Here is a 60,948-nt window from a genome sequence, read left to right as displayed (position 1 = left end):
CACATTGTGGTTTTGATTTGCATTTCTCTGACAACAAGTGATGATGAGGATTTTTTCATGTGTCTGTTGGCTGTATGAATGTCTTCTTTTGAGAAGTGTCTGTTCATATCCTTTGCCCACTTTTTGATGGGGTTGTTTGCTTTTTTCTTGTAAATTTGTTTGAGTTCTTTGTAGGTTCTGGATATTAGCCCTTTGTCAGATGAGTAGATTGCAAAAATTTTCTCCCGTTCTGTAGGTTGCCTGTTCACTCTGATGGTAGTTTCTTTTGCTGTGCAGAAGCTCTTTAGTTTAATTAGATCCCATTTGTCAATTTTGACTTTTGTTGCCATTGCTTTTTGTGTTTTAGACATAAAGTCCTTGCCCATGTCTATGTCCTGAATGGTATTACCTAGGTTTTCTTCTAGGGTTTTTATGGTTTTAGGTCTAACATTTAAGTCTCTAATCCATCTTGAATTAATTTTCATATAAGGAGTAAGGAAAGGATCCAGTTTCAGCTTTCCACTTATGGCTAGCCAATTTTCCCAGTGTCATTTATTAAATAGGGAATCCTTTCCCCATTTCTTGTTTTTCTCAGGTTTGTCAAAGATCAGATGGCTGTAGATGTGTGGTATTATTTCTGAGGGCTCTGTTCTGTTCCATTGGTCCATATATCTGTTTTGGTACCAGTACTATGCTGTTTTGGTTACTCTAGCCTTGTAGTATAGGTTGAAGTCAGGTAGCATGATGCCTCCAGCTTTGTTCTTTTGGCTTAGGATTGTCTTGGCAATGTTGGCTCTTTTTTGGTTCCATATGAACTTTAAAGCAGTTTTTTCCAATTCTGTGAAGAAAGTCATTGGTAGCTTAATGGGGATGGCATTGAATCTACAAATTACCTTGGGCAGTATGGTCATTTTCACAATATTGATTCTTCCTATCCATGAACATGGAATGTTCTTCCATTTGTTTGTGTTCTCTTTTATTTCACTGAGCAGTGGTTTGTAGTTCTTCTTGAAGAGGTCCTTTACATCCCTTGTAAGTTGGATTCCTAGGTATTTTATTCTCTTTGAAGCTATTGTGAATGGGAGTTCATTCATGATTTGGCTGTCCGTTTGTCTGCTACTGGTGTATAAGAATGCTTGTGATTTTTGCACATTGATTTTGTATCCTGAGACTTTGCTGAAGTTGCTTATCAACTTAAGGAGATTTTGGGCTGAGGCAATGGGGTTTTCTAAATATACAATCATGTCATCTGCAAACAGGGACAATTTGACTTCTTCTTTTCCTAACTGAATACCCTTTATTTCTTTCTCTTGCCTGATTGCCCTGGCCAGAACTTCCAACCCCATGTTGAATAGGAGTGATGAGAGAGGGCATCTCTGTCTTGTGCCAGTTTTCAAAGGGAATGCTTCCAGTTTTTGCCCATTCAGTATGATATTGGCTGTGGGTTTGTCATAAATAGCTCTTATTATTTTGAGATATGTTCCATCAATACTGAATTTATTGAGAGTTTTTAGCATGAAGGGCTGTTGAATTTTCTCAAAGGCCTTTTCTGCATCTATTGAGATAATCATGTGGTTTTTGTCTTTGGTTGTGTTTATATGCTGGATTACATTTATTGATTTGCGTATGTTGAACCAGCTTGCATCCCAGGGATGAAGCCCACTTGATCATGGTGGATAAGCTTTTTGATGTGCTGCTGGATTCGGTTTGCCAGTATTTTATTGAGGATTTTTGCATCGATGTTCATCAGGGATATTGGTCTAAAATTCTCTTTTTTTGTTGTGTCTCTGCCAGGCTTTGGTATCAGGATGATGTTGGCCTCATAAAATGAGTTAGGGAGGATTCCCTCTTTTTCTATTGATTGGAATAATTTCAGAAGGAATGGTACCAGCTCCTCCTTGTACCTCTGGTAGAATTCGGCTGTGAATCCGTCTGGTCCTGGACGTTTTTTGGTTGGTAGGCTATTAATTATTGCCTCAATTTCAGAGCCTGCTATTGGTCTATTCAGGGATTCAACTTCTTCCTGGTTTAGTCTTGGGAGAGTGTAAGTGTCCAGGAAATTATCCATTTCTTCTAGGTTTTCTAATTTATTTGCCCAGAGGTGTTTATAGTATTCTCTGATGGTAGTTTGTATTTCTGTGGGGTCGGTGGTGATATCCCCTTTATCATTTTTTATTGGGTCTATTTGATTCTTCTCTTTTTTCTTCTTTATTAGTCTTGCTAGTGGTCTATCACTTTTGTTGATCTTTTCAAAAAACCAGCTCCTGGATTCATTGATTTTTTGGAGGGTTTTTTGTGTTTCTATCTCCTTCAGTTCTGCTCTGATCTTAGTTATTTCTTGCCTTCTGCTAGCTTTTGAATGTGTTTGCTCTTGCTTCTCTAGTTCTTCTAATTGTGATGTTAGGGTGTCAATTTTAGATCTTTCCTACTCTCTCGTGGGCATTTAGTGCTATAAATTTCCCTCTACACACTGCTTTAAATGTGTCCCAGAGATTCTGGTATGTTGTATCTTTGTTCTCATTGGTTTCAAAGAACATCTTTATTTCTGCCTTCATTTCGTTATATACCCAGTAGTCATTCGGGAGCAGGTTGTTCAGTTTCCATGTAGCTGAGCGATTTTGATTGAGTTTCTTAGTCCTGAGTTCTAGTTTGATTGCACTGTGGTCTGAGAGACAGTTTGTTATAATTTCTGTTCTTTCACATTTGCTGAGGAGTGCTTTACTTCCAACTATGTGGTCAATTGTGGAATAAGTGCGATGTGGTGCTGAGAAGAATGTATATTCTGTTGATTTGGGGTGGAAAGTTCTGTAGATGTCTATTAGGTCTGCTTGTTGCAGAGTTGAGTTCAATTCCTGGATATCCTTGTTAACTTTCTGTCTCGTTGATCTATCTAATGTTGACAGTGGGGTGTTAAAGTCTCCCATTATTATTGTATGGGAGTCTAAGTCTCTTTGTAAGTCTCTAAAGACTTGCCTTATGAATCTGGATGCTCCGGTATTGGGTGCATATATATTTAGGATACTTAGCTCTTCCTGATGAATTGATCCCTTTACCATTATGTAATGGCCTTCTTTGTCTCTTTTGATCTTTGATGGTTTAAAGTCTGTTTTATCAGAGATTAGGATTGCAAATCCTGCTTTTTTTTTTGTTTTCCATTTGCTTGGTAGATCTTCCTCCATCCCTTTATTTTAAGCCTATGTGTGTCTCTGCATGTGAGATGGGTCTCCTGAATAAACAGCAAACTGATAGGTCTTGACTCTTTATCCAATGTGCCAGTCTGTGTCTTTTAATTGGACAATTTAGTCCATTTACATTTAAGGTTAATATTGTTATCTGTGAACTTGATCCTGTCATTATGATATTAGCTGGTTATTTTGCGTGTTAGTTGATGCAGTTTCTTCCTAGCATAGATGGACTTTACATTTTGGCATGTTTTTGCAATGGCTGGTACCAGTTGTTCCTTTCCATGTTTAGTGCTTCCTTCAGGATCTCTTGTAGGGCAGGCCTGGTGGTGACAAAATCTCTATGCTTGTCTGTAAAGGATTTTATTTCTCCTTCACTTATGAAACTTAGTTTGGCTGGATATGAAATTCTGGGTTGAAAATTCTTTTCTTTAAGAATGTTGAATATTGGCCCCCACTCTCCTCTGGCTTGTAGAGTTTCTGCTGAGAGATCTGCTGTTAGTCTGTTGGGCTTCCCTTTGTGGGTAACCCGACTTTTCTCTCTGGCTGCCCTTAACATTTTTCCTTCTTTTCAACTTTGGTGAATCTGACAATTATGTGTCTTGGAGTTGCTCTTCTTGAGGAGTATCTTTGTGGCATTCTCTGTATTTCCTGAATTTGAATGTTGGCCTGCCTTACTAGGTTGGGGAAGTTCTCCTGGATGATATCCTCCAGAGTGTTTTCCAACTTGGTTCCATTTTCCCTGTCAGTTTCAGGCACACCAATCAGACATAGATTTGGTCCTTTCACATAATCCCACATTTCTTGGAGGCTTTGTTCATTTCTTTTCACTCTTTTTTCTCTAAATTTCTCTTCTCGCTTCATTTCATTCATTTGATCTTCAATCACTGATAATCTTTCTTCCAGTTGATCGAGTCGGTTACTGAAGCTTGTGCATTTGTCACATAGTTCTCATGTCATGGTTTTCATCTCTATCAGTTCTTTTAAGGTCCTCTCTGCATTGATTATTCTACTTATCCATTCATCCATTCTTTTTTCAAGGTTTTTAGTTTCTTTGCGCTGGTTACGTAATTCCTCCTTTAGCTCTGAGAAGTTTGATCGACTGAAACCTTCTTCTCTCAACCCGTCAAAGTCATTCTCCATCCAGCTTTGTTCCGTTGCTGGTGATGAGCTGCATTCCTTTGGAGGGGGAGATGTGCTCTGATTTTTTTAATTTCCAGCTTTTCAGAATTTCTTTTTCTGAAAAAAAGAATTTTCAGATGCTTTTTCCCCATCTTTGTGGTTTTATCAGCCTTTCGTCTTTGATGATGGTGATGTACTGATGGGGTTTTGGTGTGGGTGTCCTTTCTGTTTGTTAGTTTTCCTTCTAACAGTCAGGACCCTCAGCTGCGGGTCTGTTGGAGTTTGCTTGAGGTCCACTCCAGACCCTGTTTTCCTGGGTATCAGCAGTGGAGGCTGCAGAAGATAGAATATTGCTGAACAGCGAGTGTTGCTGTCTGATTCTTGCTCTGGAAGCTTCGTCTCAGGGTATACCCAGCCTTGTGAGGTGTGATGTGTCCGTCTGCACCTAGTGGGGGATGTCTCCCAGTTAGTCTACTCAGGGGTCAGGGACCCACTTGAGCAGGCAGTCTGTCCGTTCTCAGATCTGAACATCTGTGCTGGGAGAACCACTGCTCTCTTCAAAACTGTCAGACAGGGACTTTTACATCTGCAGAGGTTTCTGCTGCTTTTTGTTTAGCTATGCCCTGTCCCCAGAGGTGGAGTCTACAGAGGCAGGCAGGCCTCCTTGAGCTGCGGTGGGCTCCACCCAATTCGAGCTTCCAGGCAGCTTTGTTTATCTACTTAAGCCTCAGCAATGGCGGGCGCCCCTCCCCCAGCCTCACTGCCGCCTTGCAGTTAGATTTCCAACTGCTGTGCCAGCAATGAGGGAGGCTCCATGGGCATGGGACCCTCTGGGCCAGGTGTGGGATATAATCTCCTGGTGTGCCGTTTGCTAAGACCCTTGGTAAAGTGCAGTATTAGGGTGGGAGTTACCCGATTATCCAGATGTTGTGTGTCTCAATTTCCCTTGGCTAGGGAAAGGAATTCCTTACCCCCTTGCACTTCCCAGGTGAGGCGATGCCTCACCCTGCTTCAGCTCTAGCTGATTGGGTTGCACCCACGGACCAGCATCAACTGTCTGACACGCCCCAGTGAGATGAACCCGGTACCTCAGTTGAAAATGCAGAAATCACCCGTCTTCTGTGTCGCTCACACTGGGAGCTGGAGGCTGGAGCTGTTCCTATGCGGCCATCCTGGGTGCCACCCCTCATTTGTTTTTCTTACTCCTGCCTCTTTCAAACTTCTCATGGCCAGCCTAGCACATACATAGTTTTAGTTTATTATTATTTGCCTTCATCAGCTCCATTCAACACTCATACCTTCTTTTTTTGAATTTCTGTAGTGTATATTCTCATGGTGTTTAGTACTTATTGGTACTGTGATGTTCAGTAACAAGTTCTTTGAGGGTAGGGTCCATACATTAGAGTTTTAGAACTTCACAGAAGCTAAGGAGAAGTAGAGATTTAGTAGATTCTCGGTGAATTTTCACTGACCCAGGAAGAGTGTTGTAATATTGACTGCATAAGGGAGGATGCTTTAGTAACATTGACTGAAAGTGAGTTCTGTAATAACAAGACCATAAGGAAGGCAGGCACTTTATTTCATTTGCAAGATGAGTCTTAGAACTGTTTGGTTCAACTCACAAATATATAACCACATCTACCTTTCACTATGTATTTACATATTTAAATATGTATACTTATATATATATATATATTTAATATGAATTAAATCAAAATTTACAGTGATTACTCAAATCAAAGTTGATGCTACCCAGCAATCTTTTATTTCTTTAAATAGACAACTAAGGTACAGAAATGGTATGGTCCGAAAGTTTGCATCCATACAAAATTTATATGTTGAAACCTAATCCCCAATGTGGTGATATTAAGAGCTGTATCCTTTGAGAGATAATCAGTTAATGAAGGCTACCCTCATGAATACAATTATTTCTTTTATAAAACAAGCCTGGGGGAGCTTGTTTGCCATTTGGGCCATGCAAGGACACATAGAAGACATCATCTATCAAGCAGAGAGCAAGCCCTCATCAGACACCAAATCTGCTGGCACCTTGATCTTGAATTTTCCAGCCCTCAAAACTGTGAACAATACATTTCTGTTGTTTATAAATTACCTAGTCTAAGGTATTTTTAATAGCATCCTGAATAAATTAAGACAATAGATGTAGGTCTCCATAATAATTTCTAACTTCTATACTTAACACAACTGTCTTGGAATTTTTTAACTTGATATGCTCAATTATCTCTAGCAACTGACCACCAAACTCCAGCTATAGATACTGGACCTTCATGCCTAATTTATTCTGGCATGTTCTTCCATAGCTTATTTCAAAAATAACTTTGGAAATAACTCTTCCATTGAAATAGTCAATCACTTAGTTGGTTTGCTCTTCATGAAGTATCCATTTGCTTTTTCCTGTTTATGAGAGGAGCCTGTTAGTCTTTATTAATGTAAAATAACTTCTTCCATTTCTCTTTACATGCATGTTTTAACATACTAAGGTTATTTGTTATACCTAGTTGATTTCCATTCAGGTTTGGCTCTGTACTCAGAAGTTATTAGTATATAAGAATATATCTTATAGCAGACTCAAAATATCAGTGGTTACACAAAGTTTAAGGACAAAAGCCACCCAGAATTCAAAGATATAAGAAGTCCATAATAGCAGGAACATAGGATCTTGCAATCTCATTACTCCATCATCTTCAACCTATGCTTGCATTTTGAGGTTAAGGCATCTTGCCTGTTTTCAAGCTGGCAGGAATTGAAAGACGACACTTTCCCATTAGAGGCATGACCTATGGGTTTTGTGCAATATTTTAATATATATTCCATTGACCATAAATGAGTCATATTACCTCATGTACCTGTGATGAGAATAAGGAAAGTTTCAAATGACTTTAAAGGGAAACATGATAATAAGCAGTCAGCAGAGGTCTTAAAGTGATTGTATCTCTTATCAGTTACATTTCAATAGAAAATGACCTGGTTTCAGCTGGGTGCATTGGTTCATGCATATAATCCTAGCACTTTGGGAGACTGAGGATGGTGGATAACTTGAGCTCAAGAGTTTGAGACCAGCTTGGGCAACATGGAAAAACCCTGTTTCTACAAAAAAATATATAAATTAGCTGGGTGTGGTGGTGTGTGAAAAGAAAATGATCTGGTTTCATCATAAAGTCATTGACCATGAATTCAGGCAGGAGGGTAGGTTGGTAGGTTACATGTCCCAGTAGGGTAGCTCAATCCTTGGAGAAGTGAAAAGGCTGAGAGAAAGTGCCTCTATGGGGCAGGTACATGCTCAGAAGGTACAGCCATGTTCAAGATGTGGGAGGTTGTCCTTTTCCCAAAAACGTGGTTTTGAGCTTAATCTTAAATTATTAACTTTTAATAGACCTTTCTTCCCAAGTGATGTGCCCAAATCTGGGCAGCAAGCTGAATAGAAGCACTTGCAAAGCAAACACATTACAAAGGAAATCTAAATCATTTTTCAAGAAAGGTGAAGGTTTGTTGCTTTCTTAAGTAACCGTGTACTCTCCACCCAAATCTGTCAGGGAAGTTGGAGCATTTGTTTTACTCTAACTTACCTGGAAATCAAAGTCATTTCCCTTCAGTCTAGTACAGACATGAAACTTGTTAACCAGACTCAATCTGGTGGACCCCCTGACAGGATAATGTTGAAGAGTATACCCATTCTCTTAAATGGAATGTACATTTGAGAGAAGTAGTATAGAAAATGGTTAAGGGCAGGCCGGGTACGATGGCTCACGCCTGTAACCCAGCACTTCGGGAGGCCGAAGTGGGCAGATCACGAGGTCAGGAGTTCAAGACCAGCCTGGCCAACATGGTGAAACCCTGTCTCTACCAAAAATACAAAAATTAGCTGGACGTGGTGGTGGGCGCCTGTAGTCCCAGCTACTCGTGAGGCTGAGGCAGGAGAATTGCTTGAACCCAGGAGACAGAGGTTGCAGTGAGCCAAGACCGGGCCATTGCACTCCAGCCTGGGCAACAGAGTGAGGCTCTATCTTAGAAAAAAAAAAAAGGAAATGGTTAAGGGCACCAGTTTCTCCACTTGACAACTGAGTAACTTTTGGTCAGTTAATATAACCTCTCAGAGGTATTTCCTTCATCTGTAAAATATGCACAATTACCTACACAGAATTACTTTGTGGGTATTTTATTATTATTGTAATTATGCAATACAATGAGGCCCGGGCGTGATGGCTCATGCCTGGAATCCCAGCACTTTGGGAGGCCGAGGTGGGTGGATCACCTAAGGTCACGCATTAGAGACCAGCCTGGCCAACACGGTGAAACTCTGTCTCTACCAAAAGTTACCCAGGCATAGTGGTGGGCACCTGTAATCCCAGCTACTCATGAGGCTGAAACAGGAGAATCACTTGAGCCAGGGAGGCAGAGGTAGCAGAGAGCCAAGATCACGCCACTGCACTCCAGCCTGGGCACAAGAGCGAAACTCCATCTCAAAAAAAAAAAAAAAAGACTTAGAGAAACAAAAGTATATATTCATGAGTTGTAAAATCCTACAATGTTGTTAAATATCTATTCATCTAAAATTGATTAATAGATTAATGTAACTCTAACTAAAATCTCAACATTTTATTGAGTTTAATAAGCTTTTCTAAATATTTTTATGAAAATGTAAAGAGCCAAGAATAGCTAAAACATTCTTGATGAAGAAGGAACTAAGAGAAAAATTGCTCAACCCTATGTGGAAACTTCATTTAAAGCCTTGTAAACTGACAATGTGGTTATTGGTACAATGATGGACAAATGCACCAATGGACCAATGGCCAAAAATAACAGAAAACAAAAAAACATACATTTGGTATATAATAAATAGGATAATGTAGAAGTGTAAAAAAAGAAAGAACTATTCAGTAAATCATGCTGACACAATTAGATATTCTTATGGAAAATATATCACACATTAAAGTTTCAGGTGCAGTAATGCTGAAACGTAAAAGGCAAAGTATAAAGCATTTAGAAGAGAATATAGAAAATATCCACAGGACTTTTGGGTAGGAGAGGATTTCTTAAAGAAGGAATAACACATAATGATACTAAATATAAGGGGAAAATGATAAATTTAATGACGTTAAATTTGTAAGTTAAGAATAAATGAAATAGGCCGGGCTTGGTGGCTTATGTCTGCAATCCCAGCACTTTGGGAGGCTGAGGTGGGCAGATCACGAGGTCAACAGATCGAGACCATCCTAGCCAACATGGTAAAACCTCGTCTCTACTAAAAATACAAAAATTAGCCGGGTGTGATGGCAGGTGCCTGTAGTCCCAGCTACTGGGGAGGCTGAAGCAGGAGAATCACTTGAACCTGGGAGGCGGAGGTTGCAGTGAGTCGAGATCATGCCACTGCACTCCAGCCTGGCAACAGAGTGCGACTCCGTCTCAAAGTAAGTAAGTAATTAAATAAATAAATAAATAAATAAAATGAAATAAATAAATAAATAAATAAAATGAAGAACTATGTTCATCAAAAGACACCATAAAATTATGAAACTGAAAGTCACAGGTCAGAGAAGTCATTTGCAATATAAATAACTTACCCAGGATTATCATGAAAATACAGAATATATAAAGAACTTCTATCAGTCCATGAGAAAAATATAGACAATTCAATAGAAAAACGGGGAAAATTGGGAAAAATAGAGACTTCCCAAAAGATGAGATCCAAAATGGTCACATTAAAAGTTAATAGTTCTGTTTATATATTGGTTATGAAACAAACCACTTTAAAAGTCACTGGCTTAATATAACATTTATTTTGTTCACAAACTTGCAATTAGATCTGAGTGCCATGGGGTCAGCTTGTCTTTGATTCACTGGGTGTGAGCTGTGGCTGCTTGAAGTTGGGCTCAAATTATCTGAAGATTCCAGCAATTAAATGTCTGAAGGTTGACTCTGGCTGTTGGCTGTAACCTGAATTTGGACTCTGATAGGATCAGCTACATGTAGGCTCTCCACACTGCTGCTTGGCTTCTTTGCAACATGGTGGCCAGATCTCAAGGACAAGCTGAGAGAGAGAGATTGGGAATGAATGAATATATGAATGCATCAGGCAGAAGGTATTTTGCCTTTTATCATTTAGTCTGAGATTTCAGGAATGGTGTCACTTCTGCTCCATTCTTTTTGTTAAAAGCAAGTCATTAATTCCACCCCACAATCAAAGAGAGGGAAATTAGACTCCACCTTTTGATGGGCAGAATGCCAAATAATTGGTGGACATATTTTAAAACAACTATAGCAATCACCCGTATTAGAAATTAGGAAATTGCAAATTAATCCTGTAATTAGATACTACTGATCTTCTACCAGAATTGCTAAAATTAAAAAAACAAAAACTAATCATTATTGGTAAGAATATAAAGTAGTAAGAACTTTCTTTTTTGTTGTTGTTTTTCTGTTCTGTTTTGTTTTGAGACGGAGTCTCGCTCTGTCACCCAGGCTGGAGTGCAGTGGCGCGATCTCGGCTCACTGCAAGCTCTGCCTCCTGGGTTGATGCCATTCTCCTGCCTCAGCCTCCCGAGTAGCTGGGACTACAGGCACCCGCCACCACACCTGGCTAAGTTTTTGTATTTTTAGTAGAGACGGGATTTCTCCGTGTTAGCCAGGATGGTCTCTATCTCCTAACCTCGTGATCCACCCGCATCGGCCTCCCAAAGTGCTGGGATTACAGGCGTGAGCCACCGCGCCCGGCCCAAGTAGTAAGAACTTTCATCACTACTACTGAGAATCTAAATTGATAAAACCACTTTAGAAAACAGTTGAATATTATTCAGTAAGTTAAGGATATACATATCTTATTATCCTAGATATATATCCAAGAGAAATGTTTGCACATGTGCAAATATGTACGAGAATGTTCATAGTAGTAAGTGTTTGTATAACCAAGAACTAAAAACAACCTGAGTGCGCATTTACGGAAATTGGATAGTGTTGAATGCAAGTCAACAATGACAATGGACAGGTCAGAGATATGTACAATATGAATGAATCTTATAAAAATAATTTTGTGAAAAGACAACACAAAAAGAAAGTATAATTATACTTATATAAATTTCAAACCAAACAAAATTTTCTTATATTGTTCAGGGATATATGTATAGGTGGTAAAATGTATTAAAAATGTAAATAAATGGACTGGGCATGGTGGCTCATCCCTGTAATCCCAGAACTTTGGGAGGCCAAGGTGGGCAGATCACCTGAGGTCAGGAGTTTGAGACCAGCCTAGCCAACATGGCGAACCCCCCCTCTCTACTAAAAATACAAAAATTAGCCAGGTGTGGTGGTGGGTGCCCATAATCCCAGCTACTTGGGAGGCTAAGGCATGAGAATCACTTGAACCGGGGAGGTGGAGGTTGCAGTGAGCTTAGATCACCCCAATGCACTCCAGACTGGGTGACAGAGAGAGGCTCTGTCTCAAAAAAAAAAAAAAAAAAAAAAAAAAATGTAAGTAAATGATTACCATAAGTCAGGATTGTGGTTTTCTGTGGGAGTGAAGAGAGTGTGCAAGGCAGAGGTTGTGAATTAATGAGGCATGACAGCGGTGCTCTATTTATCCTGAATTATAGTTAAACATGTGTACACTGTAAAACTACTTTTCAAAGCTCTACATGTAGGTCTTATTTAGTTCTCTGCATATTTTACAATAGGAAGACATAAAACAAACACAGAAGCTTTTTATATATCAATATAGAAAGATTTCCAAAATATATTGTGAAGTATCAAAAGCAAGGTCCAGAACATGTGAATCTATATTTGTATTTATATGCAAGTAGATAAAGAAGAAAAGACAAGAAATTAACAATAGTAGAAACCTCTGGAGGATGAAGGAAAGGGTAGAAACCAAGTAGATAGGTGACAGGGATGGGAGGAAACTTTTCACTGCAACTATTTGTCTTTTAAACTCTGTGAGTGTATTACCTTTTCAAAATATAAGCCAAATTAACAAACAAAATCTCTTAAAGCCCTAAAAGAGACCTCAGAGAAAAGTATGTCTTCTTAGAACAGATTCCCACTCCCTCAAGGCTTCATGTGTTATCTTCATTCTTAGGAGCCAGGAGCTCAGGAGTCAGTGTTTGTTTCTGGACAGAGAAAAGGTTTGGAAAGAATTAGTGATTATGCAGATCAATACCTGCAGCTCCCCAGATGGGACTATAAGTCTCAGATGCTTAGTCCTACTGCAGGGTCGAGCTTTAACTTCTCATACAAGCACTGACCAGCGTGGTGGATCAATGTGATTAAACAGCCCTGTGATTAGCAACTTGGTCAGGTTTACACACATAATCACAACAGGGAGCTATACAGAGTTCAGAACATTTAGCAATGAACAGACCATTCCTGTCCCCTTTCAGGAAAAACTTATGTATTGAGAGCTTCCTGTGTACTCTGGTGGACCATTTATTTAACAAATTATTAATGAGTAGCTGCTACATCACAAGTACTCTGCTGGGCACTGGGACTATGGCTGTGAACAAAATGGGCAAAACTTCCTCTCCTCATGGATTTTGTATTCTAACGTGAAATGCAAAGAAATGAAATGAATAAGTAAAATATGTAGTACACTAGATAGTGATAAGCAATTACTTAGAAAAATAAAGCAGGAAAGATAATAGCAATGGCTGTTTTTTTTTTTTTTAATGTTTTGCATTTTTAAAGATGTCAAACAGGTAAGTCCCCACTGAGAAAGTGACATTTAAGAAAAGACCTAAAGGGAATAAGGAAAGGAACAGGGCACATATTTGGGAAAAGAAGTTTCCAGGCAAACAGTAAGTGCAAAGGCCTGAGGCAGGAGTTTGCCTGACATTTGAGGAAGAGCAAGGGGGTCTTGTGGCTAGAGGGGAAGAAAAGGGAGAAGAGCCCTCACAGGCCACTAGAAGCACTTTGGCTATTAAACTGAATGAGAAGGGAACCCTGGGAGAGTCTTGAACAGAGGCACTGCTGCTGCATTTAGAATACATAGTAAGAGGGCAGTGATAAATAGAAGCAGGGAGACCAGTGAAGAGCCTGTTGTGAAAATCTGGGTGAGATGTGGTGATAGATTTTCTAGTATGGTAGCAATGGAAGTGGTAAAAAATGGTTAGGTTATGGATATATTTTGAAGGTAGAGCTGATGGGATGTAGGATCTGAAGGAAAGAGCAATCAAAGATGATAGCACAGATATACTGGCTGTTTATTGAGATGGGAAAGATTCTTGAGGAGCAAGCCTGAAAGAATAATCAGGAGTTCATTTTTTTGAAAGGTAAAAAATGCTTGTCAAGCATTGCAGTTGCAGACAGGGCGCCGTGGCTCATACCTGTAAATCTCAGCACTTTAGGAGGCTGAGGTGGGTGGATCACCTGAGGTCAGGAGTTTGAGACCAGCCTGGCCAATATAGTGAAACCCCATCTCTACTAAAAACACAAAAATTAGTTGAGTGTGATGTCGCGTGCCTGTAATCCCAGCTATTCAGGGTGCTGAGGCAGTAGAAACGCTGGAACCTAGGAGGCAGGGGAGGTTGCAGTGAGCTGAGATCATGCCAGTGCACTCCAGCCTGGGCCACAGAGCAAGGTTCCATCTCAAAAAAAAAAAAAAAAAAAAAGGTAGTGAGTCTAGTGTTTGAGGCAGCAGTCCAAGATGGAAAGAGGCATTTGTATGTCTATGGTATTTAAGGACTGAGCCCTGAGTATGCTAATATTTAGGGAAGGATCACGCAAGCGATCGTTTAATTTATACATGTAATAATAAGTACTATTAATATAACTAAAATAATCTCAGGAATCCTATGTATATTCCAGGAGCTTCTAAAACTGCTCTTGGGGAGTCAGCAAAAGCTTTCAGAAAGAGGTAATGGGTTATGTTTAAACTGAAATCTGAAGGACAAGTAGGAACTGGCGAATAAGAAAAGGGGAGGATCCTCCAGAGAAAATGCAGCTGCAAAGTCCACAAGCAAGAGAGGACATGAAACAATCAGGAATTTCACTGTCCCTTCCACGTCAATGTCTCTGTCACACTTGTTCTGTTGGAGGAACAGCTACAGGAGTTTTTGGAATGTTAAATTGTAGAGATTTTAAATTGGGATTTGGTGGGCAATATTTACGTGACTTCTAGTCACTTCTGTGTGGAAGAAAATTATTTGGCATATAGTCATGTAACTCTTAGAATATACCAACTCAGAGGCAGCCTCAACAAAAGCCCAGTTCCCTGAAATAAGCTCCGGTTTTCAAACACAGGAACTCCTGGTTCCTGTCAAAACGCATCCAAACGTTATGCAGTCGGAAGTGAAATTCTGAAAGTCTGGCTCCCTCGCATGCAAAGAAAACCCTTTGAGATTTTTGATAGCAGGTAGTTAAGACACTTGTCCCTGAGGCGGAGGTGTTAACTCCAGAGCTCCCCAGTTCTTCTCAAGCAGGGTTTCCCAAGGGCTTTGCTTGGTGGGCTCCTCCTGGATTCTCTCTGTAGTTCCTCCTCAGAGCTCAAGGAAGCTTTTGAAGAAAGGATTTCTTTTTTTTTTTTTTTTTTTTTTTTTTGAGGCGGAGTCTCTCTCTGTCGCCCAGGCTGGAGTGCTGTGGCGCGATCTCAGCTCACTGCAAGCTCCCCCTCCCGGGTTCACGCCATTCTCCTGCCTCAGCCTCCCGAGTATAGCTGGGACTACAGGCCCCTGCCACCACGACCGGCTAATTTTTTGTATTTTTAGTAGAGATGGGGTTTCACCGTGTTAGCCAGGATGGTCTCAATCTCCTGACCTCGTGATCCGCCCACCTCGGCCTCCCAAAGTGCCGGGATTACAAGCGTGAGCCACCGCGCCCGGCCAGAAAGGATTTCAAAGGTTAAATATTTGACAGATTGGGACTGCGTAGAGATGGAGGGACTGAAGACACCTGCTTCTTGAGGGGGCCAATTGTCAAGAGGCAGAAAAAGGGAGGAGCGAGTACGGAGGAAGGAAAGAAAAAGACGGGCCGGGCGCGGTGGCTCAAGCCTGTAATCCCAGCACTTTGGGAGGCCGAGACGGGCGGATCACGAGGTCAGGAGATCGAGACCATCCTGGCTAACACGGTGAAACCCCGTCTCTACTAAAAAAAATAAATAAATAAATAAAAAAAAAAAAAAAAAAAAAGACTCAGGAAAACAATGAAACCATCTTCATGTTGCAAAAACTGTAAAAATTGAATGGAATATTAGCAGTGCTACCTATTCGTAAGCAGTGTGGTGCTGTAGAAGTCTGCTGGGCTCATGACCTCAGAGGTTGAAAGATCAAAACCATCCTGGCCTACAGGCAACTCGGAGTTTAAATCTACTTCTGTATCTTCCCTAAAAGTCTGAGAATCAAATCAGTGATGGCACTCCATGGAAAGATATCACCCGATAAATTTCTGGTAGTTGTTTGCCTATGACACATTGCCCCAGCCTAAAAATTCTCTTCTCTCGAGCTCCCAACATGGAAACAATTGGGAATACTAAGTTAGAACCTCCATCGATCTAGGTGAACTTGCATATTGCGTACAATTTCGTGGAGGAAGGGGGATGACAAATTCCGCATTGACTTCCATTACATCTTCCAGTAAAGGGGCTTTAAAATTGTTATTTACCTGTTAAGTTTTGATTATGTACTAGCAGTAGATGCAAATATAACACAATCCAGAAAAACTATTTTTAACACACATTTCAGGTAACAGGAAATAACATTAAAATAACATATTACATTATATTAAATGTAAATTTCAATATTTATATCTATATTTGGTCCAAAGAAGTGTCATAGAAGGATAAAAAAAAAAAAAAACTACAAAATGACATTGTACTAGGATAAAAATTCTACAAGAGACATGGAATGGCACTATGAATGCAGAAAAATAAAGGATCAATGTAAAATCTTCCACAATTAAAGAGAGGGCACTATTCACCTCCCTCTTTTAAACGGTTGTTGGTAAGTATTAAATTACTACGGTTTTTAGATTCCTATGATACAAGTCACTATATCCTTCAGAAAAACTTAAACTTAATGAAAAATGTTAGATGTCCACTGAAAATATGTGGTAGGTATCACGTTAGTCAAAATTCTTTTAGACAGGCAAGAACACCCCAGAGCAGTGAAAAATATAAATAATGGGACATTTTATGAGATTTGTCAGGCTCTTACCATTGCTTTCAACTGGTTGCTTCCCACTTCTTCTTTTTTTTTTTTTTTTTTTTTTTGAGACGGAGTAGCACTCTGTCGCTCAGGCTGCAGTGCAGTGGCACGATCTCGGCTCACTGCAACCTCCGCCCTCCGGGTTCAAGCGATTCTCCTGCCTCAGCCTCCTGAGTAGCTGGGATTACAGGCATGCGCCACCACGTCTGGCTACTTTTATTTTTTGTATTTTTAGTAGAGGTGGAGTTTCACTATATTGGCCAGGCTGGTCTACGAACTCCCGACCTCAGGTGATGCGCCCGCCTCGACCTCCCAAAGTGCTGGGATTACAGGCGTGAGCCACTGCTCCCAGTCAACTTCCCACTTCTCTTGTTTTTGTTTTTTAATTGTTTCTTTGTTCCTCTTTGTGTGTTTTTTGGTTATTTCTTGTTACCCAGTAAATATGACAGTGCTGACAGATTTAACTAAACGTTACATAAGTATTTATTAGGAGCAATCAGTTGTTTTCTTGTTTATTTTTCTTTCTACGAACCACACAAATAAGAATTTTTTTTTATGTTACTTACATTTCTTTTCTATGAACCTGCAGAAAACATAAACGAATGGTGGTTGAATTGATTCTGTGGAAGTTAAAGTTCTACTGAGTTACTGTTTCTTGCATGTAAGAACCAATGTATACTCCACTGAACTGTGATAATCATTGATCCTATTTGTAGAACTGTAAGAAAATGCTTCTCAGGGAGCCTGGGTAGCTCAGTTGGTAGAGCATCAGACTTTTAATCTGAGGGTCCAGGGTTCAACTCCCTGTCCAGGCGCTGAAAGAGTAGTTTTTACTTGCTTAGAATGAGGACACATCAAGAAATCCGTTAAATTTTACCTTAGCCAGTAGCAAAGATTTGAGGACAGAGGGCTAGGTGAAGACAGAGGGCCATCTTTGTTTCAGACGGAGTCTCACTCTGTAGCCCAAGCTGGAGTGCAGTGGAGCCATCTGGGCTCACTGCAACCTTGGCCTCTGGGGCTCAAGCGATTCCCCTGCCGCAGTCTCCCAAGTTGCTGGGACTACAGGCGCACACCACCATACCCGGTTAATTTTTTTGTATTTTTAGTAGAGACGAGGTTACACCATGTTGCAATAGGTGGTCTCCAACTCCTGAGCTCAGGCAATCTACCCGCCTCAGCCTCCCAAAGTGCTGGGATTACAGGAGTGAGACATCACTCCCGGCCTAAAGAGTTCTTAGACATGACATCAAAGATAATTTGTGAAAGAAAAGTTGGTTAATTGTGTATGTGACCAGCAATTGGATGACAGTCCTTGGGCTCCCCTTGGTAAACCGCTCGCCACTTTACCAAGGAAAATGAAAGAGGGCAGTCCTTCAGTCTTAGCGTGGACAGAGAGATAGAGTAAATGAGAAAAAAAAAAAAAAAATTACGAGCATGCTAGCCTTAGCCCATGTTCCATCATCATCCAAAAGCTTACATTACTAACGATAAAAGATTTGCAATATTCCAGAATGGCCCTGTCTAGTGTCATTATAAAGGAAGCTACAAATGAGAGCTGGTGTTCAGGGACTTCCTAAAAGCTCTGTTCCCTGATTGATATAAGCCACAAGAAGAGTAAGATCTTATCTTTATTAGTTTATTATTTTATTCGTGTTTTTGTCAAAGTGGCCCCAAAAGGGATCCAATCAAAACTGTAGCTGTCATGTAATAATTTGAGCTATACATCAGGTTTATCCTCTTTATTTCAGGGGCACCGTTTTTATTTTGTTTAAAATCTTGTGCCTTTGCAAGCAAATGAAGAAACTCTCATTTGATAATTACATATTTATACATGTATCGAAGTATCACTCTATACCCCATATATATGTACAATACTTACTGTCAACTAAAAATCTTAAAATTACACTGCTAACACTAACAATTTCATAAAAGTCAGAAGTTGGAAGTTGTCAGGCTCATGATAACGGATACAAGTTTTGCAACATTCAAATTTTTGCTAGAAAGCCCCACTCTTATCATTGGTCACAAATACTGTCAGTTGTTTTCCTTGAAGTGGCAGGCTCACTTGGTTAATTAAAAAATAAAAAAATCATGTCTGTCAAATACCGAGTCTTAATAACCATAGCTTGTTAATCATTCTTTCAAATAAAAATGGTGTTTTCTGAAAAAGCCACTAGCTGTGCTTGTAACGGAATCAGCTGGAGGAGTGTTTTTCGGGAGATAACATTGTGCTGAAGTATGCAACGGAAGTCCTTTATGTGTACCTTCCATTTCGTCACACAGAACACACACAAGTCGAGTTGAACTTTAATAAAATTGATCATTTTTACCGCATCAAGGGAAAAAATCTCTTCTACGATTGTCTATGAAATTTTTTGATAGAAACAAACAAGACGGTTAACATGATTCCTCTCCGGTGACAGCTGCGTTCGCTCCACGACTGCCTAGATTCTACTCGAGAAGACTACACCTGGTGTTTTGCTTGGCGCCCTCCTCCTGGGCTCGCTATAATAAATGAGTGTCTACTAAGAGGCTCAGACCATCTTTGGCAGGTTGGAAAACACAGACCCGGAGGTTATGGCCTGAGGCCATTTGGTTATCGAGTAGCGAATCTTCAACTTCCTTGGCAGAGATAGGGACAGTGTAAACCATCAGATGCAAAATGAAATAATTAGAAAACGAAAATTTTGTGGTTACTGAAAGGTGATTTTGATGATTGAAATTAAGATTAGTGGGGTTTGTTATTGGTCAGCAGAGTGGCGCAGCGGAAGCGTGCTGGGCCCATAACCCAGAGGTCGATGGATCGAAACCATCCTCTGCTATGAGTTTTATAGCTAAATGCATGACACACCCCCCCCCCCCCACACACACACAAAAGCCAAGTTCCTGGATTTTATGCTTTCAACCATTCCTGAAAACCCCCATTTCTGCTCTGAGTTATGAGTTTCTTTCCTTTGAAATCTCACCTTTCTCCCAAAAGTCACCTACTTCACTGAACCCTACAGTCCTACATTGGAAAATTCCTTTCCTCCCTGGTGTCGGACAAACAAAAGTGTATGCTCCGCTGAGATGTATTTTTATTACTACATTGTATGCGATTTCACCATGGAAATGACAAAACCCACATTTACTTCTGCTAATTGCTGGGATATTCTCTTTCTTATTAATTATTTGCTTTAATAAGTATTTGACAATGTATAACTTTATTGTTTTAAGCTAGTTGCTCTCCACCTCTCTGCCTTTGTCATTACTTTTGTTGTTTTTCTTGGTCACCAGAAAAGTCCTTTTTTGGGTGCCAATGTTAAGTTCAATAACTAGTTGCTGAAGGGAATCAGTTGGTTCCACCTCTTCAGTCTTCCCTTTTACAAATCGTAGGTAAATCAATAAGGACTGTTGTATTCATCCTATTTGCATTCATCCTATATAGACCAGTTTGATTTCTTACACTTAGTGCAAAAAAAAAAAAAAAAAAACGAAAGAAAGAAACAAGTAATAGCGAACACAAGCAATGTTCAGAGTACACGAATACACTTCTGTCCAATGAATTGACTCCATGGAATTCAAACCACCTCCTTAGTTGTCTTTTCTGAGTCCAATAATTCATTTATAACACCAGTCAACATTAGTGATATGTGCTAAAATCATTTCTCAATATGAATAAGAATCTCTTCTTAGGATCTATGTGGCTTGGTTGGTACAATACCAGACTTTTACTTTGAGAGTAAAGGGATCAAACTCTTGTCCAGATGTAGTGGCAGGCCGAGTGCAGTGGCTCACACCTGTAATCCCAGCACTTTGGGAGGCAGAGGCAGGTGGATCACTTGAGATCAGGAGTTAGAGACCAGTCTGACCAACATGGTGAAACCCTGTCTCTACTAAAAATACAAAATTAGCCAGGTATGGTGGTGCATGCCTGTAGTCCTTGCCACTCACGGGGCTGAGGCACGAGAATCGCTAAAACGAGGGAGGCACAGGTTGCAGCGAGCCAAGATCATGCCACCACACTCCAGCCTGGGTGACAAAAGCAAAACTCCTTCTCAAAAAACAAAACAAAACAGATGTAGTGGTGTTTTCTGGTTTGTACAGCCAGGTTTCTATGTATTTGAGTGGCCATACTTAAGAAACCATACCCGAAGTGTTTCATACGTACTTGGATATGATTTAAATGCTAAATTCTGGAACCCTTAGGCCCTTTTGGAAGGTGGTGAGTGTATTTGGTGAGAGAGACTGGGGTCATAGGTGGACAGAGGGCCTATCTGGTAGGCAGCCTCTAAGATGACCCCCAATAATCTCTACCTTCTGATATTCTTGCCCTGGTGTAGTTCCCTATGTACCAGGGGTGGTCTTTGTGTCTAATGTAAGTGATAAATTTAGCTCTAGAGGGAAGCCAGTTACTATGTCACCAGCTGTCCTGTGTAGTAGCCCTTTTGGGGAGGGAGTGAGCCTTCCTGCCAACACCTACTAGGGATATTGGAAGAAGATCCTCCAGACCCAGTCAAGCCTTATGATGACTAGAGCCCTAGCCTGGCATCTTGATTGCAACCCCATGAGGAACCCTGAGCTGGAACTACCCAAATACAACACTTTGATTTTCTGAGTTACAGACACAGTAAGATAATAAATGTGTTGTTTTAAACCACTACATTTGGAGGTATTTGTTACAGCAATTGATAAGCAATACAAATCTCAAATAAATTTAGTTTATAACTTAAGGCTCCCTGGACTATTCAAGAAATGCACTTCCAGGATGCCGATCTACTATAGGTCACCTCGTGGCTTTGATTTAACAAGATGAAGATATTTTCTAATTTCTTTACTTGGTGAATTCCTAAGTGACAGGACTACTTTTCGGGCATTCACTAGGGATGATAGTTGAGTTTTCTCTCTAGATTATTATTAATCTGCATGTATGACACTGAGGACGTGTGGAGTGGTTCTCCATTTTTAGCAGGTCCTAGTGACTTCAGTTTTCCTCAATTTAGAAGCTGCTAAAGCATAAGCCCAAATTTGCCTCCATGAGCAAGAGCTGTAAAAGCATAAGCAACTGGGTGTTGTGGTGCTCTGCTTATCTGTGTTCTCATTTCCTTTTACATTTGTTTTACATGTCTCTTAGGTTTCTTTAATGTTATATAACTTCATTGTCTAAAACAAACTTTTAAATAATTGATTTAGAACATATTTTAATAAAAGTACAAATCATATGGGTATAGGTAAATGAATTTTCACACAGGAAGCCTATGAGTAACCTCCATCTAGATCAAGAAATAGAATATTACCAGCACCTCAGAGACTCCCTTTATGCTGCCTTTCAGTTACTTTTCCCTTCTTCCTGTAAGGTAACAACCATCCCAACTTCTAACAGCAGAGTTCACTTCTTCCTGTCCTTTCAATTTGTTTTCCCTCTTTTGTATTTGTTTTCTTTACTCAATTATGCCTGTAAATTAATAATTGTTACTAAATGTAGCAGTAATTTCATTTTCATGGCAGTAGAATGTTCCATTGTATTTTTATTATCCAGTTTATTCTACCGTTGATGTACAGTTATGCTGTTTCTATTTTGGGGCTATTATAAATAACATCGAAAAACAGGAGGTTTTTTTATATGTCACAGTGCCCATACGTATTCATTTTGTTAGATTTATACACAGGAGTGAAATACTTTCACCTTTCACATTTACATCTAAAATCCATTGATATTAATTTTTGTTTATGTAATTTATAGGTCAAAACTTATTTTTCTTCATTAGATATCCAAAGAATGTAGTACGACATATTAAAAAGACTACGGATTCCCTCACTACTATACATTGCTATCTTTTTCATAAATTGTGTGTACAAATATTTGGTTCTGTTTCTGGATGCTGTATTTGGTTACACTGTTCTATTATTATATCATTATGAAAATTGCCTACTATCTTAATTATCGTAACATTGTAATAAGCTTTGATATCTGTCTATGTACATCCTCTCATTCTGTGCTTTTCGAGGTAGCCTTGGCTATTCTTGGATCTTTGCCTGGTTATAAAATGTTCAGAATGAGCTTGTCAGTTTTCACAACAATAGTGTCTTTTAATTTAGCTGCATAGACTTTATAATTTATTTTAAGGAGAATTGTAATCTTTTATTCTTCCATTCAATTAATACAGTATATCATTAGAATGATTTAGGTATTCTTTACATTCTTTTGGCAATATTTTATTGTTTTCTGAATAGAGGTCCTGCACAGGTTTGTAAGAGTTATTTCTAGGTTGAAAATGTTTTTTGGAGCTATTGCAAATAATATCATCTTAAACATGTTATCGAGGCATAACATACATACATAAAACTCCACCTATAAGTGTAAACCTTGATGAAGTTTCACAAACTGAACACACTCATGTAAACAGCATCCACTGAATCAAATTATAATGTATTATTAATGTATTAAGGAGTGTAGTCTTAGGGAAGTCTACTTAGGGGAAGAAAGTGGGAAAACTACTGGTCACGGCCAGACATGGTGGCTCATATCTGTAATCCCAGCGCTTTAGGAGGCTGAAGCGGGAGGATCACTTGAGGTCAGGAGTTCAAGACCAGCCTGGGCAAAACAGTGATACCCATCTCTACTAAAAATACAAAAATTAGTTGGGTGCAGTGGTGCATACCTGTAATCCCAGCTACTTGGGAGGCTGAGGCAGGAGAATCACTTGAACCAAGTAGGCAGAGCTTACAGTGAACCAAGATTGCGCCACTGCATTCCAGCCTGGGTGACAGAGCAAGACACGTCTCAAAAAAAAAAAAAAAAAAAAAAAAAATTGGTCAGCCACTGTATCCAACTGATCAAAGGTTTGCTCCATAGAGCATTAATAGCCCTGCATATAGAAGTTGTACATATGCAGATATCAAAGATCTCTCAGCAGCTCATGTTTCAACAGCAACAGAGAAGCTTTATAGCAGAAGACGAGAAGTTCAACAGAGGTGAACAGTGAAGTCCTGTTGTTTTCTGCACACAGAGGAAATTGGTTGCCATGACTATTGGGGTAAAACAAGTTGCAAAGTAAGATGGCAAGAGAATCGGAGGTGGCACGAAAGATATATCTGATACCCAAGAGTATGCTTGTCTTACAAAATATTTTAGGAAGTGTTCCTTTCTCTCTATTGCTTGAGAGTTTATGCAAGATTCATGTTATTTGTTTCATAAATATTTGGAAGAATTCACCTTTGAAGCAGCATAGGTCTGGAGTTTTATCTGTAAGGTTTTAATACCCAAGAGTATGCTTGTCTTACAAAATATTTTAGGAAGTGTTCCCAAGAGTATGCTTGTCTTACAAAATATTTTAGGAAGTGTTCCTTTCTCTCTATTGCTTGAGAGTTTATGCAAGATTCATGTTATTTGTTTCATAAATATTTGGAAGAATTCACCTTTGAAGCAGCATAGGTCTGGAGTTTTATCTGTAAGGTTTTAAATTACCGATTCATTTGTTTAATAGGTATAGGACTATTTAAATTTTCTATTACTTCCTGTATCAGTTTTTGTAACCTGTGTCTTCCTAGGAATTTTTTCATTTCATCTACATTTTTAAACGCATTGCCATGTTATTATTTATAATATTCTCTCATACACTTTTTACTGTGTGCGGGGATGTATAGTGATGTCCTCTTTTATTTTTATTTATTTATTTATTTTTTTGAGATGGAATTTCACTCTTGTTGCCCACGCTGGAGTGCAATGGCACAATCTCAGCTCACCGCAACCTTGCCTCCCGGGTTCAAGCAATTCTCCTGCCTCAGCTTCCCAAGTAAGTGGGATTACAGGTGTGAGCCACCATGCCAGGCTAATTTTGTATTTTTAGTAGAAACAGGGTTTTGCCACGTTGGCCAGGCTGGTTTCAAACCCCTGACCTCAGGTGATCCACCTGCCCCAGCCTCCCAAAGTGCTGGGATTATAGGCATGAGCCACCACACCCAGCCTATTTATAATATTCTCTTATATACTTTTTACTGTGTGCAGGGATGTATAGTGATGTCCTTTTTTCATTTCTGATATTAGTAATTTATGTGAACTCATATATAAGAATATATCTTATCAGACTTGCTAGGTAGTTATCAATTTTGTTAATATTTTCAAGTAACCAGTCCTTGGCTTTGTTTATTTTCTTTATATGTTTGTTTTCCATTTCATTTTTCTGCTTTTAACTCTCTTGTTTTCTTCTTTTATGACCTATAATATGATTTCCTGTTCTTCTAAAAGTCCTTAAAAGTTTATTTTTTTAAGTTTTTTAAAAAAATGTATTCAAGACTATACCTTTGTCAACTGAAAAATCATGAGATGTATAAATTTGGAAAGAATACTTTACTTTTTAAAAATAGTTACAGCCTGTAAGCTGGCTATACTGACAGGTTGGAAAGTGTAGCTTCCAGCCAAAGCCAGAAGGAGACACTTCAAAGGAGGAGGAATTAGGCAGGAGTTTTATGCTGAACAGGTTTGCTACACACACATATTTAACAGGTTATAGGAGGAGTTATGAATATTTTCAAAGGGGGAATGTGCATATACATGATAAGTAAACATGTAGTTACATGTCACTTATGTTTATTATGTTACTATGGGGTTGAGACTTAATATTTAAAAATATTACAATTAACCCCTATACATCAAAAGGTGAAGCAGGGACACGAAGGAAAAGCAGAGACATGAAGCATGAAGTTACTGAAACTAGTCTGTTGTCTAATCAAAGCTGTAGTTATGGCTTGTGAAATGGAGGGATCAGTTAGTCAGTGTTTGATGGGTGGTAAGCTGTAACTTTTAAAAAAATATCGTTTATCTTTAAGCCGGTGTTTGTTTAGCTGTTAGAGAAAAAGGAGAAAAATTAATCTTGTGGCAATTAGAATAGAGTTTATTTTTTAAGTGTATGGGTGTGTAACTTAACCCTTGTCTGACATGGCCTTTGGTCTTGTTTATAATTTCCTATCTTATTGCCACAAAGAGTTTCTTTCTTCCTTCCTTCCTTCCTTCCTTCCTTCCTTCCTTCCTTCCTTCCTTCCTTCCTTCCTTTCTCTCTCTCTCTCTCTCTTTCGTTCTTCTTTCTTTCTTTCTTTCTTTCTTTCTTTTCTTCTTTCTTCGTTCTTCTTTCTTTCTTTCTTTCTTTCTTCTTTCCTTCTCTTTCTTCTTTTCTTTTCTTCTTTCTTTCTTCTTCTTCTTTCTTCTTTCTTTCTTTCTTTCTTTCTTTCTTTCTTTCTTCTTTCTTTCTTTCTTCTTTCTCTTTCTCTCTTCCTTCCTTCCTCCCTCCCTTTCTCCTTCCTTCCTTCCTTCTCTCTCTCTCTTTTTTCTTTCTTTCTTTCTTTCTTTCTTTCTTTCTTCTTTTTCTTTCTTTCTTTCTTTCTTTCTTCTCTTTCTTTTCTTCTCTTTATTGCGATCTTTCTTTTCTTCTTTCTTTTTTCTTCTTCTTTCTTCTTTCTTTCTTCCTCTTCTCTCTCTCTTTCTTTTTTATTTTTATTTTTTTTAAGACAGAGTCTTGCTCTGTCACCCAGGCTGCAGTAGCACATTCTGGGCTCACTGCAACCTCCACCTCCTGGGTTCCAGAGATTCTCCTGCTTCAGCCTCCTGAGTAGCTGGGATTACAGGCGCCCATCACCATGCCCGGCTAATACAAAGAGTTCATTTCATCAGTCTTATGATCTCTATTTTAACATTAATGCTGGTCAGTTATTGTGTCTAAACTACAAAATGGCGGAAGTATGACGACGTGTATCTAACTTCCCATCCTGTAACCTCCTTATGAAATTTGCATAATCATATGTCAATGTGTCTATTTGGAAACAGAAATAGTGTTCCATGCCAAGCATCTTTTGGGAATCCATGAATCTAATCAACTTTATAAACCTAATGCAAAATTCGTGCAAATAAATGGTTTACAAATTTGAGAAATATACAAGAAAATATAGAAATAAGAGCAAATATTGTTTATTTTAAACTTATTTACAGGGCATTTTAGACATATACAGATATGAAGTACTAATAAACATATAAGCCAATTCAAGAAATAAAAAATTACAAATGAAGGTGAAATCATCTATATTCCCAACTCTTTTCACATCTTCTTCCAAACCTCTTAAAGATAACCACTACTTTGAATTTGATTTTTACCATGTCCTTACATTTCTTTATTTTTACTACATTAGAGTTTTTATTGATATAACTTTTCATGTTTTTAGAATATATATGTATTTTACACTTTACGTACTCATCTGCAATGTGCACATTTATGCTTGAAGAAACTTTCACAGATTGAATCGCAATGGATTTTTGTTTTCAAATTTTTAGCTAGGTGCAATCAGGACTACATTTATTTTTTATTTTATCATATATTGTTTCTCTTCAAGGATGACAACCAAACGAATAAATTTCTTTTTGTTTTCTTTTTTTTCTTCTTTTTCTTTTCTTTTCTTTTCTTTTTTTTTTTTTTTTTTGTTTGTTTTGAGACGGAGTCTTGCTCTGTCGCCCAGGCTGGAGTGCAGTGGCACGATCTCGGCTCAATGCAAACTCCACCTCCCGGGTTCACGCCTTTCTCCTGCCTCAGCCTCCCGAGTAGCTGGGCCCGGCTAATTTTTTGTGTATTTAGTAGAGACGGGGTTTCACCGTGTTAGCCAGGTTGGTCTCGATCTCCTGATCTCATGATCCGCCCGCCTCGGCCTCCCAAAGTGCTGGAATTACAGGCGTGAGCCACCGCGCCCAGCCTTCTTTCCTTTTCTTTTGTTTTTTTTTTTTTTTTCAGACAGGGTCTTGCTGTCTCCCAGGCTGGAGTTCAGTGGTGTGATCTTGGCTCATTGCAGCCTGGACCTCCCAGGCCAAATGACTAAATTTCTAAACTCAGAAAAATTTAAAAATACATTCTCTTGTAGTTAAAATAATTTTTATCAGGATTCCTTTGATGCAATAGAAAGCTGTGTGGTAAGCAGGGGGAAATAATCATATTTAAAATGGCACAGGTTAATCTGGAAACTCTATTATCATAATTAATCAATATCAAAGTGCAGATAATTGGGTAGGAAGATGAAACAAAGCTAGTAATGTTCTCCAGGATTAGGCTGTTCTCATATATAGAGCTAATGTAAGTGGAAAGACATACGTTAGTCCCATAAAAGAAAACAAAGCAGCTCACCAGCAAGAAGACAACATGAGTGGCTTCTGTTTCAGGAAAAGACTGTGGAGAGAGACTGATACTGTGAATATGAAAGACCGTCTTTTGATGCCTTAAGAAAATAGTCACCATGTAGAAACTACTCCAAATCATGAGGAACAAAAAGAGGAAACCTTGAGTAAACATGGCACTTTGAAATATCATAGCATGGTAGTATATAAAATGTTTGTTTTACAGTATATCAGAGAATATCCAAGTCCAACATTAGTGGATTTGCTGGTGGCTATGATGCTTATAATGACCCACATATTGATTAGCATGTTGTTTATTTAGGAATAAATCAATAAGGGAAAAAATTATGGGGAGATTTGAGGTTTGAGCCACGCCCACTTGGAATGACAAGGACTGATAACAACAGCCTGAAATATACTCAGGAGAGAAGAAGTACATACTCAAATGCCCCATGTCATTTTATAAATGTATAGCCCTGTTTTACAACAGGTATCAACAAAAGTACTTCTAATTCCGAAGGATGATATTATATATGGAACACCCTGATGATAATTGTTATAATGTTAGCCAAAGTTAGGTGCATAAGAATCACATCTAAGGGGTTCTTCTGATGGGGCTGAAATAAGAAGATGTACATACATGTAATGAATAGCAATAAGTTCCCCATGAGCCCAATGCCAGTTTGAAAGACAGGTAAGATTCCCAGTGTTGTGTCACTTGAATACAAAATATTCACGGTTTTCTTGGATCTTTTGATTAAAGCCAGCACAGCCTAAACAGCAGCATAAATATATTCCACATATGAAAGTTTAGCAATCACTGAATTCTTAGAAAGAAATTTCAATTTTGACATGGAAATTATCATGAACGAGGGACAAATCTATCATGAAAGAGGGACAAATACTCAACTATACATGAATTCATTACATTTTTGTGGGATTTCCAGAGGCTGGATGCCATGTATTGTTCAAATATCTAGAGAGCAGATTAAGTTTACGTGGCAGTTGGGCTTTGCATACACATTTTTACCATTTGTTCTAGCCCATTTTTTAGGATTAGTCTGTTCTATTTTAAAGACAGTTTCCCATGTAATAAAAAACAATCTTATTTCAAATTCCAGTATTGTATTTTAATTGTAAACTTATAACTGGAAATATTTTGTACTTTTTATATACAGGTAATATTTATAACCTATAAATAGCAATATATGAATATGAATCCACTTTTCAGAGCACTAATTGTACCACACTGTTATTTTATGAATAATAAAATGTATTTCTAGAATATGGTTAACTACTGAGTAATTTATGTCATTAAATGCTAAACTTGCTTGTTCTGAAAAACTTTCTTTGCTTAGGAAGCATATTTAATATTTTTACAAATGTAATAAAGGTTTAATTGAAGTTGACAAAGTGATCAAATGTAATAAGGTATTAAATAAATTTACTTTCCAGTTAGCCAACAGGGTTGATGAAGTCCTTTTCATTTAATGGATAAACAGCCCTTCTCCTGACACTGAATTACCATCTAGTTATTACATAACTTTCTATGTTTCCTTACAGCAAGGTATATTATAAACTTGGTCTCCAGCTTGCCCTGCAGTATTCAGAATACTGTACACATGCACACACATTCTATTGATTCTGTTTCTCTGGAGACCTCAGACTTAGACACCAGGGAAGTGGAAATGCAACCTGCATGCCCAGGGCCAGATGCAAGCTCCAAAAAGTCCTAAGAGAACCTTTGGCTTGTACCTCTGATTGATCTTTGGAGTCCGTACAAGCAGAAGATGATAGCTAAGGCAGAGTTGCAGGTGGCTTGGCTTAGAGATAAGGAGTACGCCAGCTCAGAGCCCATCTGCAAAGACCAGAGTGTTGGTTTTTTTCTCCCTCTAGATAGTTATGAAAATCTTTGTCAAGTCACTGGCTGACTGCTAAGGTAACGTAACTTCAGTGAAAACACATGACAAGCGATATAGTCTTTGCAAAAATAGTTTGGGAAACTCACTAAAGAAACAGATGACTGAAATCCTCAAACATCAAAAATCAACTAGAGCAAACCCTGTGGAGGAGGAAACATCTGATATCCAGAGTTTCCAGATTATAATACTCAAAATGTCCACTTTTCAACAAAAAACTACAAGGCATAAAGAAACAGAAATATGTGGCTCATTCACAGGGAAAAAAAGAAATGGACAGAAACTGTCCCTGAGGAAGCCCAGACATTGGGTTTGCTAGACAAAGACTTTAAATCAACTGTCTTAAATGTGCTCAAAGAGCTAAAGGAAACCAAGAACAAAGAACTGAATGAAACCAAAAGAATGGTGTATAAACAAGTAAAGAGAATATAAACATATAAAGAGAATAAAAATATAGAATGATAAAATGGAATCAAATAGAAATTATAGAGTTGAAAAGTATAATAGTTTAAAAATTTACTAGGGGTGCTCAACAGCAGATTTGAGGATGCGAAAGAAGGAACCACTGAGCTTGAAGATAGGACAATTGAAAATATCTAGTCTGCTCATGCCTGCAATCCCAGAACTTTGGGAGACTGAGGAAGGCAGATCGCTTGAGCCCAGGAGTTCGAGACCAGCCTGTCCAACATAGTGAAACCCCATCTCTACTAAAAATACAAAACTTAGCCAGGCGTGGTGGCGCATGCCTATAGTCCCAGCTACTCGGGTGGTTGAGGCAGGAGAATCGTTTGAACTAGGGAGATGGAAGTTGCAGTGTGCCAAGGTCATGCCTCTGCACTCCAGCCTGGGCGACAGTGAGACTCCATCTCAAAAAAAAAAAAAAAAAAGAAAAAAATCTTCACAATCTTGTGGTAAGAAAAATTTTCTTAGGACATAGAAAACACTAACAATAAAAAATGTTAAATACAATCTCACTAAAATTAAAATCTGCTCTTCAAAAAACACCATTAATAAGATGAAAAAGGACAGCCAAAAATTGTTAGAAAATATCTGTAATACATATATCTGACAATAAACCTGTATCTAGGCTATATGATTTACCTCACAACCTCACAACAACATAATACCTATTAAATAAGGAGCAGCTGAGCACGGTGGCCCACGTCTGTAATCCCAGCACTTTGGGAGGCCAAGGCAGGTGGATCACAAGGTCAAGAAATCAAGATCATCCTGGCCAACATGGTGAAACCCTGTCTCTACTAAAAATACAAAAATTAGCTGGCCATGGTGGCGTATGCCTGTAGTCCCAGCTACTTGGGAGGCTGAGGCAGGAGAATCGCTTGAACCTGGGAGGCAGATGTTGCAGTGAGCTGAGATTGTGCCACTGCACTCCAGCCTGGTGAAAGAGGAAGACTCAGTCAAGAAGAAGAAGAGGAAGAGGAAGAGGAAGGAGCAAAAGGTTTCAATAAATACTTCATAAAATAAGATGAATGAATGGCCAATAAAGCATTCAATAATGAATGCTCAACATCTTTATTCATTAGGCTAATGTAAATTAAAACCATTGTGAGATTCCACTACACACCCACTAGACTGGCTAAAGTTATTAAAGTTAACATACTGAAAATACCAAGTGTTGGCAAGGGTGTGTAGCAACGAAAACTTTTAAGTTCCTGGTGAGAATGTAAAGTTGTTCAAATACTTTGGAAATCACCGGACAGTTTTTATCTATTTAAAGACATGCCCAAAGAACTGTATCCTAATTTTCATAGCAGCTTTTTTTGAAATAGTTGAAAACTGGAAACAACCTAAATGTCCATTAATATGTGAATGAACAAACAATGATATATTCATATAATGGACTATTACTCAGCAATAAAATGAAATGCACCACTGATACATACAACAATGTGGATGAATCTGAAGAACATTACTCTGAATAAAAGAAGCCAAGCAGAACCAGTTCAGCGGCTGATGCCTGTAATCCCAGTACTTTGGGAGGCCGAGGTGGGGGAATCACTTGAGGTCAGGAGTTCAAGACCAGGCTGGCCAACATAGTGAAACCCCCGTCTCTACTGAAAATAAAAAAATTAGCCAGGCATGGTGGTGCGCATCTGTAATCCCAGCTACTTAGGAGGCTAAGGCAGGAGAATCGCTTGAACTCGGGAGGCAAAGTTGCTGTGAGCCGAGATCGTGCCACTGCACTCCAGCCTTGGTGACAGAGTGAGACTCTGTCTCAAAAAAAAAAAAAAAAAAAAAAAAAAAGACAGAAGCCAGACGGAAAAGAAGAGATACTCTATTGCTCCATTTATAATAAATCTTATGAGTCACAACTAATGTAATAGAAATTAGAGCCATTGGTTGACTGGGCCCAAGTCGAGGGTGCACTGATTGCAAAAGAACATGTGGGAAATTTGGGGAGAAGAAAATGTTCTGATTGAGGTGGTTGTGACGTTGTGTGTGTGTGTCAAAATGATGAAACTGTACAACTTAAAATGACTCTTTTGTACATAAGTTATACCTCAATAAAGTTTATGCACACACAAAACAAGAAAAACAGGATTAGTAAGATAGAAAATTCAGAATACATTGAATTAAATAGAAAGAAGATTAAAAATATATTAGATGTAATAAACAACGAAAAGGGAAGAGAGAAAAAGTAGGTAAAGAAGGAATAAAATGAAGAGTTAGTATCAATAAAAAGAAAATAAAAAAGAGGAAATATTAAAAAGAAACATAATTAAATTACCAAAAGATAAGAAAAGTATTGGTGATGGCTAAAATATAGAAAAGTTGTGAACACACTTTTAGAATAAACAGCAACCAATAAGTGAGTCAGAGAAAGTGCTTGAAAAGGAGACAAAGGTTATAAATTAGTATCCAGATATGCAGGGAAAGAGGAAAGAGAACACAAATATATAATTATTATGGCATTTTATTTACAGCATGTTATGTAAAATCCTACAAAGGAAAGTTTGGGAAGAAGAAGGTAAAGTAATAAACCAATATGAAAATAGCAATGTTTACAAAAGGAAAATGATTTTACTTTAAGATAATCTGAAATATCAAAGCGTTAAAAAAAAAAACAGAAAAATTAAGCAAAGACGTCAAGGAGGGAAAATATATTTTAAAATAATACCTGAATTGTTAAATATATTTCTAAATTATCGATACTAAAAATTAAAAGAATAATTAAAAGCAGTGTTAAAATAAAATCAGAAATATTGTTTAACAGAAGATGATTTAAAAAGAATACAAACCTGAGGTCAGGAGTTCAAGACCAGCCTGGCCAACATGATGAAACTTCGTCTTTACTAAAAACACAAAAATTAGCCAGGCGTGGTGGCACATGCCTGTAATTCCAGCTACTCCAGAGGCTAAGGCAGGAGAGTCGTTTGAGCCCTGGAGGCAGAGGTTGCAGTGAGCCAAGATAGCACCACTGCACTCCAGCCTGGGCAACAAGAGCAAGACTCCATCTCAAAAAATAAAATAAAATAAAATATAAAAAGAATATAAAACATTTTCAACTTAAATATAAAGATGATTTGTAAAAGAATATAAAACATTTAATAAAATAAGACAGTATGAATAGAGAGGGAATAGAAATTGAGGGGGAGCAGTATAAAGATAAAAAGAATGAAGAGAGAGAAAAAAGAAAAATAAGATATGAAAATCAGTGAAAAGAAAGTGTACGATAAGAAATAGACACTATAGTAATGAAAGAAACAATACTAAAAGAAGATACAGAATGAGAAAAAAAGAATGCGACCCGGCTCGGTGGCTCATGCCTGTAATCCCAGCACTTTGGGAGGCCAAGGTGGGCGGATCACGAGGTCAGGAAATCGAGACCACCCTGGCTAACACGGTGAAACCCCATCTCTACTAAAAATACAAAAAACAAAAACAAACAAAAAAAAAAAAACACAAAACTTAGCCGGGCCTGGCGGCGGGCGCCTGTAGTCCCAGCAGCTGGGGAGGCTGAGGCAGGAGAATGGCGTGAACCCGGGAGGCGGAGCTTGCAGTGAGCCGAGATCGCGCCACCGCATTCCAGCGAGACTCGGTCTCAAAAAAAAATAAAAATAAAAATTAAAATTAAAATTAAAAAAAAGAAAGAAAGAAAAAAAGAAAAAAAAAAGAATGCTAGAATTTGGAGAGTTTTGTGTAAAAAATTGTAAAAGGACAGCAAAAGAATAAAAGTCATACAAATCCACTTCTGAAGTCAGAGAAAAGCAAAACCACCTGAGGAATATTGTGAGCTTTAATCATAGAAAGAGAAGAGCTTTGTAGAGAAGTGGTTGTAAGAAAAAAATATAAAATATCTGGAAACTATGCAAAGCATTTCAAATATAAATTTGAAAACATTTCAAATGTGAAAACATGGACCAATACAATATAGAGAAAAATAAGGGAAGTTATAACAGTACAGAAGAAGAGGTTATCCAGAATGGAGAAGTAAAGAGAAATCCATAATTGGATTTTTAAAAAATTACTTAAGGTATAAAGTATAGGAAGAATAAAAATTCTGAGGAGATGTAATACATGAAATTAACTAAAGCTTGATTAAATAATATCAAAATAGTATATAAAGTATGGGGAGAATTTTTAAAATAAAGAATATCAAAGTAGAAAATGAAATATATAGAGAAAGAATATAAAGATAAGGTTACTTATTTAATAAATACTTGCTGAGCACTTATGTGTAAGCAATGTTCTAACACTTTACAGATACTTAACATAACTAACCCTCACAACATCCTGTGAGGTAGGTAAAATTATTATTCCAAATTTACAGATGAGGACAAGAAGAGATTGAGTAACTTGCCCAGGTTCTCACAGCTCATATGTTGCAAAATTGTACTTGACCCAGGCAGTGGAGCCCATCCTGTTAACCACTACGGAGAAAATAAGCAGCAGAGAAGAAAAAGAGAAATGAAGGAAGAGAGAAAAATTTAAAAAAGAACAAAAATGTAAACAGTCAGTACTTGGTAACCAAAATTAATGAAGTAAGACTGAAATAGAGGAAGGAAAATAGAAAGCTTGAATTACATTAATTTTGGAAGAGAAAGAATAGGAGTTATACTGGCTGTTAAATTTGGGGGGACCAAAGCAAAACGAAAACACAAGGGGCCTCTTGTTAATAAATTACTAAGAATTTCAAGACAATGACAGCAGAACATTAAATCACGTATGAGGCCCTTCTATACATGGAGAAATAAGACAAGGAAAAGCTTTCAAGAATCCTTAAACTGCCTTTGAACTCTCAGAGCAGGGGCCTTTGAAGACTATTTACCACAGGAGATTGCTGCTGCCCAAAACTGCAGGCAGATACTCTTGTGCTGTGCAGAGAGGCCAAGGCTGGCTCCCTCCCTTTTAGGGAAGGCTCATCTGTGTTTTGACTTGTCATCCTTAGTGCACATGCCTTTGTGGAGGGTGGATTGCTCTGATGCATCCAGAGAAGCTGCAAATAGCTCTTCCAGATGCCAAATATCATCATGGTGAATTTATTAGAATTATTAACTGAAGGTGCAAAGCCACCACCTGGAAACACACACTTTTTCCTGCCTGAACAATGCAATAGAATTTTCTGCTGCATTCCCCAAGGCTCTAGGACTGTGATGGGAGAAATTAATCAGTTTAATTTCACTCAGCCAATAAAATTACCGCAAGTTTTACTATTGCTTGGGCCTTGTTGCATCTTCCCAAAGAATATTTTTTCCCTTAAGATGCTGCTATGGCTTTTTTCATTTGGAGCAGGTTTATATTTCTGAAGTTTCCTTAAAAAGCAAACTTAATACTGTTTTGTTTAATGAGTCAATTCAATTTTTAATTGAATTCTCAGTACCTATATTAATTGGTATGTACAAAGTGATTTTCCTAAGATTTTAAAATTTTTACTGTATTTTAATTGCTTCCAACAACTTAAGTGTTAAATATTATAAAGTATATTTTACTGTGAAAATTCGAATGTACATTCAAATGACATACACACAAAAATGCAATATATAAAAGTAAAAATTTTTTTTGCAAATACAAATTTACCCAATAAAAGTGAAGAAATAAAATATTGCCAATACTTTGAAGCCCTAAATCTGCCCTTCTCAATCTCATCTTCCTTTCTTCCTCTGTAGAATAATTATTTTATATTTATCATTCTTTTTACTGTTCTCAATTGATTTGCCACATATATATGCATTATGAGAGAATATGTTAAGTTTGCATGTTTCTGAACTTTATATCAATGTTGTTCACACTTCTACATTCTGCTTTGTGAAGCTGGGGCTGGGACTGCAAACCTCACCCTGTACCCTCTCTCAGAATCTAGCAGTGGAGGACTCTAGAAGGACAATGGAAGGCTGGAAAAGAGAGTACAAACTCTCAATTCTGTTGTTCTCTTCCTGTTAGCATCATCCCAGCAGCACTTCACTCTGTAGCAGCAGTAAGTTCCAGCAGCAATTAGTTCACGTTTTCAGTGTTGTTTTCCACACTCCCAGAACCAGCCTCATTATATCCTCTCGAAGATCACAGCACCATCTGGCCAGTGACCCCTCCTCAGAGATCTGGCTTCAGCACTGAGTCTCTTTCTCCAAGCTTCGAGCTTCTAATAACCTCACCTCTTGCACGTGTATTTCTCAGCTCTTGGGGTGGTAGCTGTTTCATGATGTTGCTACTGTTCCTTTTTGCCTTTTTAGTCTTCCAATACCCATTTTACCAATTCCACCTAATACATCCTGTTAAAATAATCAGTGTGCTCTCTGTTTTCCTTACTTGATACTAATACACCTCACGTGTATGAATCAAAAGACAAAATTTATTTTCCAGTTTTTGAACTTTATATCTATATTGTCTTTTTATTCTTTGTCTGCCTTCTTTTCCACAACTTTTGGTTTGTGATATTCATCCATGTTATTGAATGTACCTGGAGACCATTCACTTTACATTGTGGTATTGTATTCCCCTGCACAGGTATATCACAATTAATTTATTTATTTTCTGGTGTTTGTTTTTGTGAATACACATTCAGATACCTTCCAGGTTTTCTATATTCTAAATAATACTGCTATAAACATTCCTGTATTTGCCTTGTAGTACAAATGTATAAGCTTTCTATAAGGCAGTGGTTTCCCAAATATTGGGTTTTATAGTTTTAGCTCTTATATTTAGCTCTTTAATCCATTGAGTCAATTTTTGTATATGGTGTGAGGTAAGTGTCAAACTTTATTCTTTTGCACATGTCTATCAATTTGTCCCGGCACCATTTGTTGGAAAGACTGTTCTTTTCCCATTGAATAGTCTTGGACTCTTGGAAAAAGTCAGTTGACCATAGACATAAGGGTTTATTTCTGACCTCTCAACTGCAGATTTCATTCATCTATATATTTATTCTTATGGCAGTGCAACATTGTTTTAATTACTGTTGCTCTATAGTAAATTTTGAAATCAGGAATTGTGAGTCTTTCAACCTTGTTCTAGTTTTTCAAGGGTTCCATGCAATTGTAGATGTATTTTTGGGGTTGAAGAAATTCCCTTCTATTTCTAGTTTGTTGAGACTTTTGATCATGAAAGAGTGTTTAATTTTTGTCAGATGTGTTTCTTCATCTTTTGAGATGATCATGTAGTTTTTGGTTTTTATTCTGTTGACATGGTGTATCACATTAACTGATTTTCAGAATTTAAAACAATCTTGCACTTCTGGGATAAATCCCACTTGGTGATGATATCTAATTCTTTTTACATGTTGTTGGATTCGTATTGCTGGTGTTTTGTTGAGTGTTTTTATGTCTGTATTCATAAGAAATATTGGTCTGTAGTTTTCTTGTGATGGCTTTGCCTGGTTTTGGTATAAGGATACTGGTACTGGCCACATAGAATGAGTTGAGAAGTGTTCCCTCCTTTTCTGTTGTTTGGAAGAGTCTGTGAAGAGTTGGTATTCATTCTTTTAAGTGTTTGGTAGAATTCAACACTGAAGCCATCTAGGTCTGGACATTTATTTGTATACAGTTTTTTATTACTAATTTATCTCTTTATTATAGATCTATTCAGATTGTCTATTTCTTCTGGAGTCAGTTTCAGTAGTTTGCATCATTACAGGGATTTGTCTGTTCCATCTAAGTTATCTAATGTTTTGGCATACAGTTTTTCACAGCATTCCTTTATAGTCTTTTTATTTCTATATGGTTAGTAGTAATGCTCACTCTTTCATTTTTGGGTTCCAATAATTTCGGTTTTCTTTTTTTCTTGTACAGTCTAGCTAAAGGTTTGCTAATTTTGTTGACTTTTTAAAGAGCTAGTTTTTCATTTCACTGATTTTCTTTACATTTTTCTATTACTAATTTCATTAATTTCACTGTTATCCTGAATTTTGCTTCTGTTTAGTTTGGTCTTTTTCCAGTGTCTTAAGGTGAAAGCTTAGTTTACTCATTTGATATCTTTCTTCTTTTTTAATATGGGCATTTATAGCTATAAATTTTCCTCTAAACCCTAATTTACCTGAATCCTATAAGTTTTGGTATGTTGTTTCTTCATTTTCATTTATCTCAAGTATTTTCTAATTTATCTTAATATTTCTTCTTTAACCCTCTGGCTATTTAGAAATTTAATTTCCACATATTTGTGGATTTTTAAATTTCTCTGTGTTTGATTTCTGATTTCATTCCATCATGATCAGACAACATAATTTGCATTATTTCTACCCTTTTCAATTTATTTGGATTTGTTTTATGACCTAGCATAGGATCTATCTCAGAGAATGTTCCATATGCTCTTGAGAAGAATGCACATTCTGCTGCTGTTTAATGGAGATTCTATAAATATTTGTTAGGTCTAGTTGGGTTTATAGCATTCTTCAAGTCTTGTGTTTCCCTACTGACCATTTTGTAGTTGTTCTATTCATTATTGAAAGTGGGGCTGAGGATTCCAACTATTATTTTTGCATTGTCTATTTTTTTCTTCATTTCTGTCACTTTTGTCTTTATGTATTTTGGTGTTCTTATTAATTGCGTGATGTTTATAATTATGATATCTTCCTGATGGATTAGCCCTTTTTGTCCTTACTTGTCCCTAGTAACATTATTTGTTTTAAAGCCTACTTTTTCTATTAGTATAGCCATTACAGCTTTTTTTGGATGAAGTTTGCATGACATATGTTTTACATCCTTTTACTTTCAATTTACTTGTATCTTTAAATGTAAATGGTGTCTTCTCTAGACAAAAGATAGTTGAATACTGTTTCTTTATCCACCCTGACAATCTCTGCCTTTTGATTGAATTGCTTAATATATGTACATGTAATATTATTATTACAATTATATTACTGCTATATTTGGATTTGTCTGGTATTTACTTTTTATTTTCTGTCTATCTCATGCCTTTTTGGTTCTTCTATTCTTCCTATATTCCATTTTTGCATTAAGTAAATATTTTATACTGTAGCATTTAATTTCTTTGATGATTTTTCCACTATAAATTTTCAATTATTTCTTCTGATTTATACTAACTTAATTCCAGTGAGATATAAAAATCTCACTCCCATATAGCTCTTTCTCCTATTTCTCCCTTTTAATCATATTGTTGTTATACATATTACAACTATAAATATTACAAACCTAACATTATTACAATTATTACTTTATGTAATTTTATGTGTTTTAAATAAGCTGAGAGAAACAAGAGGAGAAAAAATATGTGTGTGTGTGTATATATATAGAGAGAGAGAGCTTATTCTATATTAATCCTCTTATTTATCATTTCTGGTTTCTTTGTTTATTCCTATAAATTTGTCTTAAGTTATTTCCTTAGCCCAGTGCAGCTTTCTTCTCACCCACCTCCTTTTGCATAAAACAAATCCAAATAAATTAGCAGATATATTACATTTCTATATGCTATAGGCCCCCAGATGCATAATATGTATATTGTTTTGTACAATTACTTTTTGAATCAGTTAAGTACATATTTATACTGTCTTTTATAATTATGTGATTACCTTTACCAGTGCTCTTGTTTTAAATGTGTATTTGAATTACCATATGGTGTCACCTTCAGTCTGAAGAATTTCCTTTAGTATTTCTAAGACAGGTCTTCTAACAACAAATTCTCTCAGTTTTTGTTTATGTGGGAATGTCTATTTTGCTTTCATTTTTGAAAGGTAGCTTTGCTAGATATAGAACTTTGGGCTGACAGTATTTTTTGTTGAACACTTTGAATATCTTATCCTGCCGGGCACGGTGGCTCATGCCTGTAATCCCAGCACTTTGGGAGGCCGAGGTGGGTGGATCACAAAGTCAGGAGATTGAGACCATAGTGGCTAACACAGTGAAACCCCATCTCTACTTAAAATACAAAAAATTAGCCAGGAGTGGTGGCGGGTGCCTGTAGTCCCAGCTACTCTCGGGAGGCTGAGGCAGGAGAATGGTGTGAACCCGGGAGGCAGAGTTTGCAGTGAGCCAAGATTGCGCCACTGCACTCCAGCCTGGACAACACAGCGAGACTCCATCTCAAAAAAAAAAAAAAAAAAAAAAAAAAAGAATAAGAATATCTTATCCCACTGCCTCTGGCCTCCATTGTTTCACATGAGAAGTCAGTCGTTAATTTGTTTAGGATTCTTCTGTAAGTGATGAGTCATTTTTCTCTTGCTACTTTCCAGATTTTCTCTTCGTCTTTGTCTTTCAGTGCTTTTACTTGACATGTCTCTTTGTGGAACTCTTTGTATAATCCTATGTAGAATTTGTTGAGCTTTCTGGATGTGTAGATTAATGTTTTTCAATTAGATTGGGAAGTTTTCAGCCACTCTCTTTGACAATTTTTTCTACTCCTTTCTCTGTCTCCTTTCCTAGTGCTTTCATTTTGTGTGTGTTGGTGTGCTTAATGGTATCCCACATTTCTTTACCTCCTCTCCTGAAACCACTGTTGCACTCTCTTTGCTGTCTCTATTGTTTTGCCTTTTCCAGACTGTCATGTATTTGAAGTCATATGTAGCCTTTTTGGATGGTTCCATTCACTTAGCAATGTGGGTTTTAGGTTCCTCTATATCTTTTCATGACTTGATAGTGCATTTCTTTTTAATGTTGAATAATATTGCATTGTATGGTTATACCATAGTTTATTCATTTGCCTGTTGAAGGACTTCTTAGTTGCTTCCAATTTTTGCAATTATGAATAAAACTTCTATAAACATTCATGTGCAGGTCCTTATGTGGACACTCACTTTAAGCTCATTTGGATAAACACATGGATTGTGGTGGTTGAATTGTATTGTAGGACTGTGTTTTAGCATTGTAAGAAATTGCCACAGTGTCCTCCAAAGTGGCTGTACCATTTTGCATTATCATCAGTAATGAATGAGAGTACCTGTTGCTCCACCTCCTCCTTAGCATATGGTGTTTTGAATTTTAGCCAGTTGAATAGGTGTGTAGTAATATCTTACTGATGTTCAATTTTCAATTATAGTATCTTACTGATGCTTAAATTGCAATCAGTAGTATTTACTGATGTTTAGTTATATATAGCTGAACACTGACATATAGCATATGTCAATGATGCTTAGCATCTTTTTACACTGTTTACCATCTGTATATCTTCTTTGGCGGGTTTCTGTTCAGATATTTTGCCCATTAATTTTTTACCTTATTATGAGTTTTAACATTCTATGTATGTTTTGTATACCAGTGCTTCAGCAGATACATACGTATTACGCAGATATTTTCTCCAGTCTGTGGCGTGTCTTTTCATTCTCTTAACAAGTGCCTTTCACAGAGCAGAAGAGAACAGGAGGTGACCTGAGCAAGGGACTGAGCCGAGTGTTTGTGGAGGGCTCAGGTTCTGGGCCGTAAGACGCGATTTCCCGTTCGTCCACTCCGGATCTCTGAGGCCACTCCTGATGGCAATCGCCATGAGTTTTCCAAGTGCGAACAGGAAGGAAACCTGGATTCGGCCGCTGGGAGACACAGGTGGATCTCAAAGGTGGCTGTGCGGCAAATGACTGACACCTACTGGCAGCGTCAAGAGCTGCAGAAAGGGAGAAGCGCCGGGATCTTCAATCAGCTGCCTTCCCGACTGCTAGTGCCACAAATGCCATCCGGACGGCACAGATACACAGGTCCAGACCTCCAGTCTTGCGCAACTGCGAAAGCCGCCCGCACTCACCCCGCGGGGCGCGGATAGTGCTCCCCACTCAGACTCAGGGGATCCCGCGGGCAGACAGATCTGCGCCGGGGCCCTGAGTCCCCTGAGCCTGTACCTTCGAGGCCCATAATGGTCTCAGCCTGGAAACTGTGCACCCACTCTATTCCAGCTCTGCGCCACTTGGTGAATCCGGACCACAGGGTCCCAGACAGACGCTGCCGACGCCAGGGGCGTGGGGCCGTGCGCTTCCTCTCGAGCTCCTCTCCCCGCGCCAAGTACTGTAACTCGCTGCAAAGAGTTACAAAGAGAGAGCAAAAGGTCTGACCGCCCCGCTGAGGTCTCAAAACAGCAAAGCAAGTTACTGGGACTGCTGAAGTCCCTCGTGTCCCCCGTTCCAGCGGGTGCCGGGTCTGGAGACTGCCAAGCACCCTGAGACTCGCGCTTTCCTCGCGCGTGAATCCCAACCGTCAACCGAACACTGCGCTCTTCGACTCGGTCCGATTGTGCAGATGTCCGAAACCTCGGAAGCCAAAACCTTGTTTGAAGCCACTGACCGCGCCTCGTCTTTCCTCATGGGCAGTTTCCTGAGCAAGCTGGGACTTTCGCCCTCGTCCCCAGCCCAGGTGCGCACCGACTTGCCCGAGAGGCCCACGAAACGCAGGCCAACTCAGCCCCTTCACCAAGTTCATCGGGTTCAGTTAGTCCACCGCGCCCACCCTGCCCCACGGTATAGACCTGTGAGGAGGTCGCCAAACCTGGATCCTGCCAATCCAACCACGTGGCTGGCCAACGAGGCTTGGAGGCGCTTTCCCATGAAGAAGTCCCAGAATTCCACCCTGGGGCCTCTCCCTTCAGACTGGTGGGAAACTTACTTAAAGCGGACTATTTGGTCTCTTCGACATCCTAGGCCAATTTGGAGCCCAGTGACCATCAAGATCACTCCTCCCGACCAGAGGGTGCCCCCTTCCACTTCTCCTGAAGATGTAATTGCCCTTGCAGGACCCCCACCCTCTGAGGAGCCCTCAGATCCGTGTTCAAAGGAGACAGTGTTGAGGGCCCTCAGAGAGTGCAGAAAAGGGAAAGGGAGGTTGGAAGAACCACTATTCCCTGAGGGCTTGGACAGTAAGAGAAGGAGTCCAGAGACCAGACCATCTGCATTTAAGCCTCTGATGAAAAATGGAACCCTCACTTCTTTTGTGCCCAGGCCTGGGCCGCTGAAGAGAAGTCTCCATTCCTGCAGCTCAGATCACAGCTTGACTAAGAGACCCAATTGCTCCTCTATGAGCTCCTTGGCCAGCATATACAGAGGTGGCCCCCTCAGCTCCAAAAGGAATGCTATTTCCAGCTCTTACAGCTCTTCCAGGAATTTCTCAGACCCTTGGAAGAGAAGTATTCCCAGTGTATCATTCGAGACACCAGAGTGGCCAATAAAAAAGAAAAAAAGTGGTCATCGGCCTTACTCTCCAGTCCCACTGGTATCAGATTTTGAGTCCCCAGGAGCATCTGGAAGTTCTGGGCAGCAAAATCAAAAGATTCCACAGCTGCCGTCTAGTCCTGAGAACCTGCTGTTGGAGATTCCACTTCCCCAGCTTGGTTATGCAGTCTCTGATGAGGACTTGACCTTGGGGAAGAAAACTGAACTACAGTGGAGCACCAACGCGAGAGAAGATACAACTGAGGTCACCACAGACCCTGTCCCTGAGACTTGGCTTGCTATTCAGCCTTCCCTATCTCTCACTCTGCCTTCCTCAGAAACAGATCTAACCCAGGGGGCAAATCCTCAGTTGGAAAACTTAAGAAAAATGCAGAAGTCTCTAGGTCCACTGACCTCCCCACAGTCCATGGGAGAGGCAACCAGTGTGGCCCATTCTCCTTTGAAGACACCTAGCCTACCAACCCCACCAGGGTGCTCACAGTCAGAGCTCCTTCCAGGCACCTCTCCAGACTCAAAGCCCACAGCTACTTTCATCCTGCTGACCCCCACCTCTCCCACATCACCAGTTACTGACACCACCTGGCTGCCTTCAACCTCTCAGGCTGACAGGTCTCCCATGCCCCCAGACCCACCTGCACCACCCACCGTCCAAAGTACTTTGCTTGGAATGGTGAGTAGCCCAACTCCCCATCTTTCCACATCTGCACCTCCTGATGCAACTTCTGCTCACCTCATGTTAAAACCGACTTTGGGGCCCCTGCACAATAGCGAGATTGGAGGCTCCTCATATTCCAGAATTTCAGTCACAGCTGCAGCATCTTCAAGCTCTTCCCTCTCCACAACTCAGGGCACCTTAACTTCTACCTTCAAGCCTATATCTGGCAGCATAGATCTACTTAAAACTATGCCCATGATAGCTCCTTTCTCCTCCAAGCAGACCCCTCCTCCATTTACTCATGCTTCTACCCATCACTTCCATGGCCTGGTCAAGGCCACCACTGTGGTCATGCCCACCACCCTAGCCAGCACATCTAAAGACTCTGTTTTTAAGCCACCTTTGGATTTTGGTATAGTGAATGTTACAGGTGCCATAGGCAACACTTATTCTGTCCCTTCCACTTGCAACACTTTCCTGCTTAGGACTGCTCAGGCCTTCAGGGCCAACTTCACCCCAGCCACAGGATTCATTTTCCCACCACACCACCATCCTACCATTCCTACTGTGCACACAGTCACTATCTTTACCCAGGTCCTTTCCAGTGCTGTCCAGATATCCCCTAGAAGCAGCACTGCTAATTTCAGGGGTATGGGCAGCCCTCTGCCCACCTCAGCCCTAGTATCCACGAACTGGCCTGCATCATCCCCCAGCGTCTCCAACCTGACTCCAGCAATCACAAGTCCCTTGGGATCAAGCTCAAGGCCACCTTTCCCACTATCCCAAGGAGCTAATCCCCAGCCTGCATTTGGTGCCACAGATGGACAGAAACAAGGACCTTCCCAGCCAGCCTTTACTCCAAGTGTCAGTAGCTCTTTTCTTCTTGGGAGCTCAGCAGTGGCATTGCCAACCCCAGTGCCAACTCCAGCTCAGTCAGCCTTCATCAGTACCACACAGTCAGCCTTGGGGTGTTTGATACCCTCAGCCTCCACCTCTCAAACCCCTGCCAGCACCTGGCCAGGCATTGGCAGCATTCCAGCAGGTTTTTCCATTAGTCATGCTAGTACAACTGGGTTTAGAATTGTAATTCAGACCCATCAAAGTGGGGCTTTTGGCTCAGTGTTTGGCAGCAGAGCCCCACGACCTTTCGCTTTTGGGGGATTCGTGACCCCTATGGACTGTGATGAGTCTGGGATTAGAATGACTGGCCCAGACATGAGCTCCACCTCCGGAGCTTTCAGCATTGGAGCATTGCCTAGTGGGACCACCAGTACCATGATCCCATATGGAAAAGGCTGGAGCCAGAACACTCAAGGCCTGCCCAGCCACAGCACAGCTTTTGCCTTGGGGAGAGCCGGCATTTCTGCAAGAAAGACTATGGCCCCCATTGCTCAAAGCATCCCAGTCCCTGGACAAGCTAAGGCAGGCAGCAGTGTTGACTTTGGGATGCCTTTTCCACCTGCCCAAGGCTCTGTTGGGAGAGGACCTTTTAGATCATCAGCCTCTTCATTTTCCATTGGCACAAAATCAAAAACCTCAAAGAATCGGGAGCAAGGGCATTCCCGAAGGCATCATGCCTACAAGAAGTAGCCTGTGTTCCCTGTCACTTGCACCCTGATTTGGACCTCAGTATTGTTTTTGAAAAACCTCAGTGTCTTCCAATTTTCTAAAGTAAACGTACTTCAGATCTAAAGCTGGAGCTTTGGATGTTCACACTGTGTGTCCTAATCTACATCCCTGAAGAACGTGAAGGACTAAAGCATCTAGTGGTGATTGCAGACTGAGGCCAGGTGGAACCAAACCCATTGGACTTGAACAGAACCTCGCCTTCCCCTTCCTGTCCACTCCTCTCTGTGTCAGGTGTGCAGCATGCACATCAGCAGGATCTATAATATCCAGACTTTCCAAACAAGTTGAATGTCTATCAGTAAGAACATTTTTTCATACATCCCACCATCCCTACTGCTGGTAAACACTAACATGTTCTCTGTCAGTCATTATACATTGTCTTTTTAAGAGTGTCGCTTAAATGGAATCAAACAGTATGTAACCTTTGGAGACTGGCTTCCTTCACTCAGCATAATGCCACTGAGATTTATCCAAGTTGTTACTTATATCAATAATTTATTTCTTTTATTGATGATTAAAAATCCATTTTTAATTGTATTCAATTGTATGAGTATACCACAGTTCATTTATCCATTTACCTGTTGAAGAACATTTATTTCCATTTTTTCTCGATAATAAGTAAAGTCACCATAAACATTCATGTTCAGGTTTTTGTGTGAACATGTTTTCATTTCCCTAGGAAAATTTCTGGGAGTGGTATTGCTGGGTCATATGATAAGTGTATATTTAACCTTATGAGAAACTGTCAAACTATTGAGTTAATGAGAATCCTATGAGTAGGCACTGTTTCAGTCATTATTTTGCAGATGCGGACAGAACAATGAGGAAGCCAAGTAGTTTGTCTAAAGACACACAGTGAGAAAGTGACAAAGGCATGAATTGCATCTAGGGTGTTGGCCAGGATGCAGAGAAAACATTGTACGTTGGTGGCAGAAATGTAAATTAATACAGCCATTATGGTAAATAGGCATGAAAGTTCCTCAAAAAACTAAAAATAGAACTGCCATATGATGCCCCAATCTCAATTCTGGATATATATTCAAGGAAATTGAAGTCAATGTGTTGAAGGGATACCTGCACTCCCATGTTTATCGCGGCATTATTCACAACAGCCAGGATATGGCATCAACTTAAGTGTCTGTCCATCAATGACTGAATGGATAAAGAAAATGTGGTATAGATACACAATGAAATTGTGTGCCCAGAGCCCTGGGCAGGTCAGCCTTAACAAGAAGGAAATTCTGTCATTTGCAAATGTGTAAGATGAACCTGGAGAACATCATGCTAAGTGAAATAAGACAAGCACAGAAAGCAAATACCACATGATCTCATTTACTTGTGGAATCTAATATGGTTGAACTCATAGAACTAAAGAGTAGAATGTGGTTACTGGGGTCGGGTGAGAGGAAGGGAATGAGCTATTGGTCAAAGGGTACAAAGTTTCAGATAGATAGGAGGAATAAGTTTTGAAATATATTGCACAGCAAGGTGACTATAGTCAACAAAAATGAATTGCCTATTTCAAAATAAGAGAGTAAATTTCAAATGTCCCACCATAAAAAATGATAGGTAATTCAGCTCATCTGGGTATGAAAAATAAAAGATAGGCAAGGGAACATATTCAGCACCTGATTTAATTTAATTAACTAGCTTGATTTAATCATTCCACACTGTATACATATATCAAAACATCAAAACAACACACTGTACCTCATAAATATAGACAATTATGATTTGTAGATGACAAATAATTTTAAAATTTAAAAAATTGTTGCTAGGTAGTTTGGCTCCAAAGACTGTGCTCCTCACCCCTCATTATGGGACTTTCCTGGAGTAAAGGGTAGTGGTAAAAGTATAATATAGTCCAAATCTAGGCTGACACATGGCTCACCTCACATAGGAAAGTTTCTCAATCGCTCTGTGCCTTTTACCTAATTAATAGAGAATAACTCAAAGGAAAATTAAGCATCTTAAGCCCTTAGACTAGCACTTGAATACAGTGAGGAAACAATGCCTCTTAGCTGATAGTACATTCCACGGTCCTCTTTCCGGACACCCAACACCTATGATGTCTTTAACTTTCCTCAGTGTAGAAAGTGTGATATAAATATGGGTTATTTTCAATCTACACCTGGAAGGCAGTCATTTTCCTTAGTCAAGAGTTAATAATCTAGGAATGGTCCAATTGCTTCAGCTCTCTTTTCTGGATCAATAGCAGACACCATGCTGGTTAGTCTAAAGAATGTCAAAAACTGTGTTTACAACTGTAAAATTAGTGATATATTAATCAATGGACATTGAAAAGAGGTCATGATAAAAATTTATGGTATACAAGATGCGGACTGGCTACATCAGCCATAGTCCAACAAAATATAACACAAGCCACAAATGTGAGCCAGGTATATAATTTTAAATAGTCTAGAAGCCACATTAAATGGGTGGTGATATGTATTATTTAATATACTCAAAATATTATTTTAACATTCAATTAATTTGAAAAAAAGTAGAGTTTTTTCACATAAAGTTTACAAAATCTGTTGTGTATTTTACATTTACATCACATCTCAAGTTCAGTCACATTTTTTTCCTTTTTTTTTTTTTTTTTTTTTTGTTAGAGACAGGGTCTCACTTTGTCATCCAGGCTGGAGTGCAGTGGTGTGATCTCGGCTCACTGCAGCCTCGACCTCCAGTGCTCAGGTGATGCTCCCACCTCAGCCTGCCAAGTAACTGGGATTACAGGCATGCTCCACCATGCACGACTAATTTTTTATAGAAACAGGGTTTCACCATGCTGCCCAGGCTAAGTCTAGCCACATTTCATGTGCTCAATAGCCACTGTAGATAACAAGTACATGAATAGTGCAGGTCTAAAATGTTTTAGAGTTGCTTCTTATCCTTCATCAACACAGCATAAGAATATGGCAAGACTTACAGCTTTCTCCCTTAAGGAGGGCACCCCAGGTTCAATCCCCAAAGACTCTGTGTTCAGCAATTATATTACAAGTCTTCTTACTGGCTAGTACCCTAGCATAAGGAAACAGAATAACTCCCCTTGAATGTTGTTGTGTTTACTTCAAGTGAAACTTTCATACAAGATATGACTGGATTCTCTAAAAGAGAGAATGCTGGAATTTAATAAAATTAAAGGACTAGTTAAAGAATAGCTATAAATTGTTTGGTACCTTTGTATGTGTGTCTATATGTCTATCTATCTGTGGGTTTGTGAGCAGCTGCTCTGTATGTGTTGATTTCCCCACCAGTAGTTTTAACTGACTTCCCCACCATTGCCCCAGAAATAGCCTGACTCTCTTTACTCATTTTCCAGGGACCTCAGGATATACTCTCTGCTCCACTCCTGGACTGGCATAGTTAGTACTGCACATGCCCAACCACTCACGACAGTGCATAAAAGGAAGCCAAAAAGAAAACAATAGAAAAGCATATGGTCTTCATGCAGTAATTGCAGCCAGCCACAGAAGAGACCTGTCCCTACTCGAGAGATCTTTCTTTGCCTCTGAAGTCCAGATCCATGGTCCAAACAGACACGTTTTCCTGAATATTGAATGAATGAGCACCTCAGTTAAACAAGAAGTATTTCTTAGTTTTCTGGAGCTCCATTTAATTTCTGTTTTTTTTTTTTTTTTTTCTTTTGGAATTAATACATTAAAAGGAAACGTTCTTCTTATTTAGGAGAAGGCTTTCAAAATCTATCAGAGCCAGTACCCCCTTTAGGTCCACCATTCTGTCATACATTAAGGCCTTTTGTAAACAATCCTGCCTTTCTGGGAGGAGAGCAAGGCTCAGCAAAATAGTGTTTTACATTGAGAGGGTGTTATCTGTGGGAGGCACAGCTCAGGTACTTTTTCCAAATAGTGCTAGGAATTTCCTTCTGCTCCTACGGACCACTTCATGGCTCTACAACTTCATTTAGGAAGTTGTCCTCTGGTCAATTTTGCCTTAGCTCCCTGAAGTGTATATAGAACATACTTTCCTTTTTCTTGCCTTCTTTCTTTCCTTTCTTCATTTCTGCTTTCACTTTTTTCAGTACTTTATTGAAATATACTTACATACAATAAAATGTAAAAAGAAAAGTATGCATAGAGCTCAATGAATTTTATACATGTATAATTTCATGTAATTTTGAAATTACACCATCCAGATCAAGATTGAGAAAATATCCAAATTGCATTGGGTTCCCTTATCAAGTCAATAATGCATCCTGCAAGCTAAGTTGTATTCTGACTTCTATCACCAGATGTTAGTTTGCCTGTTCCGGAACTCGATAGAAGTGAAATCATAGAGCATATCCCATAGTGTGGCATTTTTGCACAACGTTATGGTTTTGAGATGTATTTATGTCTTTTTAAGATTTATTTGAGTTGGGTGCGGTGACTCATGCCTGTAATCCCAGCACGTTTGGAGGCCGAGATGGGAGGATTGCTTGAGCTCAGGAGTTCAAGATCAGCATGGGCAACATAGAGAAAGCCCCTCTCTACAAAAAATACAAAAACTGAAAAAAAAAAAAAAAAAAAAAAGTTAGCCAGGTGTGGTGGAGCGCGCCTGTAGCCCCAGCTACTCGGGAGGCTGAAACAGGAGGATCACTTGAAACTGGGAAGCAGAGGAGAGGTTGCAGTGAGCCTAGATGGCCTAGCTGCCCTCCAGCCTGGATGAGAGAGGCCATGTCTCAAAAATAATAATAATAATAATAATAAATAAATAAAAACTTTTATGTGTATTTAAAGAGTACTTGTGTTGTCACAGAAATTCATTCTTAGAGCTAAATAGTATTCCATTTTATAAATAAACCAGAATTTGTTGGTATGAGGAAATATAAACTTACTGATTATCATCTTAGCAAAGGAAAGTAAAAGGTCTCTTTGGCCTGCTAGCAGAGTGGCGCAGCAGAATCGTGCTGGGCCCATAACCCAGAGGTCAATGGATCGTTAAACCATTCTCTGCTAGGGTGTTTATGTTAATGATCACTATTTCCCAGGATCGTGGGTAACTTGATATAATAAAGAAAATCAGATACTCAACGTCTCCTTACTTAACGTCTTAAAATTAGTTATTACTCCATCGCCCAACTTTTATAAAGGTGTTAATCGTTTTCTTTTCTCATCTGTTCTTGCAATACCTTCCCTTATCAGTCATTTCAAAAGAGAGATGACAAATTTCACTTTAATTTCCAGGGGATTTGCGTTCTGTCTTCCAGTGAATATAACACACACCTATCTTTGGTATGTTATGGTTTTATAATTTTCGTACACGAGAAAGAAAAGCATTTTTTACTTCTGCTCAATAACTATACAGTCGTCCTTTGGTATCCGTGAAAGGTTGGTTTCAGGACCTCCTGCGAATAGTAAAATCTACCAATGCTCAAGCCCTTGATGTAGAATGACCGAGTATTTGCATATAACCTATGTACACCTTCCGACATACTTTAAACTACTTCTAGATTATTTATCACACCTTATATCAGGGGTCCCAAACCTCCTGGCCGCGGAGCAGTACCGGCCCGGTCCCTGGAAAAATTGTCTTCTACTAAATCGGTCACTACTACGAAAAAGGTTGTGGACCGCTGTCTTACATGATGCAAATGCTATGTAAATAGTTGTTATATCGCACTGTTTAGGGAATAATGACAAGAAAATTTCTGTACATGTTCAGTATAGACGCAGGGTTTTTTCAAGTATTTTAGATCCGCGGTAGGTTGAATCCATTGCATGCAGAACCCATGGTTACGAAGGGCCAGCTGTTTTGCATTTTTACTTGGGTTAGACTCTCCTGCTCACTGTCACTCCTTTGTACGCATTCACACATGATTTGTACACTTTAGATAAAGTTAATGAGAATGCTTTGTGAATTCTTCTCCAAAGCAATATATGTTAATCATGAAGACATCTTCTTTTTTTTTTTTTTTTTGAGACCGAGTTTTGCTCTTGTTGCCCAGGCTGATGTGCAATGGCACAAACTCGGCTCACCGCAACCTCCGCCTCCCAGATTCAAGCGATTCTCCTGACTCAGCCTCCCTAGTAGCTGGGATTACAGGCATGTACCACCACGCCCAGCTAATTTTGTATTTTTAGTAGAGACGGGGAAACCTTAGTAGAAAACTTTAGTTTACATTGAGAGGAAATTACGGGGAAACTTTAGTAGAAACCTCCATGTTGGTCGGGCTGGTCTGAAACTCCCGACTTCAGGTAATCCGCCCGCCTCGACCTTCCAAAGTGCTGGGATTATAGGCGTGAGCTACCGCGACCGGCCCAAAAAGACACCATTTTTATCCCCACATACATAAGCTAGAGTCATTTGGACTTTATGGGGAAAACAGAAACAAATAAGTTAAATCTGAAATGCTAGTGGGGGAAATGGAATGCATTAAATTTTTTTTAAGTTTGTGCATCAGGTTTCAATAGCAAAATGGGGGAGGGGAGTCTTAGTACGATATTTGCAATTTTTGTTGTTGTTGATGAGGAGAAGGGGTTTTTTTTTTTTTTTTTTTGGACTACAGGCGCACACTACCACGCCCACGTAACTTTTTTTTTTTTTTTTTTTTTTAGACGGAGTTTAGCTCTTGTTGCTTAGGCTGGAGTGCAATGGCTCGATCTCGGCTCACTGCAACCTCCGCGTCCTGGGTTTAAGCAATTCTCCTGCCTCAGCCTCCCGAGTAGATGGGATTACAGGCATGCACCACCACTCCTGTCTAATTTTGTATTTTTAGTAGAGACGGAGTTTCACCATGTTGGTCAGGCTAGTCTCCAACTCCTGACCTCAGGTGATCCGCCCACCTCGGCCTTCCAAAGTGCTGGGATTACAGGCGTGAGCCACCGCTCCCGGCCTATGTTTTGTATTTTTAGTAGAAACAGGGCTTCGCTATGTTAGTCTCGAACTCATGGACTCAAGCGATCCGCCCGCCTCCGTTTCTCAAAGTGCTGGCAATTACAAGAATAAACCCCCCTGTGAAACAGAGTGAATAGGGACGATATCTATTAACTTCTACGGAGCAATTTCTAGAAGACATTGTTAAGTGAAGAAAAAGCAAAATGCAAAGGAATATTTATAGTACTATATTAATTTCTGAAGTGCAAGAAGAAAGGAAAAATAAGGCAGACGTGCAGAAGGATAAATCAGGAAGCAATGAAGTCAATTACCTAGAAGTGCAGTGATTACCAGACGCTGTGGCTCACACTTTTAATCCCAGCCCTTTGGGAGGCTGGGGCGGCCGGGTCCTTGAGATCAGGAGTTCAAGACCAGCCTGAGAGAAGGGCAAACTCCTGTCTCCACAAAAAAAAAAAAAAAAAAAAAAAAAAAAAAAAAAAAAGAGCTATTCTGGAGAGGTGAGAGGGTGGTTTGAGCCTCCGGGAGGTGGAGGTTACAGTGAGCTGAGATCAGGGCCCCACATTCCAGCCTGGGCTGGTATTCAAGAGAATACCAAATCACTGTGTAGGAAAAGAAAGAACCAGACCAAGTTACTTTTAACTTGGGGCAGGACGAGAATTACAAACAAATCTTGGACTCTTTTTAATTGCTTTTGTTTTCTGTTGTAATGTGGACAAAGCAATTTTGAAGCAATTTTAGGTGTATTATAGGATAGGGCACGTGAGTAAATGTGTTGATTTACTCATTTGAGTAAATCATTTCAGCCACTATTCTAATTGCAGAAGAGGATCATACAAATAGATGGTGGGAAGGCAAAAGATTAAAATTTAAATTAAAAAAATATTTTAAAAAGCCCCTCAGGAGATACATTAGAATTGTAAATATCTGGACGGACACGGTGGCTCACGCCAGTGCCGGTAATTCCAGCACTTTGGGAGGACGAGGCCGGAGGATCACCTGAGGTCGGCAGTTCAAGACCAGCCTGACCAATATGAAGAAACCCCACCTCTACTAACAATACAAAATTAGCTGGGGGGTAGTGGCACACGCCTGTAATCCTAGCTACTCGGGAGGCTGAATCAGGAGAATCGCTTGAACCCGGAAGGTGGAGGTTGCGGTGAGCCGAGGTGACACCATTGCACTCCAGCCTGGGCAACAAGAGAAAAACTCTGGTTCAAACAAACAAACAAACAAACAACCTCTTGGCTTTCGGAGGGGGCAAAGATGCTACTTTCTTCTGTCATCCGGAATCCAGGTTCATCCGACACCAGCCGCCTCCACTATGCCGCCGAAGTTCGACCCCAACGAGATCAAAGTCGTATACCTGAGGTGCACCTGAAGTGAAGTCGGTGCCACTTCTGAGCTGACCCCCAAGATCAGCCCCCTGGGTCTGTCTCCGAAAAAGGTTGGTGATGACGTTGCCAAGGCAACGGGTGACTGGAAGGGCCTGAGGATTACAGTGAAACGGACCATTCAGAACAGACAGGCCCAGACTGAGGTGGTGCCTTCTGCTTCTGCCCTGATCATCAAAGCCCTCAAGGAACCACCAAGAGACAGAAAGAAACAGAATAACATTAAACACAGAGGGAATATCACTTTTGATGAGATCATCAACATTGCTCGACAGATGTGGCACCGATCCTTAGCCAGAGAACTCTCTGGAACCATTAAAGAGATCCTGGGGACTGCGCAGTCTGTGGGCTGTAATGTTGATGGCAGCCACCCTCATGACATCATAGATGACATCAACAGTGGTGCTGTGAAATGCCCAGCCAGTTAAGCACAAAGGAAACTATTTCAATAAAGGATCATTTGACAACTGGTGAAAAAAAAAAGTAAATATCGTTGGGTACTCATAATTATTAAAATATTCATATGTATGTGCACACGCATGTATATGTGCACATGTACATATGTGTGTGTCTATTTGCATATTTTGTATATGTGAGTATACACATGTATTTCCTAGATATTGTTGATAAAAGGTTCTAGAAGCAAAGGTGTCTTAGAAACAGTAAGTACACCTAGACCCTGGATATTGGTCTCTAATACATTCCTCACTAAAAGATCACCTCTAAGAAATAGGAGACTTCAGGACGGGGACAGGGTAAATGTAGTAGAGCCTAGAACAATTTGTCATGCCAGAAATTAAGAAAGTTTTAAGAAATATGGTGGAGGAATGTCACAAGGACAGAGTACTCAGCTTGAAGGATCTGCCTCTGACAAAATCTGGGTTATATGGACTACTAAAGTTATTAACAAGGCAATAATGGAATTGTAAACCACTGAAAAATAAGATTTTATGAGCCCATACTGATAATAAATACACAATTAGATGTTAAAGGGGGACTCTTTTTTTATTTTTTGAGACAGAGTCTCACTCTGTTGCCCAGGCTGGAGTGCAGTGGCGCAATCTAGGCTCACTGCAACCTCCGCCTCCCGGGTTCATGCGATTCTCCTACATCAGCCTCCCAAGTAGCTGGGACAACAGGCGCCCGACACCATACCCGGCTAATTTTTTTTTTTTTTTTTTTTTTTAAGTAGAGATGGGGTTTCACCATATTGGCCAAGCTGGTCTTGAGCTCCTGACCTTGAGATCCACCCTCCTCAACCTCCCAAAGTGTTGAGATTAGAGGCGTGAGCCACAGCGCCCGGCCAAGGGGGATTCTTGATTACAATAGAATGCCAAAGTAAAAACTGGTAAATGTGAAGAAAATTCTGGAGTTGAAAAAAAGAACATCATTTTGCAACCATCATAGTAAATATGGTCCAGGTAGGAATTATCAATAGACGCTAACTCTAGAGGAAAATTTTGATGGGGAGTAAGTTATTTGTATGATCTTTAAGCATCTCCCGCAGATTGCTTATTAGTTGCAAGGAGGAAACTATACATATATATCAACGTGACTATGTGATTGGAATTAACCTCAGTAATGAGGGGCAATGAACATTGCATGTCTCCAGATTTAATAGTCCTGAGAACGACATGTCACATACATTCTATTCTCTGGGATGCATAACGTGAACCCAATTATAAGGGGAGAAAATCACACAAAGCCCAAATAAGAAATGTTCTCTGTTTTAAAAATGTGAGCAGTTACCATGTTCTTCAAAAAGTCAATGTCATAAAATACAAAGAAAGGTTGTGAAAATGTTTCAGGTTAAAGGAGACTAAAGGGGTACGGAAAACACCCAATTCTAGACTGATTCCTGAATGGGAGGGGTAAATACTATAAAGGATATTACTGGTCAATTGAAAAAAATGGAATACAGGTTAGAAAATTCCTAAAAACTTATATCAATGTTAAATATACTGAATTGATAACTATATTATGGCTATAGCACAAGAAATTACTCCTTTAGGAAATACTCACTGAAATATTTAAAGGCAAAGGAACATATATATATAATATACATAATTTACTCTTAAATGTTCTGGGACACATACACACAAACATACACAGATATAAACATATACGGAGAGATAGAGAATTAACGTTAATAGGTGAATCCTGATAAAAGGTATATGGGTGGTCTTTATACTATTCTTATTCTTAATTTTTTTCCTTAAGTTTAAAATTATTTCCAGATAAAAAATTTTAAAAGCTCGAGCACAATGGTTCACCCTGTAATCCCAGCACTGTGGGAGGCTGAGGCGGGTGGATCACCTGAGGTCAGGAGTTCGAGACCAGTCTGGCCAACAAGGTGAGACCCTCATCTCTACTAAAAATGCAAAAATTAGCTGGGCGTGGTGGCGGGCGCCCGTAGTCCCAGCTACTCGGAAGGCTGGGGCAGAAGAATCGCTTGAACCCGGGAGGCGGAGGTTGCAGTCAGCTGAGATAGTGCCGCTGCACTCCAGCCTGGTCGACAGAGTAAAGACTCTGTCCAAAAAATAAAAAATAAATAAAAAATAAAAAACATTTTAATAAAAATTTGAGGAAGTGAAAAGATTAGTATAACGAACATTCAACTTCCCATCAACCAGCTTAAACAATTAACAAATTTTGTCAATGTTTTCTCTATTGCTCCCCAACATCAACTAGTATTTTGAAGCAAATCCAAGACTGGAGATTCCAAAGCACTTTACTTTGACAATAAGCAAAGGTACAGATTACTCGTTTATATGTAAATAGAGAGGAAGGTGACACACAAACACTTCGGTTAATTGTTCGGAGGAGAGGGTAGTCAGGGTCTGAACAATGCCTTTGGTTCTTTGACTTTGTAACATGAAGCACAATGTGAGTGGAGCAAGGGATCGGTTGCACCATGCGGACATCTTGGCTAAGAGCCCTTCAGGTGCAGGCAATGCCCGCAGCCCACGTGCTGGATGTAGTAAACTGTAATCTAAGAATGGAGAGTAATTCCACTCAGATCCGCAGGAATTCTGTGGAACCTCAGGAGGAAATAAAACTGATAGATGGTCGAGAGAAATAAGAGGAAGCAAAAGGAGGAAAGCTGTAGATAATCTATATAACGTTTCTGAGAACAACTCAGACCTGAGACAGAAACCTGGTTATCCTCTTAGACAAAAGGGTCGACGAAGGTGGGATCCGAACCCACGCGTGCAAAGCACAATGGATTAGCAGTCCATCGCCTTAACCACTCGGCCACCTCGTCCCTGGGGCTGCAATACGTTTTTGGGATAATCCTTTAAGGCTTGCTTTTGACAAAGCTTTGCAGCTTGATTTTGGTGATGTGTTGATATGGATTGTAATGTCCTTCAAATTGTGGTCTCTTTAAAGAATTCTTACACAAAACAAGTTCTTTCCACCTTCGTATGGAGAACCTTTTACAGTTTAATGATCCTGCCCAACGCCCGTGTGTCCAGTCTTGAGTGTTATCGTTCCTCCGTATCCATTCTCACTTTCCAACTACAGTGAATTTTTTTTCTCCCCAAGCTCCATGCTCTCCTTCTCATTTTCTACCCGCAGCACTCTTAACTCTTCTCTCTGCCCTCACTTCATCTGCCTTAGTTCATTACTCATTTCTCAGATCTCAAGTTAGGCCTTACAGCCCTTCTTACTGAAGGCTAAGCAGCTGAAAATTGGGGGTGGAAGGGGAGGACGGAGGGGGGGCACTCTTTTTCTGTTGCAAATGTATTTCTGTTCTGTTTCTGCCACAGAATTTTATCCCAATATTACGTATTTTTATGCTTAAAGACCCTGTCATAAAGCACAGCAACGGAAAATACTTAATATAAATTGAAACCTCTAATTTTTTTTATTTCCGTTAATAATCCCCGAGAGTTTCACCGTTTTTCTTCTGGTTTGAATTACCTTTATATTCAATGGTGGCACACAATAACAAACACAAATCAACAATTTTGGTAAGTAATTTAGTATATATGAAAAGTAGAGTTGCATTGGAAATGCATCTTTTAGTGAAATGGCTGTTAACATGTTTTTTCTCCATCAGTTCATGTGTCCGCGGATAAATACTTCTTATAGCTGGAATAAGAAAGGTTCGGTGGAATTAACAACAAAAAGATCCGTAGATTGTCGTTTTGAGTAAGTCCGAGGCTTCCAAAAGGAGTTTTTATGATTATTTAAGGTGCATTATTTAAAGTGGAACCTTCAACACATTCCCATCACGTTTATCTAAGTTTAATAAATAAATGGCAGCAGTAAATAAAAGTGATGGCGAGCAGGAGATTTAGGACCACGCAAAATATATAACTTTACGGATATTCATATTTGATAAAAGTCAAAGAATTTTCCTACTAGTCTCAATAATTGTAAAAAAAAAATTGAAAACACTAACTTTCCACGGCCCAATATGTACGTTCCGATTTGTTAAAAATGGAATGTTATTAGTTGGAAGTAAATGAGGAATTTGTCAGCTCCTTCATGAAATCATGTAAAATACTCAATTGAGACGCGCAACTCTGTGTCTTGTTTACAGAAGACTTTGGAGACACCAGCATTTCCAATTGTTCTGTCACAGTAAGATGTTAGCTAAAAGGCGAGAATGATTCGCAGGGAAAGATGGAAGTAGGGAGCATTCACATCCCATAGGGAGTTAGTGCGCGGTAGGGGAGACACATCTGGGGAAATGTTTCTTTGTAGCCTCTAGGATCTCGTGGTCTCCGGTGCAGTAACCCTGTCGCTAAGCTTCTCTGCTGCACCGGGCGCTGGCTTCTCTGACATTCCTTAGCGCAAGAACTTTTCCTGATCACATTCCCTGCCTTCTCTCCTCGCTCACCGCTTTCTTCTTTCGTCCCCGCCTCTCTCCAAAACCAAACCGCCCCAGCAATTTCCGGGTGATTGAACTTCTCCAATCTGTCTAAGAGGGTCCGACCTCTGAAATCCCTTCTTCAGGAGCTGGTCCATGCCCAGACGTGGAAATGCCAAGAAAGCCGAGTTGCTGCGCGCCCAGCAATGCGCTCAGGGAACCCTCACTAGGAAACGCTTGAGGGACTCTGGGGGTTGGGGAGAGTGGGCGGGGAGGGGGCGTAGAGTAAACTCTGTTATGCTGGGACAGGGAGTCTTTTCAGCTCATTTCCTCCTCTTCTCTGTCCAAGCAAAACTTGCTTGTGCAAACTCGAAGCAGCAATTATATTGACTATTGACTGTCGACAGTTGTATCTTCCCGTCACCTGTTCTATCGGCCCAGCCCTCAGAATTTGAGCTTGTATCCCCTTGTGGTCTTGTCTGAGGACAGTTTCTCTCGGCTTCGGCGACAGTCAGCTCTTCCAGACCCATTACGTGGGTAAATCCTTTCCTCAGTTTCCATCCCAACTTTTCTCTGTCCGTGACTATCACCAAATTTCCTTTCCTCTTCTCACCAGCCTCAGTTTTAGCAGGGGACGAAAACTAAGGTTCCACCGAGACTTGAACTCGGATTACTGGATTCAGAGTCCAGAGTGCTAACCATTACACCATGGAACCTACACCTACACGCGTCTTTCCTAAAGTCATAGGTGACCTATTTCGCCACCTTAGGTTCCTTCCCTCTGCCCCGTAGTTTGGGTGATGGGTACATTCTGCTTTTCCTCTTGGAGGATTAAGTCAAGAAGACTCTTACCTGCCACATGCCTACATTCAACACTTTTACACCAGAGTCGTAATGGAAAACGTTGACTTCCAAATGTCCGGAGTACTCTCATCCCTGTATTTCCTTTCAAGTGGTTTAGGAGCTTGGCGCCCCGGGCCTCAGGCCTCTCTATTTCATCAAGTGAGATTGTTAAACAAGACTGTGTGCCAGGTGCCAGGCACACAGTATACCAGGTTACCGTGTGCCAGGTTTTGTGACAAGTGTTTTCTATTGTTACCTCACCTGTGAGACTCACAACCACGCTGTGAGATGGGATCCATAGTTTCTATTTTACAGGTGAGAAATTTGAGTCAGATACCTGAGATGCTTTACACCTTTTCGTTATAGATCTAATTATTTTCTCAAAAATCATTTTTACCAGGGTGACATGTAGCGGTTTTGAGGACACGTTATGGAAAGATTTTACCGAAGTCACAGGTGAGCCACGTTGCTGTTTACAGAAAACTGAAATAAATGCACTTGAACTACAGGGTTAGAGGAAGATCCCAGCAACCCTAGGATAGCAACTCAGGGAAAGAAGGGGAAGAGTAGACAAAGGTCCCTCTGGAGTCTCCCAGGACAATGCACAGCTCCCCGGTCCTTCCACTGCCCTTCACCAATGAGAAATATGTACAGGGTAGACTTCCAAACGGACACAAAGAAAACTCCCTGCTTCTCCTTCGCATATCCCTTTGTGACACACACAGGAGCCCATGTGAAAACACACACACACACACACACACACACACACACACACACACACAAAATCGGTTTCTGTGAACAAAATAAAACAAAGAAAGTCTGTGGTTCCTTGTTTAAAGTGATAGCTTCCTCACAGGGCAATTTTGTCTCTCGGTTAAATTCGAAAGGGTTTTCAGAGACACACATCCACAACATTCTAAGAATTTATTCTTTATCTTGTGTCTCGACAATTTGAGAAAGAAGGTAGGTTTCAGGACTAATTTGGAAGGAAAATGTGAAATCAAATAAGCTTTATTTTTTTTAAAAAATGCCAGTTATCTTTCCACTCCTTGAACTCTTTCCGCGCCCCCCACCCCCACTCTCATTAAGCAGGCTCCCAATCTTGGAGGTCTCTGCTCTGAACAACTTTCTGTCCCCAATCGTTATTCCTGGAGGAAACAGAAAGAACATTTAAAACAAAAAAAAGAAGAACATTACCTGGGGAGATGTAGCATTTCAGATGATTAGGAAACAAACTTAGGTTCTAGGTTCATTAAGAAATGGGGACGGTGAATTTGAATCATCTTAGAGCATGAAAACCAAATTTCTCGGAGGGGAAAAGGAAGCGAGTGGCCCGTACGGGGATCGAACCCGCGACCTTGGCGTTATTAGCACCACGCTCTAACCAACTGAGCTAACCGGCCTCTCCTGGAAGCTCGGCTTTGTTATTCTTCTCACCTCCATCCCTGCCCCTGCTCTGCTAAAGTATTAAATTCTTTAACGTAATTCCTGTTTGTCTTACAGGGAGGAACAATTTCTTAGTTGCTTTAGAGTCTTAATAGAAAGAAAGAGAAATTTCCTCTTAATGCAAAAACAGAACAAAATAGCTGTATTCGTAGACTTGAAAGAGGACGCTTAAACATTTCAAACTGTGGCTAATGGCCCAAGAATTTATGGAAATATTTGCTGCCTTCTGAATGTCTAGTCAATACATGCAGACAATGAATCAGATTCGGTGAAATATTAACGAGTCTTTGCTTCGTA

At 39.6% G+C, this 60,948-nt stretch overlaps 1 protein-coding gene, 5 non-coding genes and 2 pseudogenes across 6 annotated transcripts; 4 read left to right on the top strand and 4 right to left on the bottom strand.

Moving 5' to 3' along the window:
• The first annotated feature begins 17,171 nt into the window (after positions 1–17,171).
• On the top strand, positions 17,172–17,244 carry TRNAK-UUU. Its single transcript has one exon. It is a non-coding gene; the product is annotated as a tRNA-Lys (tRNA).
• Positions 17,245–19,179: 1,935 nt separating this feature from the next.
• TRNAM-CAU lies at positions 19,180–19,251 on the top strand. Its single transcript has one exon. It is a non-coding gene; the product is annotated as a tRNA-Met (tRNA).
• An 8,034-nt stretch (positions 19,252–27,285) lies between these two features.
• LOC115896897 lies at positions 27,286–27,854 on the bottom strand (annotated as a pseudogene).
• Positions 27,855–42,110: 14,256 nt separating this feature from the next.
• Positions 42,111–45,273, top strand: POM121L2 (POM121 transmembrane nucleoporin like 2). The gene has a single exon (XM_010374392.1). It carries the CDS (start codon positions 42,166–42,168, stop codon positions 45,271–45,273), a length of 3,108 nt encoding a protein of 1,035 aa, XP_010372694.1. The 5' UTR covers positions 42,111–42,165.
• Positions 45,274–53,458: 8,185 nt separating this feature from the next.
• Positions 53,459–54,015, top strand: LOC104671006 (annotated as a pseudogene).
• A 2,711-nt stretch (positions 54,016–56,726) lies between these two features.
• TRNAS-GCU lies at positions 56,727–56,808 on the bottom strand. Its single transcript has one exon. It is a non-coding gene; the product is annotated as a tRNA-Ser (tRNA).
• A 2,198-nt stretch (positions 56,809–59,006) lies between these two features.
• On the bottom strand, positions 59,007–59,078 carry TRNAQ-CUG. The gene has a single exon. It is a non-coding gene; the product is annotated as a tRNA-Gln (tRNA).
• Positions 59,079–60,534: 1,456 nt separating this feature from the next.
• On the bottom strand, positions 60,535–60,608 carry TRNAI-AAU. Its single transcript has one exon. It is a non-coding gene; the product is annotated as a tRNA-Ile (tRNA).
• Between the last annotated feature and the right edge of the window lie 340 nt (positions 60,609–60,948).

The sequence above is a fragment of the Rhinopithecus roxellana genome, chromosome 4 (assembly GCF_007565055.1).
Source record: "Rhinopithecus roxellana isolate Shanxi Qingling chromosome 4, ASM756505v1, whole genome shotgun sequence".
Taxonomy (NCBI): Eukaryota; Metazoa; Chordata; class Mammalia; order Primates; family Cercopithecidae; genus Rhinopithecus; species Rhinopithecus roxellana.
The sequence above is the reverse complement of the archived record's forward strand: the minus strand, read 5'-3'. Positions and strand labels throughout refer to the sequence as shown.

Bases quoted from the DNA above. Each gene is read 5' to 3' on its own strand.
- POM121L2 (XM_010374392.1), top strand. From the start codon at position 42,166: ATGGGCAGTTTCCTGAGCAAGCTGGGACTTTCGCCCTCGTCCCCAGCC.